General features: G+C 30.4%; 1 protein-coding gene across 1 annotated transcript; it reads left to right on the top strand.

Annotated features, from left to right (window-relative positions):
* The first annotated feature begins 60388 nt into the window (after nucleotides 1-60388).
* On the top strand, nucleotides 60389-61581 carry RpS18 (ribosomal protein S18). Its single transcript, XM_065512264.1, has 3 exons — nucleotides 60389-60531; nucleotides 60803-60988; nucleotides 61067-61581. Exons 1-3 carry the CDS (start codon nucleotides 60529-60531, stop codon nucleotides 61334-61336), a joined length of 459 nt encoding a protein of 152 aa, XP_065368336.1. The 5' UTR covers nucleotides 60389-60528; the 3' UTR covers nucleotides 61337-61581.
* The last annotated feature ends 10508 nt before the right edge of the window (nucleotides 61582-72089 follow it).

Raw genomic sequence — 72089 nt, 5'->3', positions numbered from 1 at the left:
AAATTTAATGTAAACTCCCACAAGTCCTTCAAAAGGATTTTGAGTTCAACATGACTTCAACAATGAATTCATTAACTGCAGTTTGTGGAACCTATCAATGAAGCAATACTGCTGATTTTGTTAGAAATAAGTTTCTGGAGGAAGAAGCTTACAGAAATGCGAAAGTTAAACAGTAACAAGGGTACATTGTTTTGTGAATTTCATTTTGAAAACATCTTTATTTAGTTTACTTTGTAATTTTGATACTTGGTATCATTTATCTTAATATTACTATAGCAAACGTTCTAAAGAAAGAGCAAAACGAATACTGCTTTCTATTTGAAAGACCCACCCAATGTATGAGTAATAAATAAATAACTCTTAAATAAAAATTAATCATACGCCTCATATGATTACATATATGGACAAGTACAAATAAGCACAACCGAATTAAAAAATAAGCAAAAAAAAGCTCAAAAAAACTGCAAAACATGCACAAAATTATAAAAACGCATGGATATTAGGGCGGGTCGATTTGTAGGGACGTAAAAAAATCGCCTTAGGAAACATACCTCTTAAATGAATTCTGATATTCCTTATTTTGACCGTTTTTTTTACCCACTCTACTCCAGTTCTTTGATAACAGCGGATCCAAATATATTCAGATTTTCACCATTTTTCCTTTATTGGACTAACAACAAAGGCATCTTTCAAATAAAAAAAGAATTGTTTAAAAACAATGAACCAAGTTCAAAGTTATATAAATTTGAATTTAAAAAATTATAAAAAAAATGTTCAATAATTTTTGGAAAAAATTACTTTTTTTCTTTTTAAGTTATCTCAAAAAATTTCTAAGCAGATGTATAAGGAATTTATACTTTTTGAAAAGCTAACTTTATACGGAATATTCTAAATGAGATAATAATTTAAAACTTTTATTACCGAGGGGACCAGGTCCATCCCAAAAAACGCCTATTTTTATGTAAAATTCAAATTTAGGGCAAAAATTCTCAAATCGCATAGTCGATATCAAAATATAGTAAATGATTTTAGATGGCCCAATATCTTCTTAATTATTTTGTAAAGGGTTCTGATAACAGCGACCCTGGTGGTATGGATATTGTAGCCAAACAAAACTAAATATTACCATTTATGGGATTTTTCAAAACATTTTTGGGAATTCTCAAATCGCATAGTCGATATCAAAATATAGTAATTGATTTTAGATGGCACAATATCTTTTTAGTTATTTTGTAAAGGGTATGGATATTGTAGCCAAAAAACAAAAACTAAAAAATCCCATTTTTGGGATTTTTCAACACTTTTTTGAGAATTGCTAATAATAAATTTAAAGAATTTCTTATTATTTTGCCATTTTCAATAGAAAAATCTACATAACTATGAAATTTCATTAAAAAATATTCATAAATAAAAATTTAATTTCAATTTAAAAAATGTTTATCTTTGCAAAAACTCAATAAAAAATATTTTTTGTCATATTTTTCAAAAAAGTATTCCATGAATATTTTAATTGTTAAAAGTTATATATATTTTTGGAAAATAGACAAAATCCCCTATCCATTGATATATAACATGTCTACCTTAAGTTTTTCGTGGCAAATTAATTAGAGAAAACATGAAAGAGAATTTAAAAATTTCAGTTTTCTTCAACGTATATATAAATATTATCGTTTAAAATAGATCTGTATCCGTTTGCAGTCATAATATATTTTATGATATAAATTGTGCCCATCCCCTGACCTGAAAAACATGAAAGAGAATTTAAAAATTTCAGTTTTCTTCAACGTATATATAAATATTATCGTTTAAAATAGATCTGTATCCGTTTGCAGTCATAATATATTTTATGATCAAGCCCGACCATATAATACCCAACACTAAGTAAAAGAGCAAAAACATTTTTCTATTAAAATTTCAATAATTTATATTTTTGAGTGATTTTCGGAAGTGGGCCTTATATGGGGGCTATGACCAATTATGGACCGATCACCATGAAATTAGGTCGTGTGATTTATGTCTATATTAAAGTTAACTGTGTTGAATTTTGTGTTTATACCAACATTTTTAAGCGATTTATGCACGTTAAAGTGATTTTCGGAAGCGGGTCTATATGGGAGCTATGACTAATTATGGACCGATCGTAACATAATTTGGTGACATGAATTTTGTATATATAAAACTTATTTGGAGCGAAATTTGTGTAGATACATGTATAAATTAAACATTTATGACCGATAAAGTCCAATTTCGAGGGGACTTTGTATGGGGGCTAGGTGAAATAATGAACCGATTTCAGCCAGTTTTTATAGGCTTGGTCCTTGGGACGAAAAAATTATATGAACCAAATTTCATCGAAATATCTTCAAAATTACGACCTGTATTCTGCGCTCAAGGTTTACATGGACAGCCAGCCAGCCGACCAGACGGACGGACGGACGGACATCGTTTAATCGACTCAGAAAGTGATTCTAAGTCGATCAGTATACTTTAAGGTGGGTGTTAGACTAATATTTTTGGGCGTTTCAAACATCTGCACAAACGCATTATACCCTCCCCACTATGGTGGTGTAGGGTATAATAACCCACAAAACATTTTTGGGAATTTCTTAAACTCTTTTACTATTAATTCATCTTGTCTTGGAATAATTTTACGAGGTCTTGCTCCCAAATGTTGAGTATCAAAGAGAATCCAGAAATTCCTAAAAGTTGCACACTGTGGTAAATCACAAATCTAGCTGGACAAAATTAAAAAATAAATGTCTGGCAACATTCCTTGTGATCATTTAATGAGCTTCTCAATACAATAGGGAACTGTAATTCATGTTTTGTTTTTCTGGTTTTTAGCTCCGATTAGGAAAAACTAAGCTTTAAAGTCAGTTGTTGTCAACAGGTACATTAAGATTTCAAAGAGAGTGTATTTTTTGGGTGACTTTGGTTTATGATTAAAAAGGCTACGGTGATTTTATTGTCATAATTTTATTATTAAGCTCTATTTCAAGGAAATATGCAACAATTTTCATTTAATTATTTCCATTGTAACTATTAAAAAAACTATTTTTTGTGAGATGATCAGAAATTGGAAAAAATAAAATATTTCCTTTTTTCAAGTAGAGTTAAAGCAGTTTATTCCGCATAGTTCCGCTGTAAAACTATATTTGAGTTAATCTTTCAAGTGTTCACTTCAAGGTAAATCAAAAACATCTTGCGCATTCTTGCGACCGCCATAAATTTATTCACTTTTCCAGTATGACTTCTACTTTTTCACGAAAGAAAATTTTTGAAGAATGGGTAAAGTTGGTTTTTTATAATTGTTTATTTATTTGAACTCATTTTTTATATGATTCATAAGTGAGAAGTGAACCCAAAGTGATTTATTAATTTTATTCAGTTAGATTTGCGATCTAACACACTGTGAGTTGGTGCAAAAATCCCAAAAATGGTATTTTTTTAAATTTTTTCTCTTAGGGTCCACATTTCCTTTGGGGCTGGGAAAATACTTTGGGAATAAATAAGGAACACAACAAGGTTTCCATAGCTGCTTTCCGTTTTCTAAGCCCAGCATTGGGATTTTACAAAATGTGCCTCAAAGTTGAAATTTTTTTTAAAAAATAGTTCAAATTCCGAAGGGCAATTTGACGACATATTTGAAAAATACGACATGTTTTTTATACCAATATGTTTAAAGTAAAGATACCTTACAGAAAGACATAACATTGTTATATGTTCCAAAACAAAGTTTCTTTTTTAAAAAAAAAAAAACAAAAAAAACCCAAAAATCTATTATTTTTTGAATTTTTTAATTAAAAACGTTTATTTTTTGGATCCATAATCGATATTGCTATGCAATCGTTTGTATATTATTGGTAATTTAGTTGTATAACTAACAAAAAAAATCGGTCCAAAGGTACGCCCTATATTTTTAAAAAAGCGGACCAAGGTATGGCAAACTCGGAAATTGTAAGAGATAAATAGCATACACAAGCATGATTATTCAAGACCTAACCAAGCGCATTCCAAAAATATAAAAATCTTTGAAATCGAAACATGTCGAAGGTACCCTAATTTGGGCTCCCATAGCGCCGCCCCTGGAGTATTTGTAGAGTCCATTTTAATAACTTAAACTCGAATACTCCTTCTCTACGCCCACGTCAAATTTTATCGCAATCCGATCAGCCCTTTAGAAATTCCAGATTTATTTCCAAAAAATTTTGATTCTGCCCTACTGTGCGATGCGAATGTGAATGCTGTAATCGAAAGTGTGCAACTTAATATAGGAAAATTGCAACTCCAATGATCCGAACTACTAATCTTTACACGCTGTATTCTGATGAGAAGTTTTGCATAAAGATCACAAATTATTCTCAGATCTCAAGTTTCTCCAACCCACATACACCTGCCTGTTCTTATTTATTTGCAAATAAAATATCTAAATTTGTACTGCATACTATAGGGAGCTTTTTTATTACAGTGGACTGGACTCAAAAAAAAAACCGAGTCCTTTTTCTTTACAAACCATATCCTGAAAATTTCAAATCGAATAAAAAAAAATCAGCCAAATCGCTGCAGCCGTTATCACGTGATGCCATTACATACATGGCATATGAGGATCAATAGATTCAGAAACAATATTGAAGGCAAATAACCATCGACTTGGTTCAGGCACGGATCAAGCTCAACCATTTGGAGGAGGGAAATAAATTGAAATTTATTTTTCGTTTTAATACCCTTCACTATGAGTACCAAGGTATCAAGTAATAAGTTTGTCATTACATTTGTAATTTCTTCACTTGTGACTCCACAAAGTATACTATATATTCTGGATCTTTATAGATAGCGGAGTCGATCTAGCCATTATCCGTCTTTCCGTCTCTCCGTATGTTTGTTAAAATCAACTTTCCGTTGCCCCCAAATAACTTACAAACCTGATTGATACATCAATATATCGGGAATTCTTCTGGCTCTATTTAAAATCGACAAAATCGGTCCAAAATCGGTGGCTGAGATATAAGGAAAAAACCAGGATAACCTCGATTTTCGGCCTATTATTGATGTATGTCTGAATTACGAAGTCATTAATATAGACAATATGGATATCCAATGATAGATATTTCAAAGTCCATTGCAACGATGAATATAGTAAGTTGGACCTACAATGAGTCAAAATCGGGAAAAATATTTTTTATCCCGATTTTTTTTTCACCCAAAAAAAATTTGTTTGTCATAAATTTTTTTTCAATAAATTTAAAAAAAAATAAATTTCAAAAAAAAAACTTTTTTACAAAAAAAAAATTTTAAAAACTTTTTTACAAAAAAAAAATTGAAAAACTTTTTTAAAATCAAAAAAAAAATGTCAAAACCAATTATGAAAAAAAAAATAATTTTGTTTACCTAAAAACATTTAAAAATTTTATTTTAAAGTATAATTTGGTGAATGGTATATAAGATTCGGTATAGCCGAATATAGCTCTCTTACTTGTTTTATATACCAATTTATATCCTGTTGCAAATACCATTATAGATAACTTCATTAACCGCCTCGTTACTACGAGTAAATGCTGCACAATGGAATTTCCCAAAAATGATGATAATACCATCATGTGCTGAATATTACTTATTAGTACCTCTGCACATAACTTAAATTTTTGATATAGAAATACCTACGTACTTATATATTTACTTGCATATCATTTCTGATAAAAGCAAAAATCACTCAACCTTGAATCATATGGCCTTCAGTCAAAGTTTAACAAAGAAATGAATAATAAAATTCAAATGAAAAATTTGACAGTTAAAAACATTCAGGTGAATAAACAATGTTAAATGTTTTAATAGCTTGTAACAGAAGCAAACAATTAAAACCAGTCAGCATAAATACAAGTATAAATTTATTAAATTGAATGTATTTGTATAGCAGTTAATCTCTTAAAAGCATTCAGTTTCCAGGGTAATATATAAAAATAGCTCTTGGCTGTTTATAATATCTGATGGACAAGCTTTTCTCTACAAATTGGTACCTCCATTCATTTTATGAATTGCACTTAATGCTGCAGCTCAATACAGAAGGCTGTAGAATTATGTAAATGATTTATAATTGCATATCCTATGAACGGAAGTTATAATAATGTGCTAACGGAAACTTTCAGGATGTTCAATAACACAGGTCAACAGCAAAAAAGGCTTCACTAACTACTACATAGATTTGTTGCATCATGGTTACCTAAGTACAAAAATGGTAACATTTTTTAAGTCTATGGATAGATTTGTTTTGAAAAATTTTGTTTCTAAAATTGAGAATTTTTTTAGATGTTTCTACACATAATTTATAATAACTTTAAAAGAGTTCGTCCGATATTATTGAAGTAAACTCAGAAAAGTTTAAATTTACATAATCTTCAATCTGTTTATATGTTGCTTTTTAATCCGTTCATTAGTTTCGGAGTTATAATAACAAATTGAAGCAAAAAATATATTCTTTTATGTGAAAATATCCATTTTTTTGTTTTAAAAAAATCATGAAAAATCTAAAACGGCAGAAACTGTTTAGATTTATTGATTTATCCCAAAGCCACATGTAATAAGAACAAAATGAGATATCGATCATTAAAATCTATTGATTATTTTTGAATTTATTCACCATTAAGTGAATTCGCTCATTTTCACAAAATTTTAGTTTTTTGTTTGATATACATAAAATTGAGTAGTTACTGTTCTTCTTTCGATTGCTTGAATATGAAAAACATTTTCCCCATGCCATGTACAAATTTTCTTATATATATTGCTTTTTTATCGGCTCAGTAGTTTCAGAGTTATAATAACAAATTGAAGCAAAAATTATATCTTTGTGGCTTTGTGATAAAGCAATAAATCTAAAAAATTTCTGCCGTTTTAGATTTTTCATGAGTTTTTTAAAACACAAAAATTTGCTATTTTCACATAAAAAATATATTTTTTTCTTCAGTTTGTTATTATAACTCCGAATCTACTGAGCCGATTAAAATGTAATATATAAGCAGATTAAAGGTTATGTAAACCTGAACTTTTCTAAGTTTACTTCAATGATATCAGACTAACCGTTTTTGAGTTATCATAAATTATGTGGAGAAACATCTAAAAAAAATTCACAATTTTAGAAAAAAAAAATTAAAAAAACTCCATAGAATTTAAAATTTGTAGCATTTTGTGCTACTAGAATCACAATACATCAAAATTGTGTAGTGGTTTAAAAAACCTGTAACATTTTTTCGATTTTGTTGCCCTGTGTAATGTTTGAATTCTGAAAATTATGTAAAATAAAAAATAAAAATTAATTGCAAATCATCATACTTTAACATTAGCAAAAGCTGACTCAACAGTTTGTTGCTGCCTACAGATAGTTAGTTAATTCATTGATGATCATCCATACCCATTCATTGCACATGCCATCCAGTGAAACAGGTCATCTGTGAACGAAAGTATTACCCTGAGGAAAAATACTGCAATTCTCATTCCAATCATTCTCGGAAACCATTCTAATATCCATCAACTCTTCACTTCACTATCTACTCTGAGTTTGAAACTTGGCAAGCTCATTTAATCTGGCATTTTCTTTTATCCTGTGACATTTCTAAGTTAATAGAATCTCTGATTGCGAAATGTTTCAGTGTTTGGGGTATCCTCTCGTTGTGTAATGATTAAGATTCCTCGACTATTCCCCATAATTCACAAGATCGTTCAATTTGCAACTATCAGCAAATAGGATCAGTCATTCGATCATCTCCTACGAAATCCTGAATTCTACAACAGCCTAATGTCTTTGGACACTATTATTGCAGAGGATGTAGCGACTTCTTTCTATATCATCAGAGGGTGTTGTGCAAAGATAACTGGTAACGTATACTGCATTCCCTGAAAAGCAATTTTCGTAAGAGCAGAACACCAAAAAATTGAGTAATTGAGCTTTGAAGCCAACCCCAGCTTCTTTACCATTTCCATGAGATTCTGTTTGAACCTCAATTTACTAAACAAAGTGATACGATTTTTATTTGCCCGGGATTTATGACAAGCATTCAACAGTTTAACTTATTGCAATAAAAATCAATCTGAAACCTCTCTTAACAGTTCATTTGATATGACAGGAACACTCTCGGTAGTTGTGGAGACGACATTTTATTCCAGGCAGTCCATAACTATCCTGAAAAATCTGCCTGAAACTACCTTAGTTATCTAAGAATCTTGTTGATGTATAACGATTGAGATCCCTGACTTTGCTCAAATTAGAACAGCTTGTTGCCATCTGTGTAAAAGTTTAAACTCCTCTTTTTAACAGTCGCCAAGCATCTCGGAATAGTATCACAGTAGTATAGGGATATGAATGAACAACATAAATAGCAAGGAAGTACAAGAGATGATAAGCAAAAGTGGGCTCATAAATTAGGCAGAGATGCCCAAGTAGCCAATGAAACAGGTCGATCGAAAAACCAACTATAAAATCTCTGAGGAATGATCAGAGCGAATTGATCTATGCCAAAAATCAATAGCTAGAGTTATGGGGGACTTATTACTCTAATTCCAACAGTGTCTAAAACAATATGTGATTGCGGAGAAATAACAGCTGAAATTAAGCGTCTGAAGCTCGGTAAATCTGCAGGCCCTGATGGAATACCTCCTGCGATTCTGAAAGCAGACATCACCCTAACAACTACGCACTAAAATCGTTTCGAGTTTCTGGTTAAATGAGAAAATTCCTGACGATGTAGGAGAAGGACTTATAATCAAAAAATTCCAAAAAAGGGAACTTGCAATAATTTTCCAACTGAAGGGGTATAACTCTTTTAAACAGTACAAACAAAATTATAGCTCATATCCTGTACAATCGAATTTCATCCATCATTGAACCACAGCTAAGACGAGAACAATCGGGCTTTTGGCCCAACAACTCACATATTGATCACATTTACTTAGTGTCCGTAGACTTCAAACATGCTTTTGGCACATTACAACTCAATGCGACCTGGGAAGCTCTAAGATGCAATGGAGTTCCCGAGAAGATAATTATGCCACAACAGCGGCACATCAAATAAACCCATCAAACTAAACGTTGGAGTTCGTGAAGGCTGTGTTTTGTCTCCATTATTGTTAAACATTGTAATTGACGTAGTATGAACATCGACTATGCAGATGACGTCTGTCTTCTATCCCACCACTTCTCTAGCATGAAATCCAAGATTCATCATGCAACACTAACTTCAAACTTTTGCTATCTGGGGAATATAGTTTCAAAAAGTGGGGGCAGCAAAGAAGATATTTAGAATAGACGTTGTAAGGCAAAATATGTCAACAGCAATGTGGAATCTGTACTTCTATATGGCTACGAAACATGGAATATTTCAAGTCGCGAAATGAGTACTATGCAAGCTTTTGTAAACCGTTGCCTCAGGCGTATACTTAGAATATTCTGGGCAGCCGAGATATCAAATTAAGATTTTTGGAATAAAACAAATTAGTTTCCTTTGAATTTGGGTTTACGACAGCGTAAATTTGGTTGGCTGGAACACACAATGAGAAAAACAGCTATGAGAAATTGAGAACGAGTTGCATGAGCATGATGTATCTTAGAATGAATTGCAGTGACGACACCATAAATCAATCTTAGAACCAACCCCAACTTTTCCAATGACACTCTAGCAGGAGATTTTATCCCTCATTACACGAGTTCGAAAAACTATATTTGGCATATTTAAAGTCCCACATCATCCGTTTAAACACAAGATTATTTGCTCTTCAATAATCAGGAAGGGAAGACAACATGAACAATTCCTTAATAGCGAAGGAGGCTGGAGGCTATTATGCTTAAAGTAATATTGGCGTATTGGAATACTTCAGACAACTAAGCCTCATGTATTACCAAGAAAGTGTCAAATAGTATCTTCGACAGTATAGCAAAAATGGCAATGTGCTAAAAATAAATCTATAAACTATTTCTCTCATAATATCCTATCACACAAATCTTTAGCTTAAAATCCTCATAAATATAAAAATCATCATATTAAACTCAGCTTTATGAACTTTATAACTATAATTATTTTGTGTGTGTCTGTTTTTTTTTTGTTCTTTGTCGAAATGAAATTGACAAACTTAAGGAATTTATGTGGGCAACTTTACTGTCAACATTAATATGTCATTGTAATAAAGAAGAACATAAACTAAGAAGATTATTTTAAAACAAAGTTTTTTGTTACAATCCCAAGAAAATGTTGCTGAAATCATAGGAAAAAGTATAAACAAAAACTAAAGAGCAGCTAAAAACATATTTTTAAAATGATAACAGGAACTTAAATTGAAAATCCTTTAAACATGTTTATGTAAGTCTTTAATCGATATTTTCAGCCCATCAGAATGCCAGATTTAAGGATGCCGAATTAAGCTTTCAATTTACATATTAAACCTACAATATGTTACGAAACGAAAATGCACAAATATCCTTGTAAAAACACATATTCACTGGTATATTCACAGCATAAATATCCCGCCTGACCAAAAATTCGAAAATATGCATATGATGTTTTGATAAAGCAAACAAATCTGTGATAGAAATGTCAAAGAATCATTTATATACTAGCGGCTACACTCTAAGGAGTTGTAGGGGTTTATACAGTCATATTTCAGCTTCAATAGTAGATCTTTATTCAGTCATAATTAAGCTTTAATCATAGGCGAAAACGGGGCTAGATACAACAACTCCAGAATAACGACACTAAGAACACGTTTACAGCGACAATTCGTGAATAGCTACCAACAACGGAACATCACTCATGGGCAGATATCACATTGACATATATAATAGCGCAACCACAAAGAAAAGCTTGGCTATCGGACTTCAATTGGATCCTGGTTTCTCTAGAAAGGGAACTCAAGCTGCAGTTAAACACAATAACACTTTGATACAACAGTACCAACTGCAAGAAAAACAAGTAAAGAGAGCTACAAGAAAGTTCCTATAACGGCTTGCAATGTCGGCAGAAGAAGCGGCTAGCCAGAACAATATGAGAAAACTGTAGCAGACGATAAACTCTATCACCGATCGAAAGTGTAACAGGAGCCAACCAAATAATGGAGAAAACTTTACGAAGGTGCAACTACTGAAAACATCGAAATTGAAAACAACAGCCCTGCAGTAAATATCCTAAGAATATCAAGCAGCACCTCCAGTATAAGTAAGATATAGAAGGCCATCGGGAAGTTAAGAAATAAGAGAGCAGCAGGCGAAGATGGGATACCAGCTGAAATTCTTCGGTTTGAATTCTAAATCACAGCTGAACTTCTTCGACCACACATCACATCAGTCTGGGAGGTGGAAAGGCTACCTCCAACTTACGAGAATTGCATCATCGTTAAGTTAACGAAAGTGGCAACTTCAAAGCAAAATTAATAACAATCTACGAGGCGAAAAGGGAGGTTTCCGGACAAACAGGAATTGCGTGTACCAGCCCAACACCCTACGCATTATAATAGAAAAATCTCTAGAATGGCTTACTCCCCTGAACATACTGTTCCTAGATTTCAGAGATATGTTGTCTTCATAACGGCAATATAAGTCAATCATTTCACACAAACTACGGAGTAATACAAGGATGCACTTCACATCAGCTATTCACTATATTGCTGGATGGCATCATGAGCGAAGTCTGTTTACAGAGAAGAGAAATCACATGGAGTCTCTCACGCCAAATCCTAAGAATATCAAGCAGCCCTCATTACAAGTTAGATAAAGGAAGTTAAGAAATAAGAGGACAACAGGCTGAAATTCTTCAGGTTGACATCGAAACTACACTGAACTTCTACGACCGCACATCACATCAGTCTGGGAGGTGGAAAGGCTACCCCCACCTTGGAAGAACATGATACAAGCTGTCATAATACAGGGAAGGCTACAAAGTAAAATGGAGAACAAACTACGAGATGAACAGGCAGGTTTCCGGCTCCCAATAGGAGCTGCATAGATCAGGCCTTACGCATTACCGATAATAGCCTACTACGCTGAACAATAATAGCCTACTATAATAACTATAATAGCCTACTACGCTGAACCTACTGTTCCTAGCTTCCGAGAAAGCATTCATCAGACGAATTGTCATATGGAAATCATTGAGATGAAAAGGAGTACCCAAGAAAATAACTGCAGAACTCTCAGTTCTTTACAAAGGGAATATAAGTCAACCATTTCACACAAACTCTGGAGTAAAACAAGGAAGCCCTCTATCATATCTGCTATTCACTATTGTGCTGGATAACATCATGAGCAATGTCTGTTCAGAGAGAAGAGGATTTGGATATTTGTCTACTCTCGCACAAGATCTCCAACATGCAAGCAAAACTAGAAGATTCGAAAAGGTTAGCACGAAATGTTGGACTTCTAATAAATACCAAGAAACCAAAACTATGAGAATTAAAAACGTTAGCACCGACAGCATCATGCTACAAGGCCAACTAGTTGAATACGTAGAAATCGTCTGCTATCTAGGCAGTACAGGGTCAACGATATAGCAGTCTCAATAAAGCGAGAGAGGCACTCGAGAGACTACAACCAGTATGGAGAAGCTCACAAATATCCAGACTATCCAAGCTTAGAATATTCAACGCATGTGTAAAGTCTACTCTATTGTACGGAAGTGAAACCTGGTTAGTATCGAACACCATCATGCAAAACCTTCAGGTATTCATCAACAAGTGCCTCAGAATCATATCCAGAATATTCTGGCCTAATCTAGTTTTATATTAGTCTCTTCCTTTATGAACTGCCATCTTTCATTTCATTATACCCTACACCACCATAGTGGGGAGGGTATTATGCGTTTGTGAAGATGTTTGTAACGCCCAAAAATATTAGTCTAACACTCACCTTAAAGTATACCGATCGACTTAGAATCACTTAGCAATTTTTAAGATATTTCGATAAAATTTGGTACATATAATTTTTTCGGCCCAAGGACGAAGCCTATTGAAACTGGCTGAAATCGGTCCATTATTTCACCTAGCAACCATACAAAGTCCCCTCGAAATTGGACTTTATCAGTCATAAATGTTTAATTTATCTATGTATCTACACAAATTTCACTCCAAATAAGTTTTATATATACAAAATTCATGTCACCAAATTTTGTTACGATCGGTTCATAATTAGTCATAGCTCCCATATAGACCCGCTTCCGAAAATCACTTTAACGTGCATAAATCGCTTAAAAATGTTGGTATACACACAAAATTCAACATAGTTTAATTTAATATAGACATAAATCACACGACCTAATTTCAAGGTGATCGGTCCATAATTGGTCATAGCTCCCATATAAGGCCCACTTCCGAAAATCACTCATGAATATAAATTATTGATATTTTAAAAGAATAATATTTTACTCATTTACTTGGTGTAGGGTATTATATGGTCGGGCTTGACCGACCATACTTTCTTACTTGTTTTGTTTTGGTTTTACTTTTCTGCCGCAATAATTCAATTTCTTTGCGATCGATTGTGGTAAGAAAGACACTGATTTGGCATTTTTAAACATCAAATTTAACTCCGATACTCCAAGAAAATGGACTCGAATTTTTTTTTGATTAGACAACTAAATTACGAATAACATACAAAAGATTTCAGAGCATTAACAATTATGGATCCAAAAATGAACGTTTTTCAATTTAAATATTCCAAAAATAGTTGATTTTTGCTGTTTTTTGGTCGAAAAGCTGACTTAACTCCTTTTTTATTAGAAATAAACTTTCTTTTAGAACATATAACAATTTTATGTTTACATTTACATTTATGGAGAACATTTTGGTATAAAAAAACATATCCTCTTTTTCGAATATGTCGTCCTTACGCCCTTGGGAAATTGACATATTTTTTATCAAAATTCTAACACATGTTCTAAAATCCCACAGCTGGGATCAGAAAATGGAAAGCAGCTTTGGAAACCTTGGTGTGTTCCCTATTAATCTCCAAAGTATTTTCCCAGCCCCGAAGGAAATGTGGATCCTATGGGCAAAATTGTAAAAAATACCATTTTTGGGATTTTTGCTCCAATTTTTGACAAGTTTTTTTCACTTTGTTATTTAGAATGACAAATTTAAAAAACGAAAATTTCATTTAGTTTTGTTAAAAAAATAACGATTTTATTACATCTATCTATATAAATCAAAATCAAATGTCGTTCGTTGGTAATTGCATCAGTCGAGAACGGCCGGACCGATTTAGACAATTTTACGGAATGAAAAATTGACTACGCCCACTTTTTCGATTTATCTAAAATCGGAAAATGGCTACACCAAATAGTCCGCATATTAAACACATTTGCAAAATACATCGATCTGTAATCACTCATATTTCAGACCAAAATTCGATTACTTATATAAAAACTCATAATAGCTTAAATCGCTAATAACTTGGCCAATAAGCGTTTAATCAACAAAAAGAGCTCAATCTGTGATCACCCATATTTCTAACAAGAAATCGATTTTTTATATAAAAACTCAAAATATCTAAATTCGCTAACAACTTGGCCAATATGCCTTTAATCAAGAAAAAGAGCTCGATCTGTGATCACTCATTTTTCAGACCAAAATTCGATTACTTATCTAAAAACTCAAAATATGTACATATGTACATTGATTTACATGTATTCTTTTGATGCAAGACTTAGGTTTTTGACAACAAACTTAGGTTCTTTGTATCTCTGTGGCGCTTCTATATATATTTTATTCTATGGCCTATATGAATAAAAATTATCATTCAACAATACGTTTTTTTCTTTTTAACTATTTTTACCCATTTCAAACCGCTTCTCACAAATCGAAAACAAGCATTTTTATACCCTACACCACCATAGTGGGGAGGATATAATGCGTTTGTGCAGATGTTTGTAACGCTCAAAAATATTGGTCTAACACCCACATTAAAGTACCGATCGTCTTCTCACTTTCTGAGTCGATTAAACGATGTCCATCCGTCCGTTTGGCTGGCTGGTTGGCTGGCTGGTTGGCTGGCTGTCCAACCATCGATAAAATTTGGTGCATATAATTTTTTCGGCCTAAGGACCAAGCCTATTGAAACTGGCTGAAATCGGACCATTATTTCACCTATCCCCCATACAAATGTCCTCCCGAAATTGGACTTTATCGGTCATAAATGTTTAATCTATATAGATATCTACACAAATTCCGCTCCAAATAAGTTTTATATATACAAAATTCAACTCAACAAATTTTGTTACGATCCGTCCATAATTAGTCATAGCTCCCATATAAACCCGCTTCCGAAAATCACTTTAAGTTGCATAAATCGTTGGTATACACACAAAATTCAACATAGCTAACTTTCATATAGACATAAATAACACGACCTAATTTCATGGTGATCGGTCCATAAGTGGTCATAGCTCCCATATAAGGCCCACTTCCGAAAATCACTCAAAAATATAAATTATTGAAATTTTAAAAGAAAAATGTTTTTGCTCTTTTACTTAATGTAGGGTATTATATGGTCGGGCTTGACTGTTGAAATCAATTTTCTGAAGACCCCAGATATCTTCGGGATCCAAATCTTCAATAATTCTGTCAGACATGCTTTCGAGAATTTTGCTATTTAAAATCAGCAAAATCGGTCCACAAATGGCTGAGATATGAGGAAAAAACCAAAACAACCTCGATTTTTTACCTATTTTTTACCTATATCTGGATTACTAAGACAGATATTTCAAAGACATTTGCAACGACGTATATAAGACCATAGTAAGTTGGACCTACAATGGGTCAAAATCGGAAAAAAAATTTTAACCCGAATTTTTTTTTCACAAAAAAAAATTAAAAAAAAAAAAAATTTAAAATTTAAAATTTAAAAAAAAAAATTTAAAATAACAATCGAAAAAATGTTTTTTCCAAAAAATGAAAAAAACAACTGGACAAAATATTAAATTTTGTTTACCTAAAAATATTTAAAATTTTGAAGTATAATTTGGTGAAGGGTATATAAGATTCGGCACAGCCTCTTACTTGTTTTATTTTCATTTGGACAGGACAACGTCTGACGGGTCAGCTAGTATTACATATTTATTGAGTATCTAAAACTAAAATTTATATCAAAATTATAATAGGATTGCAAATATTAGGACAATTGGATCCACATTCATTTTTTTGTTTAGATAACACATTTTTGGTCTTACAAAAAAAATGCCAAGTCAATATCTTAATTAGATTCAAAAATATGCCACTTTTAAAAATCAGTCTTTCAAAAATATTGCCTCAGAATCATATGCAGAATTTTCTGGCCTATCAACATCAGCAACACAAATCCTTGGAATCTTACTAGCGAGGAACCCATACCCAGGTGGATTGGTCATATTATCAGAAAGAATCATGACATTATAACTAGGATGGTGCTAGAATGTCTAGTTTTATATTTGTCTCCTTTGCATTTTGTTTGGGTTTTATTTTTGGTCCCCCAGGAGGAGCACTTTGATAGAAATCTAAATTTATACTCTGTCGAGAATGCAAATTTTGCTAACACAAACTAAGCAATAGGCGAACTTGTTTCGAATCGTTTGCGCTAGTCGTTCCCGAATGTTTTGTAAGAGAAACATTCGTGTAAATGAGAATTCGATGGTGTTATCTCTTTCAAATGCTCTGGTCAGGTGGGATAAAATTAAAACTTCCTTGAATATACACAAATTGTTGAGAGGGTAAGAGAATACCTTAATATTAAATCCCTTAATCTATCTTATTTTCGAAATTACAAAATTGAATAAATTTATTATAAACGTACTTTGGAGCAACCAGCTAGCTACTTTCAATTCAATTTAATTTGGAAAATTCTTAACATTAAGTTCATTTATTTCTTTATACTTTTAATGCAAAAGAAAAACTTTATACTTTTAACATAATGTTTATTTCACTAGGGCATATTTTGAAAAATACACTTCATTGGAAAATTAAATACACTCTGAAATGGATACACACCTCTACACTCATACACCCCCACACATGTGTATTATAGGGTGATTCATTTAGGAGATTTGAATAATATTGTTGGACAATTCATCATGGAAAGACTCACAGTGCATTAGCGTTTTCAAATTATTCAGGTGTATTAACAAAATCAGCTTTCTGTAAGAAAGGTTCGAGCAACAATGGATTTATTTGAAAGTAATTAGCGAGATACTGGTAGCAGTATCTCTCTACATCTACAGCTTAGACGCCAATATATTAATGAAATTGTCTTTTTAAAGACAATGTCAGATATTGTTCCTTCGAATTTTAATATTTTAAGTTCAAATTAAAAAAAAATCTCTAAATGAATCACCCTATGTTGAGCATATATGTGGAAAGAAGTCTGTATTAAATAAGTAAGAGTGTTATATTCGGCCATACCGAATCTTATATACCCTTCATCAAAGTATATTTTAAGATAAATTTGTGAAAAAAATGTTGGAGAAAAATAGGTGAAAAATTTAAGTATTTGCGGTTTTTGCTTATACATATATCAGCCATTTATGGGCCGATTTTCTCGATTTTCAAATAGCAATCTAAGTTGGCTATATCGACTCCGCTATCTTTTACTTTAATTTAAAGGATCTCAAATATAAAATGTTAAAATTACAAACGGAATAGTAAACTAATATATTTCCTTATGACATATGATGAAAGTTTAAAAAAAAAATACCAAGTCAATCAGTATTATTGACACTTACATGTCACACTTGGGGCTGTTTCGTTTACACTACAATAATCAGCAGCTACAGCAAACGCAGCGACAACACACCCAACCCACCAACATATTCTAGTGTTTGTTTAAGGAATTGGAAAATATTTTCTACTTTCTTTTCATTCTTTTTTTTATTAGATAGGAATACTAAAAGTCTTTAATATTAGATTAAATTTATACAAACAATAAAATTATATTTCATATAAGGAGTGAGATCGAAAAATTCTTAACATACATATATGTTTATAAAAAAGAAACCACTAAACTTACAGCTTTAATTTTTTTTTTATTTGATTGAAATTATTATTACAATTTACAAAAAAAATTATTTTTATAGTTTTAATCACTAGTGATGAAATTTTGAACCTTTTTCGGAAACCCTTCCATTAACGTTTTTATAGTGCTTTCTGTCACTTTGCTCGAACATGTAGTCCATCTCCGTTTAAAATCTACCACACTTTTGGACACCTTTTTTGTACTCTTCAATTCTCTTTTAACAAGAGCCCAATATCTCTCCACTGGCCTTAGCTCCGGGCAGTTTGGAGGATTTGCCTCTCTTGGTACAAATACCACATTATTGTTCTTGTACCACTCAAGGGCTTGTTTGCCATAGTGACAGGATGCCAAGTCAGGCCAAAAATAAGTGGACACATTATGAAGTCTTATGAATGGAAGCAGCCTTTTTTGTAAACATTCCTTGATGTAAATTTCGGTATTTATAGAGCCCGTTGTAACAAATGAGTGGCTTCTTTTGCCGCAACTGCATATTGCTTGCCATACCAAGAACTTTCTGGGAAATTTTGTCTGCTTTTGTGTCCTAAACTTTTCTTCAACATTCCCTCGAGCATCAGCAACATAAAATTTTTGACCTGGAAGTTGCGAAAAATCTGCCAGAACATACGTTTCGTCATCCATTATGCAGCAAGAATATTTTTTTATAAAACTTGACTTCAATTTCCGTGCTCTGTTTTTGGCCTCTAAATTTTTAGTAGCGTTCCTGTCAGGAACTTTTTGAGCCTTGTATGTTTTTAAACCTGCATTAGCTTTAACTTTTCGTACCAAATAGTCCGAGCACTGAGCTAACCGGGCTGCTTTCCTACCGGATGTGTTGGGAGCTCTTTTGAAAATGCGTTCTATTTTTTTGGCTTTAGAAACATCATGTGGACCATTCCTTCTACCTGAACCAGGTTTTCTATCAACTGACAAGTTCTCCCGGTACTGTTTAATAACATTGGAAACAGTTTGACGGCAGACCTTTGTATGCTTGGCCAACTTTTTGTAAGACCAAGTTGGGTTTTGTTGAAAATATTTAATAATTTCAGTACGCACTTTTTTCTGGTCACTCATTTTAATCAGATTAACAAAAAAATTAATATAATTGACATTACACATAATAACTGACATGTTTTTCAAAGGTAACTTGATCAAAAAAAAATTCAAATAATACTTGGGTTAAAAAATGTAATGAAAAACGTGTGTTAAGAATTTTTCGATCTCACTCCTTATGTATGAAAAAAGAAGAAAAATATTAGCAGTAAATACTTAAGAATGTTTGTATTTATTATATTTATGTTTTACTACTCGACAGTTTCTTGACATTAGCTAAGTGTCAAAACATTGTTATTTTGCCAAGCTGTCAGTTCTTGATATTTCTTTAATGTTAATACTAAAGTGGAGTTTATGAAAAATAAAGTGGCAGAAATTCCATTATTGAAATGAATTTAGATGACTTGTTTAAGAATCATCACCTAAAGGAGTTTATAATGTAATTTTTTAGCTTCAATCGAAGGACTTTATACAGTCATATTTAAGCTTCGATCTTAGGTGTTTATTAGGGTATTCAAATTATTCGAGAGATTACAAATGATTTCAACTTGTTCGAATATTTCGATTACATGTTTAAAATTAAGTCATACGCAAAGACGTGATTAATATATAATTCCGATTCTGTCAATATTTCACCAATATATTTTCGCATTACGTCGTCGTATCTGGACCCCACAATTTATGATATTCTATATAAAGAAAAATCAAATGTCGTTCGATTTGGACAATGTTATTTTTTAAATGTTCATCATAGCCCAACTTAGGTTTTTACGGAAAGAATAATTAACCACGCCCACTTTTACTCCTACTTTTATGCCCACTTTTTTCGATTTATTTAAAATTGGTAGCACCATTACGGCAAATTTTTTTTTTATTGTTCGTAGTAATCCTATTTAAGTTTTTACTGAAAGAAAATTTGACCACGCCCACTTTTTCGATTTATCTGAAATCACAAAACGGGTGCCAATTTTCATAGCAATTTATTTAATGTTTTACTCAAAGAAAAATTTACCACGCCCACTTTTTTTCGATATACATATCTAAAATCGCAAAACGCCTGGATCGATTTGGCTAATTTTATTTTAAATTGTCCACGCCCACTTTTATTAAATCTTCGGGTAATTTTAAACTTGGGTTTCTTCCGTAATACATCTGCAAATATGTGACCAAAGGCAGTGACATGGCTGTGATTGAAGTTAGTGTGGAGAAGTCACTCAATTTCAATTGGGCGGCTATGTTAGCAGTAAAGAAGCAATTTAGCGCATTTTTTCATATTCTATTCATGAACGAAATTTAGCCGTACATCTGGAAAATGGTCAAAGAGTGTACTTTACTGAGGAGAATTTATTACAGCAAATTGGAATAAATCGTCAAAGAAATTTCAACGTCGGAAACAAGGAAATATTATTTATTATTTATTTTCCACCGACCCATTAGATCGCCTTTACACAGTGCATCCAAGAAACGATAAGAGTTTTGTGTTTGTGTATGCTATTAGTCAACGTTCGTTTGTTAGAGAATGACACTTATTGGAAATACACTGTCGGAAATACTGAGCTCATCAAATACGAACTTTGTTTTCGATAGTTATCTCAACATGCTTCCCATGGAGCAAATTCATCGGCCAAAAGTCCAACTTTTTGTTAATTCCGATTTCAAAAATTTTAATGCCATTCAATAGTAAACACATTGAAACTAAGGTAGCCAAAAAATTAAATAAAAATATTGTCAATTGTGTGCTTGGCATGCTGTTAAAGTCAAATATTTTATGTCATTTTATAAAAAATGTAATTTTTGTAAATTTGATCAGAAGTAAATTATCATTACTCGCAAACTATTATCGATAATTGGATTGGATTTTTTTTTTTTGTTATGTTGGTAGAATAATAGTCTTGAAGAACTGGTATGACTTGTCATTGTACCGTTTACACCTGATTTGTTATTAAATGTTTTCTCAGGTACCATAATTTAGTCAAATTTGAATTACAGTGGAATAAAAGTGCTTAGGGTCAAAAGGGGTTAAACAAATTTTACCACCAGGAGAAAGGCCAAGGTATCCTCTTTAAGCCCATATATTCTTGTTGACCTGTTTTGACCTGTTTGTTGAACACTTTTCTCATTTTAACGAAATTACTCCCAATTTTTTTTTCTATTTTTATTTTCCCTGTTCATATGACTGGCGAAAAGTACAAGTCGCAATTTCGAAGATATTGCGATAAAATTTGGTACGTACATTTATTTCGGCCCGTGGACGAAGCCAATTGAAAGTGACTGAAATCGGTCTATTATTTCACCTAGCACCCATACAAATTTTCTCCCGAAATAACCTTTATCGATCGTAAATGGTTAATTTATATAGGTATCTACACAAATTTTGCTCTAAATAAGTTTTATATAAACTGTATTAATGTCACCTAATTTTACGATGATCGGTCCATAATTAGTCATAGCTCCCATATAAAGCCTGCTTCCGAAAATCACTTTAACGAGCATAAATCTTTAAAAATGTTGGTATAAACACAAAATTCAACATAAATAACTACCATATAGAAATAAATCACACGACCTAATTTCATGACGATCGGTCCATAATTAGTCATAGCTCCCATATAAGACCCGCTTCCGAAAATCACTTTAACGAGCATAAATCTCTTAAAAATTGTTGGTGTAAGCACAAAATTCAACAGAAATAACTTCCATATAGACGTAAATCCCACGACCTAATTTCATGTCGATAGGTCCATAATTAGTCATAGTTCCCATATAACCCCCTCTTCCGAAAATCATTCACGAAAATAAATTATAGTGTAGGGTATTATATGGTCGAGCATGGCCGAACATACTTCCTTACTTGTTTTTATCTGTAAAGCTGATGCAAAAAATAAAAAAAATCCGCATTTTCATACTAAATTCTATAAAAAATTAAAAGTTCAACTTTAACCTTAAATTGCTCAACAACCGCTGTATCGATTTTAATGAAATTAAAACTGAAAAAAATTCAAGAAGAAATTTCTAAAATATCTCTATCGGTTCAAAAGTTACAGAGTTTTGGCCGATGAAAAACGATAATGAGCCACTGTGTGCCACATGTTTGTTCTTTTTTTAACTTTTTTTTATTTATTTCTCAGCTGAGAAGCAGCGATCACATGAATGATGAAATTATACAAAATAACAAACGAATTTGTAATTGAGGTTTATTTTAACATTACGTATTATTTCTCTATGTGTAGTGTCACCTATACACATGCACATTAGACAACCGATTTTTTTTTTTTTTTAGATTTCAAAGAGTGCCGGGTGGAATATTGTGACACTAGGCCTAAATGTTAAGTGCTGAAAATTTGAGCCAAATCGCAACGATATATGCAAAATTTTACTATTTATATGGAATAAATAGGTAAAACTCGATAACTTTCTTCATTGTTTTCTAGAAATATGTAGATTTATTTATATTAATGAATATTACATTAAAACTTTTTTTTAGGAAATCAACCCTGTATCTCCTTTGGGTCAAAATGACCCAAAAACTGTTTTATCGTCAAAATTAAAAAAAAAATGCAAATTTTTCAGTTTTTGTAAAAATTTTGCTACTAAATAAATATTTTTGCTATTGAATGCAAAAGAATCGAAATGTGTACGTAATTATCGTTGTAATGAGATATAAATGACAAAATTTGATTAAAAAACTTTAAAGTTATTACAAATTCGCCAGACCATTAATGTGTTTCAGGCCACTTTAACAAAAAATTTAGGAAAAAAAATTAATATATTTCGAGAAAAATTAAAATAAAAGCTAATTTTTATTTAAAATATATCCGTATTTACTTGTGTATGAGTTTTTGTCTTCGTAGGATACCGTTAAACTATTCGCAGGTATGGCAAACAAAAATATTTTTTTTAACAGCTGTTTCAAATCTCCATTTACAAATTATTAAAAATTTTGTCAAACAAATTTCAGAATTTTTTGATCATCACATTGGGATTTATTTAGATTGAAATAGGTAATAAAAATATGAAAAAATTATGTCAATACCTCTTACAGTTTTTCCGTACCTGCGATTTAAATTTTGCGATTTTCAAGAAAAACTAATTTTTTGTACATATTTTGGCGAATGAGCCCAATTTCCTTACTGTTATAAATTTTAAGTAAAACTTATTCATAATATTATAATCATGGTAATTTTAAACATGGTCTGAAAGTTTTACTAAAATCGGAAAACGTTAACCTCTAAATCGTGAAGGTCAAAGGTCAAATTTTTCAATATTTGGAATTTCTAATGAAAAGATAGCGAAATGTTATATATTTTTTTTTTAATGAAACTTGCACATAGTAAATCCTCTCTATCCGCCAGTCTATGTTCTAAATAAAACTTTTCAAAAGGTAAATTTTTATAAAAAAAAATAGTTCAAATTCCGAAGGGCGAAAATAGGGCATGTTTTTCGAAAAATAGGGCATGTTTTTTATACCAAAATGTTCTCCGTAAAGATAGCTTACAGAGAAACATAAAATTGATATATTTTCTTAAAGAAAGTTTTTTTTAATAAAAAAGAGTTAAGTCGCCAAAAAAAAACAGTAAAAATCTACTATTTTTTGTATTTTTAAATTGAAAATCATTTAAATCGGATGGGAAACAAAAAAATGGCACGTGTTTACAAAATTTTACATGTCACCGCCTCTGGCAGTCATATTTTATCATCAATCTTAGGTCTTGAAACAGTCATGTTTTAGCTTTAATCGTAGGTCTTTATAAAGTCATACTTTAGCTTCAATCGCGTCTTTATACTGTCATATTTTAGCTCTAATTGAGGGTCTTCATGCAATCTTAGTTTAGCTTCAATCAGTCATGTTTTAGTTTTAGTTTTAATCGTTGGTCCTCAACAGTCATATTTTCATATGAAGTCATATTTTAGTTTCGATGGTAGGTGTTTAGAAGCATTACTCAGGCAGTTTAAATTACTTTACTGCTTTTATAACTTAAATTAAATTTAAATTAGTATTCAAAAAGCTACTTCCTTCCCAACTTTATTAACAAACAAAGTCTAATAATTTCTCTTAATATTCCATAAGAAAAATATTCTATTATTTAATTTTCTTGTAAAAAGTTTATTATTTCTTTTCCCCAAAAAAAAACAAAAGATTATTAAAATGTATTGAATTTTCTCCAACACTCAGTTGTTGATGTTCACATTACAAACATACAAACCCTCTCTCTCACACATGTAATTGGCTTTAAGTGATTTTTAAAGTCCCCTTTACTAGAGTTTCCGTTTCATAATGGCACTTTACAATTTCGTATTGTGTTGTATAGATTCTGTGTAAATCAACAATGAAGCATTATTTGCAAAACAACCAAGCGAGAAACCCCACCAACATCCTGCCTACTCTCCCTCCACCAACTATTTCTTGTAAAATGTAAATAAATGTATTTTTACTCAATACTCGGCATCAAAACAAACCGGAAATGGATAAAGATTTATATAGAAGTATTTATTGGCTTTTACTGAAGAATTTCAAAAACATAAAGGGGGGTTAGAGCATCATAATTTTAGCAGTAAGCTGGTGTGAGTCTCAATCATTTGCCTTTTTCTAGAGATTTTTACAATTTTATTGCTTAGCTGCAAAATATGCCACCCTAATGTCTTTTTTGTGCTCCAATGTTATCATTTTGCTGTGCAAAATATGCATGCTAATGTAAAACAGGAATATTGATTTCAAATAATAACGGCCCGGCCATTTGTTTGAAATTTGAAAATATTTCAGCCATAAAATAGCAATAGCTGTGTCATTTGTTTAATGTATTGTTTTGTTAGCTACAAATTTAGGAGGATATAAATATTCATTATAGGATATTTTCTGCATACAACTTATTTTGAGAGAACACAATTTATATCTCTATTTTGAAAAAAAATAAAACTTTTAAAGGACACATTAGTTTAAAGTTACGGAAAATGTAAATAAGCTTAAAGCAATTTTAAAACTAATTGTATTTTTATGCTCACCAATAAATTTAAAAACTGAAAATAACGACAAATATTCTTAGCAGAAGACTTCTGAAGTTATTAGCTATCAGTAAATGGAAAGCGTAAAGTAATCAATTGTCTTGTCTTTGCTTTACAGGGGATATATAAATTCCAACTCAACCTAAAATAGCATAATGTGAGTCATCTATTAACCTCAATCGTACACAGAGAAAACAGATTCGTGATAGCAAACGAATTTGTTTCCAATCGAATGATTCGGTTGCACACATAGAATTTTTCAGTTCTAACAACAGAAAATCAGTTGAGAAAGAAGAATTTCAGTTGAGGCAACCAAACTTTAGTTACCCCTTCCAAAATATGGTAGCCACAACTGTAAAATTCGGTCACTAAGATAGTATCATTCGATTGGCAACAAATTCGGTTGCTATCACGAATCTGTTTTCTCTGTGTAGGTGTTGTACATTCTTACCTTAGATTCAATTGTAGGTTTTTATACAGCCATATTTTGACTTGAATACAGTTCTATTTCAGCCTGATGCAGTCATATTGTTACGAAATTGTACTTGAATTCAAATATAACGATTTTAACGGCTGATTTAAAAGTAGCAGAATGCTTTCAAATAACAGTGCTGTAATAGCAAACTGTAACATATCTGTGGGCATTATTAACATTGAATAAAAGCTTTCAGTTGACCATTGATCGTAAGTTGGCAACGCTGTTTGCTGCGACCATATATTCGAATTTGAATATTCAGTTAAAGAACATTCTAGAAAGTACACCACAGATGGCGTATGTATTAGAAACCTCTAGACAGTTAAAAAGAAATCTAGAGTGCAGATGGCAGTGTTATAAATAGTGGCAGAGGTTGCATTCGTTAGTGAGTTTATCAGAGACGCTATTCGAATAAACATCAACTGAGTGCCTTAAAGTGTGTTGTATTTTTCAAGTGAATTCGTGTAAATTATAAATTGTGTCTGTATTTCTGCGAATTTATAAATGTGTATAAAAAACATTGAGTGGCTATTTAATTCTGCTGTTGTTGTACATTTTAAATAAATAGTTGTTACAATTTTTAAACTACTAAATGGCTTTTATTTGCAATCAAAAGTATCCGGTTTATTTAAAGGAAATAAACCAGCGTTTTGAAAAGGTTAAAACGTAACAATATATTATTTTGAAACGTAGGTCCTTATGGAAACGTAATATTTATATAGTGATAGTTCTGATTCAATCGTAGGTCTTTATGCAGTTATATTATATGGTCGGTCAAGCCCGACCATATAATACCCTACACTAAGTAAATGAGCAAAAACATTTTTCTTTTAAAATATCAATAATTTATATCGTGATTAATTTTCGGAAGTGGGAATTATATGGGAGCTATGACCAATTATGGACCGATCACCATGAAATTAGGTCGTGGGATTTATGTCTATATGAAAGTTATTTATGTTGAATTTTGTGTTTGTACCAACATTTTTAATGATTTATGCAAGCTAAAGTGATTTTCGGAAGCGGGTCTATATGGGAGCTATGAGTAATTATGGACCGATCGTAACAAAATTTGGTGACATAAATTTTGTATATATAAAACTTATTTGGAGCGAAATTTGTGTAGATACATAGATAAATTAAAAATTTATGACCGATAAAGTCCAATTTTGAGAGGACATTTGTATGGGGGCTAGGTGAAATAATGGACCGATTTCAGCCAGTTTCAATAGGTGTCATCCTTGGTCCGATAAAATTATGTGTTCAAAATTGCGACCTGTACTTTGCGCACAATGTTTATGTGGACAACCAGCCAGCCAGACGGACGGACGGACATCGTTTAATCGACTCAGATAGTGATTCTAGGTCGATCGGTATACTTTAAGGTGGGTGTTAGACTAATATTTTTGGGCGTTACAAACATCTGCACAAACGCATAATACCCTCCCCACTATGGTAGTGTAGGGTATAATTAATGCTTTGTCCTTAGCATTTCTTGCTCAATTACCATCAGCTTTTCTCAACGGACTTTTTAACTCTACCGATGTGGCTATCCAAAGCGAAAAGTTGTTTAGTATTCGTCAAACTCTCGACGTATCTTCTATTTCTGCGATCCTCCTCTTTAGTGGCGATGGACAGCCTCTGCTTTGCACCAGGTGATCTATTTTTTTGCCTCTATCTTCTAAGCATTCTCTTTTCTAGAAGAAATCGTTCAATATCTGAATTGTAAATAAGCATTTTTGGCTTTATAAACATCTCGATCTATAAATGATCCAGAGCCGAAGTAATTAATGGCGCACAGTGGTATAGAAAAACAAGTAAGAAAGTATGATCGGTCAAGCCCTACAATATAATACCCTACACTAAGTAAAAGAACAAAAACATTTTTCTTTTAAAATTTCAATAATTTATATATTTGAGTGATTTTCGGAAGTGGGCCGTATATGGGGGCTATGACCAATTATGGACCGATCACCATGAAATTATGTCGTGTGATTTATGTGTATATTAAAGTTAACTATGTTGAATATTGTGTGTTTACTAACATTTTTAAGCGATTTATGCACGTTAACTGCATAAAGACCTACGATTGAATCAGAACTATCACTATATAAATATTACGTTTCCATAAGGACCTACGTTTCAAAATAATATATTGTTACGTTTTAACCTTTTCAAAACGCTGGTTTATTTCCTTTAAATAAACCGGATACTTTTGATTGCAAATAAAAGCCATTTAGTAGTTTAAAAATTGTAACAACTATTTATTTAAAATGTACAACAACAGCAGAATTAAATAGCCACTCAATGTTTTTTATACACATTTATAAATTCGCAGAAATACAGACACAATTTATAATTTACACGAATTCACTTGAAAAATACAACACACTTTAAGGCACTCAGTTGATGTTTAACCGAATAGAAGTGGACCGATCGTATCAAAATTTGGTGACATGAATTTTGTGTATACAAAACTTATTTGGAGCGGAATTTGTGGAGATACATATATAACATAAACATTTATGACCGATAAAGTCCAATTTCGGGAGGACATTTGTATGGGGGCTAGGTGAAATAATGGACCGACTTCAGTTAATTTCAATAGGCTTGGTCCTTGGGCCGAAAAAATTGGATTGGATCGAAATATCTTCAAAATTGCGACCTGTACTTCTGCCAACCAGACGGACGGACGGACATCGTTTAATCGACTCAGAAAGTGATTCTAAGTCGATCGGTATACTTTAAGGTGGGCGTTACAAACATCTGCACAAATGCATAATACCCTCTCCACTATGGTGGTGTAGGGTATAAAAAGAGGGAAATAAAACTGTAACTTCTAAACCCTTAGTCCAATTAGAATGAAATTTGACATGGGCAAATAAGATGTGTTTTCGAATTTAAGTTTTGAATTTGGGTCGCATGGGTCCACCAGGGGTGCGGCCAGGTACACCTTGGGTATATTAAATTTTTAAAATGATCCTATTTCTTCGTCTGTGTTCCGATTTCAAAAAAAATTACATATATGTAATCTCCTTATCGAGCACTACAAACCTCGTAGCTGTCAATTATCTCTTATAATATACAGTGAGTGTCACTCAAAATCGTACAACATATTTTTTTTTTAAATATTATGAAATTATACAGGCAATAATAGGTGATTATATAAAAAATTAAAAGTCATTTTATTAATTGGAACAAAAAATATGTATTTCAACAAAAAAGTTAACAAAACCTAATTTCGTTAAAAAATTATTGATGAAAATTAAAGAACATCACAAAATTCATATTTCACTTAAATTTGTACAATTATATTAAATTATTTTTAAAACTTTAAAAATTAAAAAAAATGTTAATATTAAATAATCCTAATACTTTGTAGGGTATCATTTGCTTTTTTTAGTGCCTTTACGATTTTAAATGAAGCGTTGATATTCTGGGCACTGACAGTTTTACCCAATTTTTTTATTTGTGGATAAGGGCAATTAAAATTATACACAATTTTCTGATAGGTAATAGCGCACACAATATAAAAATAGCATTTTAAAGTATTTCCAAAACATCAACTTTCTAAAACAAATGAATAAAAGTTGACTACGATGGTGTACGATTTTAAGTGACATTCACTGTAGGAGATATTCGCATTTGAAAATTTAATTTTCAACACTTTTACCCACCCTACTCCAGTTTTTTGGTGACCGCGGAATTTCTATGTTAGGTAAATTCTCAGCGAGTTGTTAAGTTTTCCCTAATTTATTTGACACGTAAAAAACATAAGGTAGACATGTTATATATCAATGGATAGAGGATTTTGTCTACTTTTCAAAAATGTATACAACTTTTGACAATTGAAAAATTCATGGAATACTTTTTTGAAAAATATGACAAAAAATGCTTTTTATTGAATTTTGCATAGATACAAATATTTCAAATTGAAATAAAATTTTATTTATGAATATTTTTTAATGAAATTTCACAGTTATGTAGATTTTTCTATAGAAAATGAAAAAATAAACCCAATTTTTAAATTTATAATCAGGAATCCCGCAATTCCCAAAAAAATCTTAAAAAATCCAAAAAATGGGATTTTTTCGTTTTTTGGCTATAATATCCATAATAGGGGCGGGGTTATCGGAACCCTTTACAAAATAATTAAGAACTTATTGGGCCATCTAAAATAGGTTACTATATTTTGATATCGAGTATGCGATTTGAGAATTTTTGCCCTAAAGTTGAATTTTAAATAAAAAAATAGGCACTTTTTGAATGGGCCTGATCCCGTCGGTATCAAAAATGTTTTTATAAATGTTTTTTTCATTTAAAATATTTGGCGTAAAGTTAGCTTTTCAAAAAGTATAAATTCATTATACATCCTCTTAGAAATTTTTTAAATAACTTAAAACGAATAAAAGTACTTTTTTCCCAAAAAAATTGCGAAAAATCGCCTTTTTTAATTTTTTTAAATTCAAATGCATGTAACTTTGGACTCAGCCATGATTTTTAAACACTTCTTTCTTTATTTGATATATAGATCTATTGTGTGCTATTAGGTCGTATTGTCATAATGTCGTAAAATATTTTTTTAGTTTAATCAAATTTTTGTTGTGTTTGAAACAAAAAAGTTATAAACTAATAAGACTTTTTGAACTATGTTTATTGTTTTGTCATAAAATAACACTTTTTTTGTTTGCAACACAACAACAATTTGATTAAACTAAAAAAATATTTTACGACATTATGACAATACGACCTAATAGCACACCGTTTGAATCCCCCAATTGTTACGAAATTGTATTTGAATTAAAACATAACATTTCTATTTCTTGTGACTTCTAATTGTGAACAATATTGTTTACCGGCCGATTAAGAACTGCTAACATAACTGTGGACATTCTTACCATATAAGTGGAACATTGCAACATTGAATAAAAGCTTTGAGTTGATCATTGTAGAAATATAACTTTCAAGAAGCATCGATAGATGGTGCTGGAAACATCCGAATGGTAATGCAGTGCCAGTCGTAAGAACATCAACCAGTCAGTCTTATTTAAAGCATCGTTAAGTAAAGATAAAGCTGTATAAGTTGTGAATTATAAACGTGTATTTGTATAAAAACACTGAATGACTATTTAAACTGTTGTTGTGTAAATTTGAAATAAAGAGTTGTTTTAAACTAAATACTAAACTGCTTTTATTTGCTATCAAAAATAACTGGTTTATTTAAAGAAAATAAATGTAAAAACGTAACAATATTTTAGTTTGGAACGTAGATCTTTATATTTTCTTATTTTAGCATTTCTAACATTAGATTGCTTCCTTTGTAAATAATTTGTATTTCTACGCTTGACTGCCAAAATAAAATTGAGAACAAAAAATCTGGCTAGTCACCACGAAACCATTTTATTTTATAAATTATAAAAAAATACCAAAAATGTACTTACTTCAAAGAGAAGTCATCATATATTTATATGAAAGTTGTTCACTTTCATCATAACACATTTTTTTTTTAAAAAAAAAGTCATCTTTTTACAGCCACCAAAATGACGCACTTTATTTTGTTGGCACCTATTTGTTAAGGTCATTATTATGGTTGCAAGTTCGTTGTTTATAGGTGTCAGTTCTAGAAAACTTGCCAAACAAAAAAGTTTACAATAAATTGTAAATAAAAAAAATAACAAACAAAATTTTTTGTTTACAACGAAGTATCTTTTTGGCAAAAGATTTAATTATTTTTTATCGTATAGAGCTGATTGGGTTATTTTTTATATACATGCAGACTGATTCCTGTTCAGTTTTTGGTTTACTATGTAGGTAGTTACAGGAAATTACTACTATGGTAGGAATGTTTTTGGAAAATTCGAATAAATCATGTTTCGACATGTTTTTTTATGAAACTTTAATTATTGTTTTGCAAGAATTCATGTTTTTTTTGTGGTTTATGTTGTAGCAAATTTAATACTTTTAAGTTTAATTTTTTTAAACAAAATGTTTTTGTATCATTTCCTTAACCAACTGCTACTAAATTTTTCTTCAAATATATTTCTTGTTTAGTTTCAATTTGCCATAATCTATTTATTTAGATTTGTCTTATTGTATTTTTTTAGCTTTTATTTAAATTTCCTTTTGAAATTCAATCAAATAATATTGTTTCCTTTATTAGCTTCGGAAAATTTGTTCATTTTGTTTATTAAATTAAATTATATCTATCGAATTTTTCAAATAAAATTTATTCTAGCGTTTGTATATTTTTTGTTGTTTAATCTTTGCAATATCATTTAGAAACTTTAAATTTTTACTAAATAAATTTTGTAGTGAAATAGACATGTTCGTACATGTCTATTTAACTGTTATTGTATGTGAGCGACACATACAAAAGCAATTTTAGACAATTCCAGCAGCTCTAGGGGACTGTTGGGAACTAGTGACAACTAGTTACATAACTAGCTACGTGACTAGTTATTTTAACAAGTGCTTGTCCTCAGCATGGGGTCAATTGACCGTTTTTGTTTACAATGCGAATATCTGATATCTGGTCCAAAGTAATCTACACATTGACTTCATATACCGCTTACATAGAGTCAGTTATTTGACTATCTTCCTAACTGGTTACATAAACAGCTGCATAACTAGTTATTTTAACATGTACGTGTGCTAATTGGGCTCAAAAGGGATCGGCTAATAACTTTGAAAATAACCCAATAGCAATTTGTTCTGCTCTTTCAAAAGTTATGGGGAGTATGGAAAACTAACATCTTGTTAAATATACTACAAACTTGCTAGCCTTCCTATCGAAAATTGTAAGTCGTTCCATTCAGCGTTTTGATGAAAGTAAAGTAGTGGCTCTAGTTATTTCCAAGTCGTTAGATAGAGTCAAAACTTATTGCTTTTGGTATCGGTAATAACTTCTCTCGATTTATATCGAGCTTTCTCAGAGCTCACACTATACGAGTTGTTATAGATGGGATCTCAAGATAAATTCGTGGTTACCTCAAGGCTCCGTTCTTTTTCCTACCTTATTTTTCCAAACGACCTTCAACGTCGAACTTCCAATCCTATCTATTCAATTCTATTGCAGATGACAGTAACATTTAGAAGTAGTGAAATAGGGTTGGCTGGACAGTTAAATATGTGGAGGGTGTCATGAGGACCCTGACCACATGATAGGCATAAGTTGAGGACGGCACAGTCTATGCGGAACCAGTAGGCATTAAGCCTGTTGCTCTATCCTGATCTTGCTTTACGCGACAGAATCTTCTCGGCGTCTGCTGTCCAAGTACGACATTCATACGGTATTTTTTTTTCAATAGGCAGGTGTAAATCTTGCATAGATATCCGTGGTTTTATAATACCAACGGATTATGTCGGATTCATACCGACTAAAGCATCTCCTTCGTCATCATAAATCCCTACGGAACTTTCTACAAAGATATTGCGTCGCAGGGCGGGATAGCCTTTGTTAGGCTATGTGTCTCTTATTGTCGATTCTCGTCTGAGTTCCTTTTCCATCCTAAGCTTCTCATGCATACGTTTTATCATCTTGTCTATTGCTTCCCAATTTTCCTTATTATGAAGCATGTTCTCAACAATATTTTGAGTATTTAATTGTCTTCCAACCACCTCTTCAGCCATTTGAAGATCCTGTACAAAACGAGGACAGTCGAACATAATATGCTCTGGATCTTCCGCTTGGTTTGGGCAGTGCGGACATTCCGGGGTATCATCAAGTCCAATTCATACGGTATCCAGCTACAGCGGAATTGATGGCGTCTCTATCTCTGCGAGTTGTTAAGTTTTCCCTAATTAATTTGCCACGTAAAAAAACAATGTAGACATATTATATATCAATGGATAGGGAATTTTGTCTAATAATTTTTTAATGAAATTTCACAGTTATGTAGATTTTTCTATTTAAAATGAAAAAATAAAAACAAATTTTGAAATTTATTATCAAGTATCCCGCAATTCCCAAAAAAATCTTGAAAAATCTCAAAAATATGATTTTTTCGTTTTTTGGCTATAATATCCATAATTGAGGCGGGGTTATCGGAACCCTTTACAAGATAATTAAGAACTTATTGAGCCATCTAAAACAGGTTACTATATTTTGATATCGAGTATGCGATTTGAGAATTTTTTCCCTAAAGTTGAATTTTACATAAAAAATAGGCATTTTTTGAATGGACCTGATCCCGTCGGTATCAAAATTTATAAATGGTTTTTTCATTTAAAATATTTGGCGTAAAGTTAGCTTTTCAAAAAGTACAAATTCATTATACATCCTCTTAGAAAATTTTTAGATAACTTAAAAAGAATAAAAGTACTTTTTTCCCAAAAAAATTGCGAACAATTTTTTATATTCAAATGCATGTAACTTTGGACTCAGTCATGATTTTTAAACACTATATTTGATATATAGATCTATTGTCAATCCTATAAAAGAAAAATGTATAAAATCGGAGAATATTTGGAACCGCGGTCACCAAAAAACTGGTGTAGGGTGGGTAAAAATTTTGAAAATTAAATATATCTCCTAAGCTATAAGAGATAATTGATAGCTACGAAGAGGTTTTATGTAGTGCTCGACGAGGAGATTTTGTATGTGTAATTTTTTTTTTAACTCGGAACACAGAAAAAGAAATAGGATCATTTTAAAAATTGAACATACCCGAGGTGTCCTACTTTGGGAATTCCTGGTCCCGCTCCTGGTTGGGTCATGAGGTACAAATTCAAAACTTAAACTCGACTATACTTCCTCTTTGCGCATGTGAAATTTCATTCAAATCGGCATAAGGGTTTAGAAGTTACAGATTTATTTCCCTCTTTTTTTATTCTCATACAATTATGCGTTGTCGAAATCTTCGAGATGTCTGGTTAAATTCCATTGGATAACACGCCGATTACTTGCACCCGTATTTTCAAGGACATTGTCTATAACCATCGGAAAGAGTTGTGTAGACAGTAAGCATCCCTGTCTTACAGCCGATTTCGGAAGAAATGTTTCTGAGAGCCGGTTGCTGTGCAAGACTCTGGATTGAAAGTTAACATATTGAGCTCTTATGAGGTTAATTAGCTTATGTGGAATACCAGTGATTTTTAAGAGATCCCGGAATATGCTGTCAAATGCATATAAGTGAGATACTGATTACTCTGCCATTCTTCTACTTGTTCAGCGATAATTCTTAGTGTGGTGACCTGTTCGACCGTTAGCCAGCTTATTCCTTACTCAATTTTGTTTCTATTGCAACATTTATTCTATTTAGGAGGAATACAAATTCCATGTGCTTCAAAGTATAGTTCGGAGTTTCTCGAAGATTATTATTGGTGAGAGTATGGTATCCAACCCTATTGATTCGCTGGAGCACCGAAGAAATGTACTATCGGTACTACTATCGAATGTGTTCTGATTAAATTAAAGAACTCATTCCAGATATCCACGTTTTTCATCAAGAATACATAGATTGGTGGTCGATTGGCGAGTGGACCGCATAACACACTACAGGGAAAATTCGATCCGTATAGTGTGTGAGGTTTTTGCTGTCACTTTCAATGTAGTAAAGTTCAAATTGAAAGTCAATTAACACTACTCCCTCTTTCTTCCATCCCATAACCTATTTTCTTAGTTCCAACATAATGCTTTGCATGAGTTGGGGTCATTCCCTGAGTGCTGGTCCAAGAAGAAAAATAAATTGTCTCTTTACTGACCCTAGGTAATGTAGAGTGTAGTCACTGTAAGCTTTTTTATATTCGCTTTAGAAAATGGTTATTTTTACACATCAGAAGTATTCAAAAAAAGCAATGGAGTATAAATATATGCAAATGGGTTTACTTTTCAGCCCACTGTGTGGCACTGAGTTGACAATGATTTGCCGAGTGAAACTCTAAAAATTCCAGAACAAAGATAAGATTTTTGTGAAAACCCATCACATGATAAATTGTTTATAAAACAAGAAAAATATACTACAAGTGTTTATTAGCATAATAAACATTTGTTTATTTTTTTCTCTTTATTTGTTGGCTTTTTTAGTCAATAAACAAATTGAATTTAGCTTATTTGTTTTTTCCTTTAAAATTCTATGTTTTGTTTTTCTAATTAAACTGGCCTGTCTGGCTGGCTGGCCAATGGACGTTGTTTTAGTATGTTTAAAATGCCAATAAATTTGTGTTACTAAAATAAACAGAAATAAAGCAATTTGTTGAAAAATTAATATTGTTAATATTGTTGTTATCTTTATTATTTGTGAAAATAGTTTTCAGCTGCTGGCGATAATAAAATCCAATATATGGCGTTTTTTTTTGATATTTTAAAACAGATGGTCAGATCTGACATGAGCAGCAGGCCATAGTGTTGATATTTTTAATTATATTCATGAAACAAGCACTGCAGGCCGCTATACGTATTCGATTTGGACAAAATAATAAAATTTGTTTAAACAACTACACATTGGAAACACCGAAACTAATTAGTCTGTACACAAATAAAAGTAAATAAATATTTAGTTGTTGTTGAAAAATTTTGTAGAAAAACAAAAATAATAAATATACTGCTTCACATTGGTGCCATGTAGTTAGGTTTTGTATAGCAAAATTTAGTTAATCAATATTTTAACACTTTTAGGTATGCAATTTATTTTTGACTAAAAATTAATGAAGTGTTTAAGAAAGATTTAATTAAAGTGACAAAAATCACTTGTATTTTATTTATATGAAATGTCTGCATACTCTTAGGCTTGTTATAAATTTGTATATTCAAACATATTTCTGCAAAAGAAGGGGTTGACAAAAGAGTGTCAATTTGACCCAGCATTTGTATACCCTTCACCATGAGGGTATAAATTTCCGTTTGTAATTTCGACATTTTTGAACTGTAATCACGTTTAGATAACGGAGTCGATATTGCCATGTCCCGCTAACCCTCTGTCTGTTGAAATCAAATTTCCGCAGCTTCCAAATTACTAACATACACAATTCATACATCAATATATCCGCTATAGTCCCAGTTATGTTGCTGTTTAAATTCGGTCAACAAATGGCTGAAATATGAGCAAAAAACCATGATTACCTCGATTTTTGACCTACTTTCATCTATTTGTGGATTGTCTATATTAAATAGACAATATGGCTATCTAATGATAGATATTTCAAAGACCTTTCCAACAACGTATGTAACACCATAGTAATTCTGACATACAATGGCTCAAAATCGGAAAATTCAAGCCGAGTTTTTTTTTTCACCAAAAAAAATGTTTCACCATATAAAATTTTTTTCATCCATATTTTTTATTCCCACCATCGAAAAAATATGGGGGTTATATTTTTATGGTTATTCCGTTTGTAAAATATCGAAATATTCTGGGTCCTCATGAGATTCTAAGACAATCTAGTTATGTCCGTCCGTCTGTCTCTCTGTTGAAAACACGAAAGGAACTAGCTGACTGAATTTTCATTCATTCTAAGTACTCTGAAATTATACTGTAAAATATGGCGAAAATCAGGCAAGATTTATCCCAATTCCCCATATAAGTTCCTCAGAAAATGACTTGAACATTCATTATTGTATAATAATAAATAATATTGTGATGAAATTTGACATTAACAAGTATTATATGAAATTGAATTATTAAAGATATTGAAAAATTTAGGTTAATCTTTCAACCCTACCCCCCATTTGATTTACTCTCTGAGGCAAAGTTGTAGACCTTGTCATAAAGAACAAAAAAAAAAAACTTCATCTTCAAGATCAAAAACGCAATAAACTTCAAAAACATTAAATTTTTCTTTTACATTAATAAAATATTATAGAAGAAAAATTTTAAACTTCCACTTGAAAGATTCGACGAAATGTCAAGAAAACAGGCTGTGAATATTTTTTAGAATGAAATGTATCACAGTGGTTTAGAAAAGTTTTATTTTGGTATCTCGGGAACTATTGGAGTTATTGTTACGAAATTTCCCCTCAAAGGTAGTCACCTCGGGTCTCAAATTTTTGTTAAAAATCGACAAAAATCATTTTATGATCCGGATTTCGACCGAAAAAAAATAAATAAATATACCTAAACATTTTCGTAGAATATTTTAATCCTTAAATGTCCTTTCTGAAAAGAGTTTTTGATTTTCTCGAAAAAAGGGTCATATAGCCCCCTAAAGAGAGGAGCTGGATGGTTAAGTTGTTCCACAAAAATGATCTCCATAAAATTCCACAATATAACTCAGACAATAAGAATTCTCTCAGACATTAACTTGCAACATTTTTTTCATTTAGTAAAATGCTTCCTTCGATCAAAAAATTAAAACTTTGACCCACTGTAAAAAAAAACTAAGATCAGCTGGACTATAAGCTTTTTAAAAAAAATGAACTACTCCACATGCCCTTTCACAATTATAGGGTTGATATTATGTTTTAAAAATGTTATTGGACAGTGTTATTGAATTTTTTTATAAAACTACTGAGCTTAATAATTTTGTTACTTTTGTTTATATGTAATTGTAAAAATCTTTTATTACAAAACATAGAAAAACATTGGCCCATAATCATAGTCAAACACTAAAGTCGGTTCTTTTTAAAAACAATTTTAAAATAAAAACCTGCTTTTTATTAATTTGCAACCATAATCAAAATTAAAGTATGTTTTAAATTGAACCGACTTTAACTGGGTGCCACCGCATCTCCACAAAGTCCACTCCAAATATGTTTTATATATACAAAATTCATGTCACCAAATTTTGTTACGTTCGGTCCATAATTATAGACCCGCTTCCGAAAATCACTTTAACGTGCATAAATCGCTTAAAAATTTTGGTATTCACACAAAATTCAACATAGTTAACTTTAATATAGAAATAAATCACACGATCTAATTTCATGGTGATCGGTCCATAATTTATCAAAGCTCCCATATAAGGCCCACTTCCGAAAATCACTCAAAAATATAAATTACTGAAATTTTAAAAGAAAAATGTTTTTGCTCCTTTACTTAGTGCTCGGGCTTGACCGACCATACTTTCTTACTTGGTTTTTGGACACAAATGTTTGTTCTCTGAATAAAAAAACTTAACGAATGAAGATAAAAGATTTTTTTATTCGATTTGTATTAGATTTGAACATTGAATCATTCAAGGGTTGAATGAATTCTATTATGAAAAATAATTCCATTATGAATTCCATTTAAATAAATGCATTTAAATGCAGCTTAAGAGAATGGATTTATGGCATAATTAGCTGACATTTTTTAATTCCGAATTAATGTTTTAGTGTATCAAGCTCAAATTGAATTAATTAATTAATTCGAAGCTCCGTATGTAACAAATAAAGATAAGTAATTTTATTTTGTGTACCGGAAAAATAACTTTATGGTACATACTTCTTAAGCAATTTTTTTCGTTGCAGTAAAATTCATTTAAATGCATATCCATGCTTTTTTCTGTTTTGTGCATGTTTTGCAGTTTTTTGAGCTTTTTTTACATGTTTGTACTTGTCCTGATGATTACGCATATGAGGCGTATGATTAATTTATAATTTCAGTTATTTATTTATTACTCATACATTGGATGAGTGTTTAAAATTGACAGCAGTATTCGTTGAGCTCTTTCTTTGGAACTTTTTGAAATAGTAATAGTAAGATAAGTGACAAAAACTACCAAAATTACAAAGTGAAATAATTACAGAAGCTTTCAAAATAAAAGTCACAAAAAATGTATCCTTGTTACTGTTTAACTTTCACATTTCTGTAAGATTTTTTCCTCCAGAAACTTCTTTGACAGGTTCCACAAACTGCAGTTAATGAACTCATACTTGAGTTCAAGTTAAAATCCTTTTGAAGGACTTGTGTATTTGACAAACATTTTAAGAATATTTTTCCATAACATTGACCGTCGTATACTGTTAGCATTTGTGCATAAAACTTTATGCAGCTAAAGTACATTTCCTCTAAAATGTTATTACTCGTACAATTCTCTGTACTTTCTTTCAGTACAGTATTTAATTTTAAATGAGAAAATTGTTACAATAATACTCTATATAAAAGTTGATGGGAAAAATGTACAATATAAGTATGTAAATTAATTAGATGTTTACTATTACTAGAAATGAAAATCAAACAAGTAGTTTCTCCAAATTTCTGTAAATTGTATTCACTTCTGTTTAGGACAACATAGTGCATCACGAAAAAACAAACCATATACGGACACCACTACGTGATAAAAGACCACATAAAAAAGGGCCGTTTCTCCCAGTTTTGCCCAAAGTCATGCACATTTTTATAGGCCCCCAAAGATTTGGGCAATCGGTGTCATTTTTATAAAAAAGTGATAATTTTCTCAGGCCCATATCTTGCAAACAGTTCGGAATTTTGATTTACTCTCTGAGGCAAAGTTGTAGCCCTTGTCATAACGAACAAAAATAAAAACTTCATCTTCTAGATCAAATTCGAAATAAATTTAGAAATGAATTGTTTTAAATCAGCCTAAAAGTATGCTTTAGTTTATAATAATTTAATAGTTTATGGCCCAAAACACTTAATTCCTTTAGCTTTTTCTTAATAACTTATATTGACCTACCTAAAACGGTATTAAGAATCATTCCTAGGAAGTTTATATGTTCGAGAAAGTTGTTTACTGAGATCTTAGATACATTTTTGTAGTAGATTGTTTTCTTGAATTTTGAACGGTTTGCTACATATGACCCTGAACAGGAGAAAAAAGCTAAAAAAATCGATTTTTTTTAAGTGTTTTTGCGATTTTGATCTTGAAGATGAAATTTTTTGGATTTTATATTTTTACAGTTTTTGTTATTTGTGTCAGGGGTACACAAAGAACAAAGAGAGAGAGTAAATGAAAAGTCCGCACGGTTTGCAAGATATGAGCCTGAGAAAATTGTCACAAAAATGACACCAAAGCCCCAAATCTTTGGAGGGCTGTATTGCACTGTGTTATCTATATGAGGCGTATGATTAATTATACCCTACCCAGAAGAAGGGTATATATAAGTTTGTCATTCTGTTTGTAATTTCTACATTTTTCATTTCCGACCCTATAAAGTATATATATTCTGGATCCTTATAGATAGCGGAGTCGATTAAGTAATGTCCGTCTGTCTGTCTGTTGAAAACAATTTTCTGAAGACCCCAGATATCTTTGGGATCCAGATCTTCAATAATTCTGTCAGACAAGCTTTCGAGAAGTTTTTTATTTAAAATCAGCAAAATCGGTCCACAAATGGCTGAGATATGAGGAAAAAACGATTTTTGACCTATTTTTTCCCTCTATCTGGAATACTAAGTCATTAAGATAGACAATATGGATATCTAATGATAGATATTTCAAAGGCCTTTGCAACGATGTATATAAGACCATAGTAAGTTGGACCTACAATGGGTCAAAATCTGGAAAAATATTTTTCAACACGAATTTTTTTCCACCAAAAAATATTCTTTTTAAAATTTAAAAATAAAAAAAAATTAAATTTAAACGAATTTATAAAAAAAATTTTAAATTTAAATAAAAATTCAAAAAAACATTTTAAGAAAAAATTAAAAAAACAACTTTGGAAAAAAAAATTTTTGTTTACGTAAATATATTTGTATTTTGAAGTATAATTTGGTGAAGGGTATAAGATTCGGCACAGCCGAATATAGCTTTCTTACTTGTTTTTATTTCAAACTAGTTTACCGCCCCGGCTTCGCCCGGTAGCATTTACTAATATTAGTTCTTCAAGTTTCTCCAACCCACATACATCTGCCTGTTGTTATTTATTTGCAAACAAAATATCTAAATTTGTACTGCATACTTTAGGGAGCTTTTTTATTACAGTTGACTGGACTCAAAAAAAAAAATTTCGAGTTTTTTTCTTTCCAAACCATCTCCTTAAAATTTCGAATCGAATAAAAAAAAATCAGCCAAATCGCCCCAGCCGTGCTCACGTGATGCCATTTCATTTATATATAGATTATTTATTTAGTATTCATGCATTCAAATAAACAGAAGTATTAATTTCTTTAGAACTGTAACAGTAAGATAAATGATAAAAATTACAAAGTAAAATAATTACAGAAGCTTTCAGAATGAAAGTCGGAAAAAATGTATCCTTGTTTCTGTTTAACTTTCCTCCAGAAACTTATATCTAACAAAATCAGTAATACTGCTTTATTGTCGGGTTCCACAAACTGCAGTTAATGATCTCATCGTTGAAGTCCTTTTAACTTTTTGAGGTTTAGTGGTCACTTTACTAACCACCTTTTTATAGTCTTTAAAACATAGTTTTTTGGTATCTATTGGCATTTTGCTAAACAATTGTATTTTTTGAAGTCATCGTTTTTAGGCTTAATTCATTTTTCTTATTGAATTTTTACAATTCTTTAATTCCATAGATAAATTCACAAAGATTGGAAACTCTCCTGTCAAAGACCTAACTCAGTTGTCAAAATCCTAAATATTTTTTTTTTTTGTAGTTTTTTCTATTTTCCGCTCTATGTATATTTTCTCTATGGCCTTAAATAATTAAAAGAATAGAAAAAACTGAGTCAAGTCCTTGATAGGGTAATTAGCGATCTATCTATGTGTATTTAACTATGATAGCTGCATCTTTTGTTATACTTAATCAAACAATAGTCATTACCAGGAAAACCGGTAATATGCTCTAAAAAAGCGTTTGAAGCGCTTTAAATATGCAGTAAAAACTTTAAAATATGCTCTTAAAATTTAAAAAATATGCTCTTAAAAAAACAAACTTTTACATAATTTTTAAATGATAATTTTTTGATGATATTTTATATAAATATAAAGTCACTTCTTCAATTAAGGTTATTATTGCAATAAATTACAAAATGTTGACTCAAATAAAAATCGTTGTCTATTGGATCTGAAAACATTTTTATATATAGAAAATGTTCTTTCGACATCAATTGATGTTATAGGAGCAAATTTAAAAGATATTTCCTTAACACTTAGAACGGTTAAGTTTGAATTAGAACTATAATTTTATATTTAGATGGCGCTGTGCCGAATCTTATATACCCTTCACCAAATTATACTTCAAAATAAAAAATTTAAATATTTTTAGGTGAACAAACATTTTTTTTCAGTTTTTTAATTTTTTGGAAAAAAAAATTTCGAATTGTTTTTTTTTTAAATTTTAAAAAAAAATTTTTTGTTTTTTTAATTTTTGTGAAAAGCCATATATTTTTCAATTTTCAATTTTAAACAAAGGAAGTAAAAACCTGTAACACAACAGCGAAAAAAAAGTAAGACAAAATTTGTTTCTGATAAAGTCAAAATATGCTATCAAACTGTAAAATATGCTCTAAAAACGCAAAAATATGACATAAAAATGCTCTTAAAACAAATATATGCAAAAATATGCATTTAAGGATAAAATATGCAATAATATGCACTAACAAATCGATGCCAAAATTATTAAATAGTTCTGTAACGTGTAAATATCTTATCCTTGTGCTCATTAGACTCACCAGAAAAAACATGCATTTGCATATTTTAGTTTCCCTGGTCATTACCAATATACAGTGAGCCTCAAAAGTGAGTATACACCAAAAATTATTCTATTTTTTTTAAGATAATGAAAATCCTAAAATATATCCATCGATTCAAATTTAAGAGTTTGTTTGTTGGAGATTGAGTTGAATAATAGATTCGGTTCTCAAAAAAAAATATTTTAGTCGGAATATAATGATTTTTATGACCTTAAAAAAATCAAAAAAAAATCACTGGTGTATACTCACTTCTGAGGCTGTGTGTAATTTTGAAATTATTTTCCCTTCAACATAAAAAATTTGGAAAAACAGTTAAATTATCAGCAAAACTCCCCCCAGATTTCCGTATTTAATTTTAAATATTCACAGATTTTTTGGCCTCAAAATTTAAAAAAAAATCAGAAAAATAGTTAAATTTTCCACAGAAATACTTAGGGATTTTAGCATCGATTTAAGTGTCTAGTTAAGGGGACCAAGTCACAAAAATTAAATTTTTTACGATAACTGCAAATTGTGAAGCCTATTTTTGGGGTTAAACATTTCAAATTGCTCTTAGTCACTTAAAGGTAGGGTACGTAAATAACGTTTATTCAGAAAATTAAGGCCCTAATTTTGTAAATGACTTGCGTAAACGCTTCACCAACGCTGTTGTGAACGCGTAACAAAAAATATAAAATTTTATAAATCACTACGGCATTGCGTTTAGTCAACGCCGAAATATTACGATGTTACTTCTATTGTCAAATCTCTACGTAGCCGTGGTTGCCATTGTATAAGTTGATACTAAAATTTAAAATAAAAACATACAAAAAGATGTACTTATATCGTGTTGGCAATGCTGTAAGCCAAACAGCTGTATGGCGTTTATTTACTTTTGAATCCATAAAATATTTGTTCAAAGAAGACACAAAAATATAACAAAATAAATATTAAAAACATAAAAGTGAAGTTTTCTGCTGGGGTAGAGAACGATACTTGTGGAAGCTCAGTACCGGAATTCAATAACTTTTTAACGACAAAATTTTGTCGTTAAGTTATCAAAATTCATAAGTTAACAATACTTATTGTTAAGAGATACTCCGAATTGAATTATACGGATTATTTTCGTTAAAAATAGTCGGTAAATAACGACATTTGTCAGGTTAACAACAAATAAAATGTTCTAGTTAAGCCATAACGATAATTGTTAAGAAGTTAGTTTTGTAACATAAATATTTGAAATAAGCCGTTCTTTGAAAGCACGATTGGTCAACCTTTTTGTGTTCGTTAGATACAGACTGATTTGAGTTTTAAATATACAAATTAACTTGCCTTAATTATCATTTGCTTTTAAAAAATAGTATTCGAATTTTAAGAGCAACTTTTATATGGGGCATAATATCCTTATTTAACACATTTCTGGAGTGTATAATGTTTATCCCTATATTCAAATTTCCTAGTGAGCAATTTATTTAGCGATGTGATACGAGTATAAACTTATATAAAAGCTAAAAAATCGTTTTTAAGACTGTTTTCTTAGAAGGAAATTCATCCGAATTTTTCGACGGTCCTTATAACAACAAATATCTAAATTCTGAATCAAAGATCACTTGTGGTAGCATAGACATATGGATTACACTGGGTTACTTTGATTTTTAGAAAAAAAACTCTTGTTCTTCTGTTTTCAGTAGGTTTCGCGAATATATGTATTTGGGGGAGCTGGTGTTTGATTTTTAAATATAATTGCGATTATTTATTCACACGACTACAATTTTATCTACCAACACGAAAATACAGTGAACATTTTAATAAATAAAAATGATTTTTTTAATTTTCAAAATAATGAAATTTATATTTTTAACTATATTCGTCGTTAATATGTATTACCGAGAGAAATCGTTAACTTCAAATACTGAATATTAAATTCATTAGAGCAACCGATAGGAATATATAAAAACTTATAGAATTGCGGTACTGGGCAGACATTTGATGCTAGTCCAAAACTAAAGTATTTACATAAGTATATTTATTTCAGAAACAATTATATTTAAAAATGTTTAAATATTTGTTATTTTTTTTAAGAATATTTGACCACTTTTTAAACTAACGCCAAGAAAATTGAAGCGATAAATTTGACAGTCAAAGTGACAAAAAAAGTAAGCGTTGCGTTGTATAAAATATACAATTTCAAACAACTGCAATCACAATAACGTAAGAATCAGATGTTACAATGCGAACAGTCACTTGCTTGAACGCAGTGATTTGCAAACTGTAATTTAATGCAACGCAAAGAAAATGGAGGCGTTGCGTTTTATAAAATTAGGGCCTAAAACTCAAAAACTCTCCATGTTAGAGTCAACGGAGACCTATACTGTCAACTCTACAGTTAACAGTTATTTTTCAACGAAAAAATAATAATTCGGTTGAAAGTCTTAAAGGAGAGTTTTATTTTTTCTGTCTTAAAATAAAACTCATTTTAGGAGTTTTATTTTTATTGTTAGAAAATAAAACTCATTTCGTTTATTTTCTTATTTCTTTATTGATTCTATCTGATATAATGTGTGTCAAATAGCAATAATAATAGGAATCAAACAATAACAAATTAAAATCGCACTTGTTATACCCTACACCACCATAGTGGGGAGGGTATTATGCGTTTGTGCAGATGTTTGTAACGCCCAAAAATATTAGTCTAACACCCACCTTAAAGTATACCGATCGACTTAGAATCACTTTCTGAGTCGAGTAAACGATGTCCGTCCGTCTGGTTTGGCTGGCTGGCTGTCCATGTAAATCATGTGCGCAGAGTACAGGTCGCAATTTTGAAGATATTTCGATCAAATTTGGTACATATTATTTTTTCGGCTCAAGGACCAAGCCTTTTGAAAGTGGCTGAAATCGGTCCATTATTTCACCTAGCCCCCATACAAATGTCCTTCCGAAATTGGACTTTATCGGTCATAAATGTCTAATTTATAAATGTATCTCCACAAATTGCGCTCCAAATAAGTTCTATGTATACAAAATTCATGTCACCAAATTTTGTTACGATCGGTCCATAATTAGTCATAGCTCCCATATAGACCCGCTTCCGAAAATCACTTTAACGTGCATAAATCGCTTAAAAATGTTGGTATACTCACAAAATTCAACATAGTAAACTTTCATATAGACATAAATCATACGACCTAATTTCTTGGTGATCGGTCCATAATTGGTCATAGCTCCCATATAAGGCCCACTTCCGAAAATCACTCAAAAATATAAATTATTGAAATTTTAAAAGAAAAATGTCTTTGCTCTTTTACTTAGTGTAGGGTATTATATGGTCGGGCTTGACCTACCATACTTTCTTACTTGTTTTTTATTTTAATGATGATTTATTCAATTGCAATGCTAGGTGCTTTACAAATTGTAATGATTTAACCAGCGGCAAGCTTTAGTTGTCAATTTACATAAAATGAGTTTTATTTTCTGACGGGAAAAATAAAACTCCTACAATGAGTTTTATTTTATGAAAGTAAAACTACTGAAATTAGTTTTATTTTCTGAAAGTAAAACTCCCGAAATTAGTTTTATTTTATGATGGCAAATTAAAACTCTATTTTTAAGAGTTCCATAAATTTGTTTTTAGGTTACAAAATACCTGTTCCACACTGTAGCACAGTGTTATTAAAAATAACTATTAACACATACCTTAATTAATTGTTGCAAATTGTGTTGAAGTTTAAAATTAGCAGTATTTCCAATAATTATTTAGTTTATTAACAATTGCACAAAAAAAATATTATTTTATATTTTAGAATTCTTTAGGTTGCATTATTAATTAAATTTGTTTTGATTTTATACAAACTTTCACAGTTTTAATAATTTAAAAAAAGTTGTCAAATATTTTTGTTCAACATTTTTTCAATATTTTTTTTATTTTATTTGTTAAAAGTAATAGTTGTTGATTTCATAAATGAACTTTATTAAGGAACTTATTTTCAAATATCAATTAATTTTAAATTTTTAATGAGATTTAATTTTAACACTTTTTTATATTTTTAAAACTTCAACATTTTTAATATTTTTTAAATTTCACTATAAAAAAGTAGTTTTTCAATATTTTCTTTTAGGATTTTCTATTATGTATCACTAATTTAAAAAATTAATTTTTAATTTATAACGATTTTTAAAAAAAATTTGTTTGTTTATTATATTTAAATACTTAAATGCTTTTTTATTTAGTTATTTAACGTATTTAAGTTTAATTAAATTTTTGTTAACACATAAAACTTTTTTAGTTAGAAAATGTTAAAACTATATTAGCAAAATATTAAACTATTCTCACATTTATCTTTAGTTTTAAAAAAATATTTATAAAATTTATATTTCTAACACGTTCTGTTTTTCACAAATCAAATTCATACAAAAACATTTTAATACATTCATTACTTTTCTTAATATTTATTGAAAATCTTTAAAATTTCTTCCGTTAAATATTTATTTCTTTTTTCAAACAAATTATATATCAATCACAAACATCAAGAAATATACAAAATTTCATTAATATTCCAATTAGAACAACTGTAAAGCGGAAACGTAAATCATTTCGTTTTCCTTTTTCGCCCAAAAAAAAAATTCACAAATTTATTTCATTTATTTCTGATTTTCTTTTAACTGTTTGTCGATATTTATATTTCCCGCTGATGCGCGTTTAAAATTTGCAACTTGTTTGTTGCACGCACTACGAATGGCAACTGTTTGGCGCCCAATAATTTGAAATTCGTTAGAGGACCAAACACAATATACAATTCAATACACAACAACGACTGAGTAAAATAATAATGATTACGAAGGTCATTATGATGATACAGCACATAATAATGACATTATCACATGTTAATGTTTGTGTGGGTATGAATGATGTGATGAAAGCAAAGCAAAGCAGCAAAACAAAACAAACGCAGGCAGTAGCAAAATGTAAACAAAACTAATATAAACTAAGAGAGAGAAAACTTATAACGGTAACTAGCAACAACAACACAACAACAGTACATATAAAAATGCCGGCATTTTTAATGCGCAGGTTTTTCAAAATGAAATTCATTCATAAAGTTTGTTGTTTTATAAAGAAAATGGAACAGTTTTTGTTTGTTTGTTAAGAGAGAATTGTGGAAAAATCTTTAATATTTATAAAAATTTACATATTTTACAATATTCATTTTAATTGTTGTAATAGATGTTAGTTAATTTAAAGGCTTAATTTAATTAACTAAAATTAAAAATATTTAAGATTTTATTTGATAAGTTATTAGCAAAAGATGTGGTCACCTTTATTTAAGAGCGTATTTTGTATTTTCTCTTAAGTAATTAATTCAAACAGGGTATTTCAATAATGAAAAATTAAATTGTAATTCGTTATCAATATAATTTGAAAATATGTACATATATTATTTTCGTCTTAAAAATATCAAAATATAAATACATATTTACTTGTTTTCTTATTTAAAAATTCCCCATAAAGTTTGGAGTTAAAATCAAAAATAATTATATAAAAAGTATTGAAATTTTTGAAAATTGTTTGCTCTTGAAAGATATTGTTACGAAATTGCACTATCAATTTGAATTTAACGGTCTGTAACAGCTTGCAACATTCATGTTTGTAAATATGGCAACACTAAATGTTTAAGCTGCTAACATTAACAATGAAGCTTCTAAAATCTCTAGAAATCGAATATTCTAGTTTTGCCCGTTAAAATAGTGGCAGAGGTTGAAGTCTTTAATCACTTTACAGGCGCTGTTAGAGTTAACATCTACTGTCTTATACATTACTAGCTGACCCGGTGCACTTCGCCACCCCAATTAGAAGAAAGAAATAGTACTATCAAGTCTCAATTTGTGAATCTAATTGTAAATGTCTAATTTTATATTTCTGGGTCCATTATTATAGAAAATGCAAAATGTGTTCCTAATTTTAAATTTTTAGGTTTATTATTATAAAATATTCAAAAAGTACCATTGCAATAAGGAAATAGTACCATTGATTATCACATTTAAATTCGCATTCACTAAACCATAACCCGTCAAGTTTGAATTTTAGATTTGTATATCATTTCCTATATTATCAACTAATTTTGTTGCTATAATACTTAATATTTAATAAATTATCACAAAACCGAAACCGATCGGTTTTTAATTTTTTAAAACCGAAACCGCGGTTTTGAAATTCTTCGATTTTTTGGGAACTCTAGGTCAATTATTATAGGAAATTTAAAAAAGTACTATTAGAATATATAAAAAGTACCAAAAATCCCCCACTTGTAGTTTCCCACTCACTCGGGTCCATATAAGCTTAATTTCATGGCTTTTGGTTCATTGGTGAAGAAAATACAAAAAGTACCATTCGATTAAAGAAAAAGTACCAAAAAGTCTACCCCTAAAATTCACGCTCACTTAGGACCATATATGCTTAATTTCATGTTTCTAAGTCCATAGTTATAGGAAATTCAAAAAAGTACCATTAGAAGAACAAAAAAGTACCTATTGTTCAGTTCACACATTTTGGTACCTAAATATTATCCCCTATTCCTAACACTAACTTCACTCAGATACATATCAGCTAACTTTAATGTCGATAACTGGAATAATTTAAAATGTTAAAAAAGTACCATTAGGAGAAAAGTACCAATTTCCCTTTTCTTCCTTGAACACCCCTCAAGTTTGAAATTTAAAAATATTCCATTTTGCCAAAATTGTTTATGCTACAGCATGTCTCAAAATATTAAAATCTGTGTTAATGTGCCCAAGAATAAATATGTTTTAAAAAAAGTACCAAAAGTACTGTTTAACCGAATTTGACCCAATATACACCTTGGTACTCGAGTTCCAAATAATAACCTGTTAGTTAATTTTTGTATGAATCCAGGAACCAACGTTAAAAAAATTATCAAAATTGGCTTAATAATTTCAAATTTTATCCCGATTTTATCCCCTTTTTGGTACCTTTTTAATCCCTATTGAGGTGGTACAATTTTATTCAAATAAATTTCTGTAACGTGGTGGGAGCTCATAATAAAATGTTCGTATGTCTATGTCAAATTATAGAAAAACATATTTTTTGAAAAAGTACAAAAAATAAACACAATTTTTATCCCTTAAGGGTTCGAATTTCCAAAAAGTACCAAACCTATATTTTTTATTTTTTGTTAATTAAAGAATACGATTTAAAATTCGTTTTTATGTTTATTGGTTTAAAAGATACATAGGGTGACAAAAAAGTACCTAAATACAGTTTTTACCCGTTTTCTCCCCTAAAAGTTTCGAATTTCGAAAAAGTACGAAACACCTGTCAGCTTATTTTTTGAATGGATTAACATGCAATTTTAAATTTTTTTGTATCTTTATTAGTTTTTAAGATATAAGGTTACCGAATTTACCCGTTTTTACCCTTTTGTTACCCCCTAAACGTTCGAATTTCAAAAAATCCCTTCTTATCGGATCGTTTTGGGGAGGGAGGAACCCACAGTTAAAATTTCATGATTCTAGCTTCAGTCGTTTGGGCTTTGCGATGATGAATCAGTCAGTCAGTGAGTCAGTAACGTTACTCTTTTATATATATAGATGAAGTGTAATATAAGTATGTGTTTCATTGTGAATTATAAAATTCTATTCGTGAAAAAACACATTGTGACTATTTAAACTGTTGTTGTGTAAATTTTAATAAATAAAGAGTTGTTAACATTTTTAAACTACTAAACTGATTTTATTTATAAAAAACCATCGTTTTTAAAAGGCGTAACAATATGATAACAATATTCATAAGGTTTTAAAATAAAAGTTGAAATACATGCTTGCGGAGCGGAATGAGCTTGTTTTTTATACATATAAAGTTTTGACAACTAAAAACGCAGAAGGAGTCAGCAATAAATTAAAATATATTTTATTTTCATTGCGATCATGTAAATTTTATGAAAAATCTACAAAAAATCTGGTCAGATTTCAGCAGCTAATAATAGACCATTTGGTCCCACCAAATACACAGAATTACCTTAGTGCCATTAATATTTGACTTTGGTGTCGATTCGGTTTATCGTAAAGGATCCATTTTTCATCGCAATTTTTGATTCAGTGCAAAATTTTATTATTTTATATCTTTCAAAAATCATTTCAGACATGCAAAATCGTCATTCAATGAATGACGATTGAATCTTGATGCTTGCAAACAATTTTAAATTGTCTTCCGTGTTGAAATTACCACTTATGAATCGAACAGACCACCTCTCGCACGTTGAAACCAATGGACACATTCACCATAAGCTTCGGTGAGCAATCGGTGTGCTTCAGTGGCACTTTTTTCAAATTAAAGAAGTAAAGCAAAACTTTCCGCATATGACACTTTGCTGGCAGAACGACTCAGTAGCTATTCCCACCTTATAGAGCCCACAGGTTCATCTCCTTGGAGTGCATCCATTGCATTTACATTTACGTTTATCTCATCGAATTATCTATTAGAAGCTTCACCCATCAACAAACATTCCAAGGAAACAAGACAGATCTGTGGTAAAGATTTCCATACAAGCAGACCTTTGAAGAACTTTGACAGACTAAGCATAACCCGGATGGAGACAAAACCTCTGTATTTCCTTTGAGGTTAATTCGCATAATTCGGCAATGATGAGTGATCTTAAATTGGTTCTTCTAAATAGATCACCTACAGCAAAGTCGCGGTCAACATTTTATTGTTTTCTTTTAAACTAGCTGACCCGACAGACGTTGTCCTGTCCAAGTTAAAAAAGCTTGTGTTCGATTTGTGAATTTGTGAAAAGCGGTTTGAAAAGGGTAAAAAATAGTTAAAAAGAAAAAAAACGTATTATTGAATACCAATTTTTATTCATATAGGACACAGAATAAAATATACATAGAAGCGCTACTGTAGAAAAAGAACATAACTTTGTTGTCAAAAACCTATGTCTTGCAACAACAGAATACATGTAAACCAATACATATTTTAAGTTTTTATATAAAAAATGGTCAGAAATATGAGTGATCACAGATCGATCTCTTTTTCTTGATTCAACGCTTATTGGCCAAGTTATTAGCGAATTTAGATATTTTGAGCTTCTATATAAAAAATCGAATTTTGGTCAGAAAAATGAGTGATCACAGATCGAGTTCCTTTTGTTGATTAAACGCTTATTGGCCAAGTTATTATCGACTTAAGCTATTATTAGTTTTTATATAAGTAATCGAATTTTGGTCTGACATATGATTGATCTCAGACCGATGTATTTTGCAGGTGTATTTAATAAGTGGGCATATTAGTGGGCGTGGACAATTTTTATTTATGTAAAGACTTTTGCGGACTATGTATTGCGAAATCGATCCAGGCGTCCTTCGATTTTAGATAAATCGAAAAATTGGGCGTGGTCAACGAACGACATTTGATTTTTATTTATTATATTTAATTTTTAGGGATTTTTTTTAAATTTCTTGGTTTTTAATAGCAAAAAACCAAAAGCACAAATGTATGTCATGCTGCTGAAATGAAAACGTAAGTAAAACATTAACAACAACAAATACAAGTGTTTTCTTCTTTTTTTTGAAGCATTTAAACTAAGTCACACATAAATAATTACCCTCATCAATAAAAACCGGAAATCCTTCTTTATCACTACCAAACATAACCTCAAGAAACCCCCACAACATTATTATGCTATTGATGCTACTGATGAATGGGGAAAACACCAGTATTAAACCAACATTTCTTATGTTTATGCTACCACATCCTGCCAACTCCCACTCTACACAAATCTTTCTATATTCGTGTAAGGAAGTATATGGATAATGTTTTGTAATGATGTTTATAAAAACGATATCAGCATCTTTAGCTGCATGTGATACACATTTTAGTACTGATACATATTGTTATTGTTACGAGTATTATTATTGATGCTGTTTTTTTTATATGTTTTCATGTTATTGTTACTGTTCAATGTCAAATGTTACAAATTTAAAATTAAATTGTTTTCAGGCACTTTTTGTGCCCCTGCTCTTGGTTTAATACCAGCCACTTTTAACCAGGATAAAATCTAAAACAGCAAGTTTGTGGGGGTGGGTTAATATAAAAAGTCAAATATTTAAGAAACTCTATTTATACTCCATGTTTTTTTGTGTGCTGTTTTCTACCAGTGAGTGTTTATTTGATTACTGTTCTACATGAATATTCATGTCTTGTTTTTTTCTTGATTTTATTTAAGAATGAGGAAACAAATGAATGAAATTATTTATGGATTTCTGGGTTTTATTTTTAGCGGTAAAATGCTAGAACAGTATTTTATTATCATGACGATATACTCCCAACTGGCTGATGACGTAAGTGTGCGATATACTCTTATTTAAATCCTAAAAGGGATTTAATAATGAACCAAAAATTCAGAATTCGTTCACCTACATATATATTGTTACGAAATTGTATTTGAATTCAAACATAACGGTTTCTAACAGCTGGTTTCAAGTTGCATCATGTTTTTCTATATCAGGAGACTTCTAATTGAGCAGTTAACATTACTGTGGAACATTACATTACAACATTGAATAAAAACTTTGAGTTGATCATTGTAGAAATAGAACTTTCAAGAAGCATCGATAGATGGTGCTGGAAACATCTGGATTGTAATGCAGTGTATATAAGATGACCGTGACAACATCAACCAGTCAGTCTTATTTGAAGAATCGTTAAGTAAAGAAAAATTAACTGCCTTACAATGTGGTGTATAAGTTGTGAATTATAAACGTGTATTTGTATAAAAACACATAGGGACTATTAAATTTTAATAAATAAAGAGTTGCTACAATTTTAATCTACTAAACTGATTTTATTTGCAATCAAAATGGAAATAAACCACTATTTTTAAAAGATAAAAACGTATAATTTTCAAGCAGTTCTGGCCAAAAGTAATTAGATATCTCCGATTTGTACGCATTTATAAATAAAACAAGTAAGAGAGCTATATTCAGCTGTGCCAAATCTTATATACCCTTCACCAAATTATACTTCAAAATAAAAATTTTAAATATTTTTAGGTGAACAAAATTTATTTTTTTTTTGCAGGTTTTTAATTTTTTGGAAAACAAAAAATTTTTAATTTTTTTTTTCAAATTTTAATTTTTTTTTTTGGTGAAAAAAAAATTAGGATTAAAAAATATTTTTTTCCGATTTTGACCCATTGTATGTCTAACTTAATATGGTCTTATATACGTCGTTTCAAAGGTCTTTGAAATATCTATCGTTAGATGTAGGGTATTCAATCGACTAATGATCGTTCGATTAATCGAATAATTTCTTACGAATAATTATTCGAACAATTTAAAAATGGCCATTTTCGAATAACGAATAATTCGAACAATTTTATGTAGAATAATCGAATAAAACGAATAATATTTAAATTAATTAAATTGCTTAACATTTTTAATAATTTCAAATTTAAATAAGTAATAATGACTCACAAAAATTGTATTGGTTCTGAAATTCGACAAATAACTAAAGACAAAGGGACTTTTGATCACTGTATATCGAGCCCTTAGCGCCAAATTATCGTAAGCGACAAAAAAAGGAGAAGGTTTTTTCGATTATTTTGAAATTTATACATTGAATTAAAAATTTTATGATGCGATATATTATAATTTCTACTTGTCTATTTTTCAAAAATATTTATAACTTTTGACAATTAAAAATTCATGGAATACTTTATTGAAAAATATGACAAAAAATGTTTATTATATCAATCCCGCAATTCCCAAAAAAGTGTTGAGAAATCCCAAAAATGGAAACTTGTAGTTTTTTGGCAATAATATCCATACCAGGGTCGGAGTTATCGGAAACCTTTACAAAATAATTAAAAGCATATTGGGCCATCTAAAATCGGTTATTATAGTTTGATATCGAATATGCGATTTATTTCCCTTTTTTTTCTATACCACTATGTGTCGCTTACGATAAAATTCGTTTACTGTAAAATGTAAACATTGACTTACGTTAAAATCTTACCCCCTATAATTTTGAAGTTATTAACAATTTTGATATTCTGAGAACGCTAAAACATCAGTCGGTCCATAAAATTTAAATTTTTGCAATAAAAAAAAAATTAGAAAATGTCGCTTACGATAATTTGGCGCTAAGGGCTCGATATGAGTGTTCCGATAGCTCCTTCTATAAATATATAAATATTACTCCAAGAAGTTACAATTCTAAAAACAAATCTTAAAAAATTTTTAACTTAGGACTTGAACCAATGAAAATAAAAGGTACGGAATAAAATATTTGTTATTTAGCTGGCGAAATATTAGAAGAATCGCAATTAATAATCAAAATTTTAACTTAGATTAAAGTGGAGTTGAATGTGAAGGAGAATGTGATTTTGAAATGGTTTTCGAAAGTGATATTGAGGATGACATTTATAAGGATTAAATGTACGTAAGTGTTGCAAAATATTTAATAAATCGAATGATAAACACAAATATTGCAAACAAACATTTTGTTGGAATATACTTTGTAATAAACTTTTTGCGTATTTGTAAATGCACTGCCTGACATCAGATTAGCCACGTTCATTGACAATGATATCAAACTTTGGACAGATTCCCTTTATTGTGTAATTCCCCAAGACCACTCTATTAAGCATAGATTCGGCAACGTTGAGCTTGATGTATAATACAATTTGTTTTTAATAATTTTGAAATAGTGAATAATTAATTTACTAAAGAATTCGTTACTCAATTTAAAACCCGAATTAATGAACGACATAAAAAAGTTCTTAATACGTTTATATTGTATTTGAATTCAGGATCATGTCCAACTAGCTCAAATTTATTAAAGCATAGCTCCAAAACGGAAACTAAAGGGTTTGCTAGTCAGTTGTTTTGTAGATTGTTCGGGAGTTAATCTGATCACAATATTTTTGTTGAAAATTTAATGATATACTTTGTTTTCGAATGATTTTTAACATTATCAATATGTACTTGAATTGTTAACTTTAACGTCTTCAATAAATCTGACAGACATGCTTTCGAGAAGTTTTCTATTTAAAATCATCAAAAAACCAGGGCAACCTCGATTTTTGACCTATTTTTTACCTATATCTGGATTAGTAAGTCATTAATATAGACAATATGGATATATAATGATAGATATTTCAAAGACCTTTGAAATGACGTATATAAGACCATAGTAAGTAGGACCTACAGTGGGTCAAAATCTGAAACATATTTTTTAATCCAAATTTTTTTTCACCAAAAAAAATCAAAAAAAAAATTTTAAAATTTAAAAAAAAAAATAAATTAAAAAAAAATCTTTTAAATTCAAAAACAATGAAAAAAATTTTAAATAACAATTCGAAAAAATTCTTTTTCCAAATTGATTTTTTTAAATTTTTTAATTTAAAAATTTTTTTTTTTTGTTTTTTAATTTTTTTTAATATTTAGCAAAAAAAAACTTTTGGTGAAAAAAATTCGGGTTAAAAAAATATTTTTTCCGATTTTGACGCATTGTAGGTCCAACTTACTATGGTCTTATATACGTCATTGCTTTGAAATATTTATCATTAGATATCCATATTGTCTATATTAATGACTAAGTAATCCAGATATAGGTAAAAAAATAGGTCAAAAATCGAGATTGTCTTGGTTTTCAGCCATTTGTGGACCGATTTTCTCCATTTTAAATAGCAACTGAGCGGAAAGAATTCCGAAAGATATTGATGTATGAATCGTATATGTAAGTTGTTTGGGCTTCGGAAAGTTGATTTGAACAGACAGACAGACGGACATAGCTTAATCGACTTCGCTATCTATAAGAATCCAGAATATATATACTTTATAGGGTTGGAAAATTATATTGTGGAAAAAACAAACGGAATGACAGACTTATATGTACCCTTCTCATGAAGGTGAAGGGTATAACAAGTAAGAACGTATAGACGTATAGATCCTACACCGAGTATATGACTATAAAGTTTATACTGTAAATTACTGTAAATTTAGTAACGCCCACAATGCACAGTGCATAGGAGTTGCCGATCCCGGCTATAAACAGTTTTCTTTTGATATGCAACTTATTTATGTATATTGAATCTTACTTGAATACCAACATTTTTAAGATATTTATGCTCGATAAAGTGATTTTCGGAAGTGGGCCTTATATGGGAACTATGACTAATTTTGGAACGATCGTAAAAAAAATTGGTATTGAATTCTATTTGGATACTAACATATTTTAGAGATTTATGCACATTAATGAAATTTTCGAGAATGGCTCTTATATAGGAGCTATGGAAAATTGTGGACCAATCGGTACTAAATTTGGTAGTACGAATTCAGCTTATATAAAACTTATTTGTGCTGAATTTAGCTCAACTATTTTTAGATTGGACATTTGTATATGGGCTAGGAGAAATAATGGACCGATTCTAACCAAATTCAATAGGCTTAGTCCTTGGGGCAATATATAATCGTGTAAAGTAAACTATTTTTGGCACTTTACAAACATCAGCACTAATCCAATATACCCTCCCCACTATAATGGTGTAGGGTATAATATTATGCGACTAGAAATTAAAAATAAATGCTGACTGATGAAAACCACCAAACAGAACGAGTGTTGATCTATTTTGTTTTTGTTGTTTTTCGTTTAAGCAACAGTTTTAATTTACAAATCTATTGCATATTTTTAGGCGCATTAAAATCCTCCTAGTTTTCAACAATCAGAAAACAGTGGTTGATAAACTTTTTATTTTGGAAATAATTCGTTGGCGCTTGAACGATTAGAGATATCTACTAAATGAAATTTCACATATTCTGTGTTGAGGTGTTTTTGAGTTGATTTGTATTTACATGGGTTCATAGTTGGAATGGGGGCTAGTGGGCCGCCACACAAAGTTGCTCGCCTCGATCCTGGAAAATATCTACAAAAAATTTCGCTTCTTAAGTGATGGCAATGCCAAAATTATTAACCCATTGATTAAAAGGCCTTTCGATCTATATAAGTTCCAAGTTTTATTATTATTACCATATCTTAATCCGTTCGAATTGTATACTAATTGGTATTTTAAATTTATCTTCACTAAAAATCCCTCAATCATGAAATTTTATGTTTTTAATGTAAATATTATTCTAAAAATGTATAGGCTACATTATTATTATTAAAATATTAATCATCTACTGATTAGGTTTTCAATAATACCAAATAGCCTTCCCTTGACATGTTTAGCGTCTAAAATCAGGAAAATTTGTTAATTGACATAATTGAACGGAATTTTAAAGTATTCTGAGAAAGATTTTTTGTGAACTAAACTGTTTGGAGAAGTTTCGAGAGATTCCACAAAAGATTCACAGATAGATCAATGATAGAGACGAGCACGTGATTTGGTGTGTACTTATCAACAACGATCACTCGGAACTTGAACGTACGTTATAAAATGTCAATTATAGATTTTGCCTTGCAATCCATCATTTAACACATCACCTTAACTGTGGCCACCTCGTGGCAATAAAAAAATGTTCATACGTAAATTGCATAACATTCAATTTAATTGAATGTCTTAAAATCTAAATGTGTGTACGAATACAAATAACTTTTATTTTATTTCTGTACAAACATCCTGCTGCGATAGATTTTATAAATATTTTTATGGCCTAAAATAAGAACATTCTTCCATATGGAAACTATTAAATATTTGTTAGCTAAAAAGAAATAAAAATAAGAACAAGTGTCTAACATGTAATAGACAGAGTGAGATGACTTTACATTTATAAATAAATATTATAAAATAATTTTAATCAAATAAATATTTGTATATACTAATATTCATTATTATGTAAAACCTAAACAAATTTAAAAACACATGCTGAGCCATAGAATAAATACATAGAACGGAGAGCGAGAGAAATGTCACAAAGTGGTTTAGAAACTTTTTTTGAAATAATTTGGTATCTCGGGAACTATTAGAGACAATGTTACGAAATTTAACACGGCTAGATCTGAGGTGTTTTCGACTTGATATAAGTTTGTTCGGGTATCAATTTTTTTTAAAAAAAATCGCCTAAAATCCATATAAAATCCGAATGATATAAATAGTCAGAAAATATAAATAGTCCTTGAGAAGATCTACACAAAATACGCTTGCATGTGTAGGTTATCTCTATTAGTTAAAGAGATATTTAGGTTTATTGATTTATTTTTTTTTAATTTTGCTAGATCTTTTTATGATTTTTTACTTATGGCGGGGGTACGGAGGGTCGAAATTTATTTTTAAAATATCAGCTATATTGGCGATAAAATTGTAAATAAAATAAGTTATCTTGTTCCTATAAAAAGTTACACGCATCCGAAGTTGGAACATGTAAAAGAGTGGTATTTTTTAAGTTTTTTCCCAAAATATCAATCTTCAAGCTCTAAGGTTTTCACCAATATCAAATACTTATATAAAAAGCCTTTATTTAATCCTCAGAAGTTTCATGCAAAATAAAAAATCGTTCAAATCGAATCGAGAACTAAAATTTGGCATCATTTTTAATTTTTTAATACCTTAGCTGCCCCAATTGTGCACCTAGGCATTGTGGCTCTGTACTCCCATGGTTTTTTAAGCTCAAATTAAAAACTTAAACTTACCTTTTCCTCATGAGAAATTTTATTAATATCGTGTTATCCGTTTAGAAGTTTATTTTCTCTTCTTTTTTCAGTTCCCCCACTATGCAACGCTCGGCCACATGTTGCAATACCTGTTAAAAATTATTTAGAAATGAGTGGATGGAATATTTTGCCTCACCAGCTTTATAGTATGTACAAACCTTGCGCTATTTGTTTTGTTTGATGCAGAACGCTCTCTCTGGGATACGCTTCACTTATGAACAGATTATCCCAATTTGGCTTGATTCGTTATTGGCCTCAACAGATGAGCAGTTAGTTCTATTGGCGCGGAATACATACGTTGTTTGGATAAAGTTTGAATAAATTTTGAAGTTTCCCAACATGAAGTTCATATTTTGTTTGAATACGATTATTTTCTTAAAACCAAAGCTTTTCGCTTAAACTTTTATTCCAACCGCCAAAAATTTGGCCTTTTGTTTTGTAAACAAACACAATTTTTCATTATTTTTTCTCTTTCTACTAATCAAACATTGTTTTCTTTTATTTATTAAAGAAATAACACTGAAATTCACACACTTTCATATTTAAATAATAAAACACTTTATATATATTTTATATTCATTAAAATTTTCTCAATTTATCATTTATTTCTTAAATTTTTTAATAAAATTTCCGCATCCAACAAGAAACTCAACTCAACTGTATTTTTATTTACAGCGCCATCTCTGTGTCATTTGCCAACAGCCCTGTGTTTAACTAAACCAACTAAACACATCTCTCAAATAATTTCACATCCAGATGTCGCCTCGGTGATTAAGTGTAAAATGTCAACTGTCAAATTGAGACGTTTTGACAACATCCGTTTTTCCGTCTTTTTCGGCTTGAAAACGGTCTCTTCAAAAAGGGCAAAATGGTATGTGTGCGAAAAAAAATCGAAAATATTACAAAACATCCAAAAACAAATGATAAAATCCTGAGCAAATATGCTAGCCCTCTATTTAAACTATGTAACCATGAAGAAATTTTATGAGAAAAGTAAATTCCCAAAAGAATAAATGAATTGGCAAAATATTGTGTTGAAATTGTTTGTGATGGAAATTTGTTTTAACCAAGATGGCAGATGTCCGTCTTTATGGAAAGTGTTTATAATTAATAATTTGTTTTCTTGTGTGTTTTTATTCTAGTCGCTCGTTATCCCAGAAAAGTTTCAACACATTCTCCGTATCATGAATACCAACATTGACGGTAAACGCAAAGTTGGTATCGCCATGACCGCCATTAAGGGTGTAGGTCGCCGCTACTCCAACATTGTCTTGAAGAAGGCCGACATTGACTTGACCAAGCGTGCTGGTGAATGTACCGAAGAGGAGGTAAGTTTTAATATTGAAATTCTGTGACCAATATTAGAAATACTAATGTGTTTTGTTTATTTGTTGTTGTTATTTTAGGTTGAGAAGATCGTCACCATCATCTCCAACCCCTTGCATTACAAGGTACCCAACTGGTTCTTGAACAGACAAAAGGACATCATTGATGGTAAATACAATCAATTGACCTCCTCCAATTTGGATTCCAAATTGCGTGACGATTTGGAACGTTTGAAGAAGATCCGCTCTCACCGTGGTCTCCGTCACTACTGGGGTCTCCGTGTACGTGGTCAACACACCAAGACTACCGGTCGTCGTGGTCGCACTGTTGGTGTATCCAAGAAGAAGTAAATTCTCTATACTTTATATCTTCATCTGTGTTATGCCGAACTGCTGTTTTTTATTGTAAAATTATTATTTTTTATATTTGAAACAACGTCGTCGTTCCATTTCTCTACATCTCAAATGGTCTGGAATTCAATTTCTGTTTGAATTCGTGTGTATTTAGTAACAAGAAGTGACATTTAATGTTTGTAATTTGAACAACCTACAAAAGAATGAATTAAATGCTAATTTAAAATACATAAAAACTAAAATGGTGAAGTGATTTTTTTGTTTGTGGTAGGAAAGACACAAAGTGGACAGATTAGAAAATACAACAAAATTGTGGTTGAACATGATTATAAGGAAATTTCGAAAGTCAAGCAATTATATTTAAGCAGATAGACTGTCCCTCTCACTGGCGTGTTTATAAGCCTTTTACTTAATATTTCATGGTTGAGCAGCTGTTTTTTGTAAGATGATTCATCAGATGGAGCAATGTTAGTTTTGTTGTGAGTATTTTCAAACAATTGCATCTTCTACTTCTGTATTGTAATGTTTCAAGTAGTTTATATTTTTCTAATCATATCAATCTGAAAATACAAAAAAAACATCTATTATTTAGACAGCAAGCCCGGATTCCGTTGAGATCTCGGCATTCAAGGAAATGGTAAATTAAACAAACCCAGAGCTGTAAACGAATCATTATTTTTTGAATTATTCATGCACTGAAATAGCAAATTTGGAATTAATTCTTTTCACACAAAAAAATAATTGTATAAAATTTTAGTCAATTCAAATGAATTTGGTAAAAACTAATTCCAATTTATTTCCAACTCAAATGAATTGCAATTCGTTTCCAATTCAAATGAATTTGTAGAATGAATTGCAATTATTTTCTAATTCAAATGAAAAAATTTGTCAAAGTGAATTATACAGTCCAAAGACGAAACATTCTTAGATTTGATATTCCCATGATATACTGGAATTGTCAGGTAGCGTCAGAATAGGAATTGACGAAAATCCTATCAAAATGGGAAAAATTAGTTTACTTGCTATTTGTAATTTGTATTTTTCATTCCTCCTAGATCTGCTCTTGAATTTGATCGATTGCAACTCATTTTTTATTTCATCCATTTGAATTGCAATTCATTGTTCTAATTCATTTGAATAAATTCAAAATCAATTCAATAAAAATGAATTGGAAATTAATTGCAATTCACTTTAACATATTCATTTCAATTGGAAACGAATTTCAATTCATTTTACAGATCTATTTGATTTGAAATCGAATTTCAACTCCTTTTTACTAATTCATTTGAATTTAAAATGAATTGAAATTCATTTATGTCTAATTCGTTTGAATTGATTCAAAATTTCATTCAATTATTTTTCATTGTGAAAAGAATTAATTAAAAATTTAGCTAATTTGTTTGTAATGAATTTAAATCAAAAAAGAATTATTCATTTACAGCTCTGTAAATAACTAACTGTAGTCCCGGTACAATTGCTATTTAAATTCAGGAAGATCGGCCCAAATTATCTGAGATACCTCCATTTCTTTTTACCTATTTTTGACCTACACTGACTCAAATAATTGTCCGTACCCCATACAGCTGAAATATATTTGATTATAATTCGAAATATACTTACCCGATTCGAATAAAGTAAATGTTTTTTAAAAGTCCAACAAGTGATTATAAATTAATTGCTAATTAAAACTAGTTCAAAATATTAACTCAAAAAATTGTCCGTACCCTATAAATAACTTTACATATCTATTTATAAAATACATATTCAGCCCAATTATAAATAAAAAATTCCCCGGGAATTTGTTCACAGTGAGTTTTTTCCCATTGATTTTGAATAGGAAAAGTGAAAAAAACTCTCGGGGAATTTTTATTCATAATTGGTCTGATTATGATGATGTTTGATGTCCTTAATATTGAATGTGGTGTCCTTTAACAGTCTTAAGTGTCTTAAGTGATTTTTCATCGATAAAGTTTTTATGACATCTTTCAGAATTTGCTTATTTGTTATTTTATGCTGACGAATTTTGTTCTCTAAAATAACTCATAGATGTTCTGTGGGGTTTAATTCTGATCTCTGGGGAGGGTGATGCTCCACTTCCTTAACGTTGTAGAGGAGCCATGCTCGCTTTGGGTCGTTGTCGTTCAAGAACTGATAGTCGTCTTGTATGCCCAAATTAGGGGGCTAGCTTCCAAATGTTCATTTAAAATATTCAAATAACTTAATTTGTCCATCGTCCTTTCCCCAAACATGAGATTTCCCACGCCTCCAGCTGCCATTGCACCCCACACCATCACCGTTCTACCACCGAATATAAAACAGCGTTCAGATTATGCCAAAAAATATATAAATAAATCAGACGACTTCTGGAAAACAGTTATTTTTACTGATGGATGTAAATTTAATGTTTTTGTATGGTGAAATGAAAAAACCGCGTTGCAATCAAAGTTATAATTTTTTAGTCGAAGCGAGCATTATACTAACTGAAATAATTTTAATGTGTGAGCATAAGCGTAGCTAGACTATTATTCTGGGGTGGGCAAGTACACCCCCTTCCCAAAAAAAAAGTGTCACTTCCCTCTTCAGCTATGTTATATATTGTTAAAATTTCGCAATCTAATGAAATGTATTAAGGAATATGAATTCGTCTATTGAAAAATATGAATACACTTACAAAAAATGTAAAAAATAAGGCAGCAATTAAAATAATGAAAAAATAACTGGGGCGGGCAGATGCGAGTCTGGGGGGCTTTGATCACCCCAGCCCTCCCCTATCTACGCCAATGTGTGTGAGAGAATTCTTATTTTCAGAATTACATTGTGGAATTTTATGGGAATACCTTTTATAGGTGTCAATTTGACAATTTTTTCGAGAAAAGCTAAAAAGTTCTTTCAAACAGTACATTTAAGGATTAAAATATTCTACGAAAATGTTTGCCGGAATATGTTTTAGATTTATTTAACTACATTTTTTTTTTCTTCAAAATTTTCCAAATTTGGATAGGTCGGGGGACTAGGTCCGCTTAAGTGAGCCAAATTTTAGTTTACATGCTTAGAACTGTTGTCTCTAACTTATATCTACTGACGCTTAAAGGAAAGTTGTCGACATTTTAACTAGTGAAATTGTGGATAGAGTGTTGACATAGACAAATATGGTTCTAGGCTGACTACAGGGTTGATTCTTTTTTAAAATTCCATATTCGATATTTTTAGTTTAACAGCCCTATTGTGAAAAAAAAATTCCCCGGGAGTTTTTACCCTTTTCGTTTTTTAACATAGAATTTGAATAGGAAAAACGAGAAAAGGGAAAAAACTCCCGGGGAATTTCTTTTCATAATTGGGCTGTATAAAAGTTTCGACTTTCCCCAATAAACCAAAAAAATATGTGACCGATAAAGTCCTATTTCGGGTGGATAGGAAATAATAATAGACCGATTTCAACCAGTTTAAATAGGCTTCGGTCCTTGGGCCGAAAATAAATTTTATAAGATAGAGAGATCATAGTTTTAAAAATAAGGAGAATAATATATAAATTAATTCTATTATTATTATAGGTATTTATTTTCTCCTAAAAAAACTTACTCGTTGCTCATAAATTAAGTTGGCAATGCCGATATTTAACGTCATTTGTCATAATAGTAACACTGTAATATATTTTTCATTAATATAATATAGCATACTTTGGGGCAGTTTATAAAAATGGAATATTTCTGTTATTACAGTGATGAAACTAACTTCAAATGTAATTAAAAAAATAATAATTTTTACTTAAAGTTCAATATGTAATACATATATACATATCTAAATTCTGAGTATGATTGTAATTAATTTCTAAAGGATCAATAAAAATAGCAATTCATAGTAAGATAGTTTTATATTATATTACGCTTTAAACTGTTGCTTGTTTGAAATTTATAGATTCATAATCAAGTTATCTTAACAAAAGAATTAAAATTGTTTATCATTATTAAATTCAACACATAAATCTATATTTATCCCACAATTGTTTTTTTAACTGAAGCCAATATCTTTTACTATTGTTTTCGTCTTAAACGTGTAAAAATTCGACAACATCTGGCAGTTTTTGTTTTCTGAATGGTTGAAATTATGAATGAATAAAATTGATTGTGGGTCCTCAACTATTTTCACATCAATTGTTTGATTAATTTGTAAACATTTGACAATTTTTCATTATCAAGGGAATATTTTTTATTATTATATTTATTGATAATCAACCTCTTTGACCATTAAATAAATCAGTTAACTAAATAAATCATATTTTTAGTGACTACTTAAAAAAAAAAACAATAGAAACCATTAATCAAGATTTTAAAAGAAATTTGTTTAAATTAGCACTTGTTATTGGTATGTTTCCAATAACAAGAGTTATAATTAATATAACAGAATAGAATGACAGGCAAATTTATTAATAATATATTTTTATGCGGATAGAATCTTATGTTTGGCAAATTCGTAACTTTCTCTTTGCGAAATAATATGTATTGTATATTTTGCAAAACGTTGAACTTGTTTTAAATGTAAAGATCAAAAACAATGCAGCATTGCTAAAAAAAAAACAAAAATAAATGTTTTGTTTTACCCTCAAGCATTAATTAAGTAAATTTAAACTGTTAAATATTTTTCATTAATTATTTTGCGGAAAAAGATAAAACGAGGAAAAAGTTAGGGTTCTATAAATCGATTGTTAGAAATATATTTGTATACCTTTCACCTTCGTGGGAAGGGTATATACATATATGTTGTCATTCCGTTTGTAATTTCCACAACATAATTTTCCGGCCCTATAGAGTATATATATATTCTGGATCCTTATAGATAGCGGAGTCGATTAAGCCATGTCTGTCTGTCTGTTGAAATCAACTTTCCGAAGTCCCCAAATAACTTACATACACGATTCATACATCATTATCTCCGGAGTTCTTCCTGCTTGGTTGCTATTCGAGAAAATCGGTCCACAAATGGCTGAGATATGGATTACTAAGTCATTAATATACACAATATTGATATCTAATGATAGATATTTCAAAGACCTTTGCAACGACGTATATAAGACCATAGTAAGTTGGACCTACAATGGATCAATATCGGAAAAAATATTTTTTAACCCGAATTTTTTTTTTCACCAAAATTTTTTTTCGCTAAATATTAAAAAAAAATTGAAAAACAAAAAAAAAAATTTTTAAATTAAAAAAACAATTCGAAAAACTTTGGAAAAAAATAAATTTTGTTTACTTGTTTACATAAATAGTTCTGTTCTAGTTCTGTTCTAGTTCTGTTCTAGTTCTGTTCTAGTTCTGTTCTAGTTCTGTTCTAGTTCTGTTCTAGTTCTGTTCTAGTTCTGTTCTAGTTCTGTTCTAGTTCTGTTCTAGTTCTGTTCTAGTTCTGTTCTAGTTCTGTTCTAGTTCTGTTCTAGTTCTGTTCTAGTTCTGTTCTAGTTCTGTTCTAGTTCTGTTCTAGTTCTGTTCTAGTTCTGTTCTAGTTCTGTTCTAGTTCTGTTCTAGTTCTGTTCTAGTTCTGTTCTAGTTCTGTTCTAGTTCTGTTCTAGTTCTGTTCTAGTTCTGTTCTAGTTCTGTTCTAGTTCTGTTCTAGTTCTGTTCTAGTTCTGTTCTAGTTCTGTTCTAGTTCTGTTCTAGTTCTGTTCTAGTTCTGTTCTAGTTCTGTTCTAGTTCTGTTCTAGTTCTGTTCTAGTTCTGTTCTAGTTCTGTTCTAGTTCTGTTCTAGTTCTGTTCTAGTTCTGTTCTAGTTCTGTTCTAGTTCTGTTCTAGTTCTGTTCTAGTTCTGTTCTAGTTCTGTTCTAGTTCTGTTCTAGTTCTGTTCTAGTTCTGTTCTAGTTCTGTTCTAGTTCTGTTCTAGTTCTGTTCTAGTTCTGTTCTAGTTCTGTTCTAGTTCTGTTCTAGTTCTGTTCTAGTTCTGTTCTAGTTCTGTTCTAGTTCTGTTCTAGTTCTGTTCTAGTTCTGTTCTAGTTCTGTTCTAGTTCTGTTCTAGTTCTGTTCTAGTTTTGTTCTAGTTCTGTTCTAGTTCTGTTCTAGTTCTGTTCTAGTTCTGTTCTAGTTCTGTTCTAGTTCTGTTCTAGTTCTGTTCTAGTTCTGTTCTAGTTCTGTTCTAGTTCTGTTCTAGTTCTGTTCTAGTTCTGTTCTAGTTCTGTTCTAGTTCTGTTCTAGTTCTGTTCTAGTTCTGTTCTAGTTCTGTTCTAGTTCTGTTCTAGTTCTGTTCTAGTTCTGTTCTAGTTCTGTTCTAGTTCTGTTCTAGTTCTGTTCTAGTTCTGTTCTAGTTCTGTTCTAGTTCTGTTCTAGTTCTGTTCTAGTTCTGTTCTAGTTCTGTTCTAGTTCTGTTGTAGTTCTGTTCTAGTTCTGTTCTAGTTATGTTCTAGTTCTGTTCTAGTTCTGTTCTAGTTCTGTTCTAGTTCTGTTCTGGTTTAGTTCTAGTTCAGTTTAGTTCTAACATAATTATTAGATTACGACAAATTTTAAAAAGTTCAAGAAGTAAATAGCTTTTCTTCTACGAGATGGTTGAACATGTTATCCATGAGAGTGATTAGAAGTTTAATTTAGTATTTTATAGACATTTTATTTTGAAATCAGATCAGTTATTTTTGCTAACAACCCCACTGTGCAGCAGGTATTCTAACTGACCATTAAATAAAAGGTTAATAACTTTAAAGTCTGGCCTGATGAATAAAAATAAGAGAAGTAATATAAAACCTTAACATATTAAAATTCCCAATTTGTTACCTAATAATAGCTATCAATTTATTTAAAAAAAGAAAGATAAATAATGTATAAAAGAAAATATGATCGCAAGCAAAAATTAAATGAGTAACCTCGCAATGAATTAGTACAAACTGCAAACAAACAAAAACTATATGAATTTTAATGGGGTTTTCTGTAAGTTTTAGCACATTATCAGCAAAATGTGATAAGAAAAAAAACATTCGTTGGTAGGTAAACGAAAAAAAATCCAAAAAATATAATTAATTAGTAGTTATAAATATGTGCAATCACGATGGCATTACAATTTTATTGGGATTGTCTACGTGTAATAAATTTCTGCAGACTTAAGTAAATATTTAGTTTAAAATTAGTTAGCTTGACCAAAACTTAAACATTTTGGTTCCTTAGAAATTGGGCCATCATAATATCCATAAATATCTAGTAAATAGTTGAATTTATGAGGTGATCAGCTTGTTTACATTTCATCGCTTTAAACAAGTATCTGTTATTCTTAGAAAGTCTTAATTCTCTGCCACTTTTATTAAAATGTACTTATGAACGTCTGCACATTTTTGCTAATTAGTCATCAACGTCCGTGTTCTTAGTACATTTGTGTGACCGTCTATCCGAAAGAGAGACAATTTGGACTTTGATTTTCAAAGTTTTTTTTTTTTTTGTATGTTTAAAACAATTCTTATTTACGAATAGAAGAGATAAGTATGTAGTGACAATAGCACGTGGCACTTCGAATTAAAAATCAAACTAAATATTGCATAAAGAATTTGAATTTGTTGTAAGAAGTTCGATTAAGTAATCTTGGGATTTTCGAAAATGTTTGTATTTGTTAATAGATATAGATATTAACGGCAAACGGAAATGACCTTGTACGATTATGACGTCAATATGAAGTTCTTGACTGACCACTTTGTGCCGATAAAAAGTTTTTAAAATAATTGATAAAAAATGGGTGGATAGAAGAAATATTTTTAGAAACAGTGTTGTCTACTTAAAATTTCCTCAGCGCTGCGGCGGATTGTAAAAATAAAGGTTACTCTGTATATTCTAAACTACAGATCCGATTGCAAAACATCATAGGTAAGAATCATAGAGGAGGACCTAAGCTTTCAGAAAATAGAATATTTAATTACCATATTGAAACACAGGGTGAGCTATAGTGTGTTAAAGTCGACCACCTCAGGTGTGAGTTGGAGAAGATCGCGACAATTTCAGTAATTATGTGTCTTTTAAACTACAAGCCCGATTGCAAAACGTCATAGCTATGAATCATAGTTGAGGACCTAAACTTTAAGAAAATTAGACCTTTAATAGCCTTGTTGAAATACATGGTAAGCTATAGTGTGTCAATGTTGACCACCTTGAGTGAGAAATTTACAAGAACGGAATTTAGGTGTAAAAATAACATACAAAAGATAAAAATTTTTTAGTGTGAAAAAGTGCAATATTTTTGATGGACGGAGTTTTAAAGTTGCATATTTTTGAATCTAATTGACATATTGACTTGAATTTTTTTTTTTTTGTTAGACCAAAAATTAACTTATGTAAACAAAAAAATATAATTCGGAATAAATGTGGATCAAATTGTTCCTAATATTTGCAATCCTATTCAAATTTTGATACAAATTTTAGTTTTAGAATCTCAATAAAAATGTAATATGTAATAAAATCTTTATTTATTAACAAAATTCAATGAAATTCTCAACGTTTTTTAAAATTATCATTCTAAATAACAAAGTGTAAAAAAAAATTGTCAAAAGGTCAAAGGTAATCCCGCAATTCCTAAAAATTGTAGCGAAAATCCCAAAAATGTTATTTTTTACAATTTTGCCCATATGGTCCACATTTCCTTCGGGGCTGGGAAAATACTTTGGGATAAATAGGGAACACATCAGGGTTTCAAAAGCTGTTTTCTGATCCCAGCTTTGGGATTTTAGAACATGTGGCCCAAAATTGAAATTTTGATAAAAAAATAGGACACATTTCGAAGGGTGTAGGAGCGACATATTTGAAAAATGGGTAATTTTTTTATACCAGAATGTTATCCGTAAAGATACCTTACAGAGAAATATAAAATTGTTATATGTTCTTAAAGAAAGTTTTTTTTTAATAAAAAAAGAGTTAAGTCACCTTTTCGGCCAAAAAACAGCAAAAATTAATTATTTTTTGAATATATAAATTGAAAATCGTTTATTTTTCGATCCATAATTGATATTGCTCTTGTATGTTATTCGTAATTTAGTTGTCTAACTAACAAAAAAAAAATCGAGTCCATTCGGTCTAAAAGTACGACCTATATTTTTAAAAAAGCGGACCAAGGTTTGGCAAAATTTTAAAATTTAAATTTTGAAATGCTTATAACTCGGAAATTATAAGAGATATATAGCACACGCAATCAAGACCTAGCCCAGCGCTTTCCAAAAATATAAAAATCTTTGAAATCGGATGGGAAACAAAATAATTGCAGGTGTTTAAAAATTTTACATGTCGAAGGTACCCTACATTGAGCCCTCATAGGGCCGCCCCTTGATAAGTTGTAGGGCACATTTTAATAACTTAAACTCTAATACTCCTTGGCTACGCCCGATCGGATCAGCCGTTTAGCAATGCCAGATTTATTTCTTCTATAAAATTTCAAAGAAAAGATTAGGGGTTACATATTTATTAACATTTATTTTGCGATCGATTGTATTGGGTATCAGAGTTAGGCGCCGAACGTTCTCTTATGAGCCCAGCTGACGATAAATTATAAAAGCCGCCACCGCCGCAATTATTCATCATTTGTCAGCTTGAAAATAACCTCCATTTCCTACATACGTTCTTTACAGCTTAATTTAGCCGCCGTGAAATTTAGTGGACTCAATCGTAGGCCTTTATACAGCCATAATTTTGCTTTAAACGTAGGTTTTTATGCATTCATATTTTAGCTTCAATCGTAGGTCTTTATACAGTCATATTTTAGCATTAATCGGTCATATTTTAGCTTCGATCCTAGTCTTTATCAGTCATAATTTAGTTTTAATCGTAGGTTTTTATACATTCATATTATAGCTCCTATTGTAGGTCTTTATACAGTAATATTTTAGCTTCAACCGTAGGTCTTTATACAGTAATATTTTAGCTTCAATCATAGGTGTTTATACAATCATATTTTAGCTTCTTTATACTTTGGCTTCAGTCGTAGGTCTTTTACAGTCATATTTTGGCTTCAATTTAGGTCTTTATACAGTCATATTTTGGCTTCAATCGTAGTTCTTTATATAGCCATAATTTTGCTTCAAACGTAGGTTTTTATACAGTCATATTTTAGCTTCAATCGTGGGTATTTATACAGTCATATTTTGGCTTCAATCGTACGTCTTCATAAAGTCATATTTGAGCTTTAATATTAGGTCTTTATACAGTAATATTTTAGGTTCAATCGTATGTCTTTATACAGTCATATTTTGGCTTCAATCGTACGTCTTCATAAAGTCATATTTGAGCTTTAATATTAGGTCTTTATACAGTAATATTTTAGGTTCAATCGTAGGTCTTTATACAGTCATATTTTAGCTTCAATCTCAATGAAGATAGATGTCAGCCAAAATATTTAAATCGCATGAGTCAATTTAAAAAATTCAGCTGATTTCTCAAGTTTAAAATTCTCTGACACACATTGACTTATCAATTTCCCAATTTGTTTAAAATATTCCAAATAAAATTGTACATTTGAATGAATAGTTATGAATTATTTCGACAAATTAATTTAATTGATTGTGTAAGTAAACAAATACATTTCTTAATGGTCTGCATTAATGGATAAATAAAGTTGTTAGGAAATTTACTGATGATTGCCTCTTATTGATAGAGGTAGAGACCAAGGATGTAAGTTACATATGTGTCTAAATTCAATTTCAAAGATTTCCAAATAATGTATGAAATATTCTAAACAAAAATACTGTACAATTTAATAAATAGTTAGGAATTGTTGTGACAAATTAATTTAATTGATTCTGTGGGGAAAC

Source organism: Calliphora vicina, chromosome 5 (assembly GCF_958450345.1).
Source record: "Calliphora vicina chromosome 5, idCalVici1.1, whole genome shotgun sequence".
Classification (NCBI taxonomy): domain Eukaryota; kingdom Metazoa; phylum Arthropoda; class Insecta; order Diptera; family Calliphoridae; genus Calliphora; species Calliphora vicina.
This window is presented reverse-complemented; position numbering and strand designations above follow the sequence as displayed.

Excerpts from the sequence above, each read along its gene's own strand:
- RpS18 (XM_065512264.1), top strand. Across the intron at positions 60,989-61,066 it reads GTGAATGTACCGAAGAGGAG|GTTGAGAAGATCGTCACCAT; the intron begins GTAAGTTTTAAT and ends TTGTTATTTTAG.